The following is a 72,089-nucleotide window of genomic DNA, read 5'->3' on the forward strand; positions in this document are numbered from 1 at the left end:
ATATTTTGCTGGTGTGAACCATGAAGCTGATTTCATGAATCTTCCCCAGGTTAAGCTCTAAAGATTTTATTTTTATTTATTTCAGAGAGACAGAGAGACAGAGAGAGTGTGAGGAGGGGGAAGGGCCGAGGGAAGGAAGAGAGAATCTGGAGCAGACACCATGCCGAGCATGGAGCCTGACTTGGGGCTCAATCCCACAATTTGAAGATCATGACTTGAGCTAAAATCGTAAGTCAGATGGTTGACTGACTGAGCCATCCAGGTGCCCCAGGTTAAATTTTAAAATAAGGAGTAAAAGGAATAGTCAGGACTTAAAATATGTGCCTTTGTAACTAGCCAAGATAGAAGTCCGGGTAAGTGATCAAAGACAAAGCTTCAATAAGACTTTCAGGGATACAGGCGGGTCCTGCTGCTCATGAGGGAGCAGCATTCTGGGTTTCAGAAATCCTAACATCATTACCTACATCATTGTAAACAGGGCAGTTTAGAAATATTTTTGGTGAAATTGCAAAGAATCCTGCCAGGATTGCAAAACAGCAATCTATCCGGTAATATGGAACCACAGGTATATGAAAAAATATTTACCTGCAGGGGGCGCCTGGGTGGCTCAGTGGGTTAAGCCGCTGCCTTCCGCTCAGGTCATGATCTCAGGGTCCTGGGATCGAGTCCCGCATCGGGCTTTCTGCTCAGCAGGGAGCCTGCTTCCCTCTCTCTCTCTCTCTCTGCCTGCCTCTCTCTCTACTTGTGATCTCTCTCTGTCAAATAAATAAATAAAATCTTTAAAAAAAAATATTTACCTGCATTGTGAGCCATATTTTTAAAAAAATTAAACATGTTTATTGCCTATAGTTTGTATAATTTTAAATTTTAGATGTGTAGGTCCAAAACAATTTATATATTTGGTATAACATCTAAAGTTACCTGAGGACAATTGAAAGGTTTCAAGGGTTGCATATTGTTAAAGCAAAAACTGACCAAGTTAGAGAGGCCAGGAAAACTTTATTCAAAGGTATTACCAATATGGAAAACAAAACAAAACAAAACTGGTCTGAACACTACTGAAACAAAGGGCAGAAGGGTTGATGCTGAGGCGAGAAGGAGAACACAGGTTATCTGTGTTTGCCAACTGACCATACCCAAAGGAAGAATAAACTTTTTCCTGACTTTATCACAAGAGGTAGTTTTATAACTTGGGTCAAAGCACCCACAGAAGTTAGGCTTCTATTCTCTCACAGAAGATAAGGGTGCTATCTTCACTGATGATTACATTTCAAAAGTGATGGTTCCCAGGTCCTTGAAAAAGTCCTGGATTGCAACACTGACAAGAGGCTTTTATTTCTTTATTTATTTACTTATATTAAAAAAAAATTATTTATGGGGGCGGGGGTGAGGGGTAGAGGAAGAGGGAGAGAATCCCATGTAGACTCTACAGTGAGTGTGGAGCCTGACGCAGAGCTCTATCTCATGACCCTGAGTACATGACTTGAGCCAAAACCAAGAGTTGGACACATAACCAAATGAGCCATCCAGACACCCCCCGAGAAGAAACTTTAAAAAAATACTTACATCTTACAGGGATAGTGAATAGTTTAAGTGAAGTAAACACTAGAGGAAAGACAGGTCAGAGATGTAGAGACAGAAAGGAACCTGCCTAAAGTTTGGTCAAGCTGAGGGGAATGGTAAGATCATGTTGATCAGTCCCCTCTTTTATTCAGGGTAACCAATTTCCTCATTGAACAACTTAGGAAAGCTAGTCCATGCTTTTTTTTTTTTTTTTTTTTTTTAAAGATTTTATTCATCTATTTATCAGAGAAAGACACAGAGAGAGAGAGAGAGAGAGAGCATAAGCAGGGGGAGGGGCAGAGGGAGAAGCAGCCTCCCTGCTGAGCAAGGAGCCTAATGTGGGACTCGATCCCAGAACCCTGGGATCATGATCTGAGCTGAAGGCAGACACTTAAGTAACTGAGCCACCCAGGCATCCTATAGTCCATGCTTTTTAAGAACACTTCTGTTGGTGAAGGACTAAAGTATCTGCTGAGATTTAGCAATAGAAAATTTGTGCTGGATGGTACAAGCAACTGGGCATTTAATGAGGGGGATTCCTATAGAAACAAAAAGAAAAACAAAGATTAGTGGTTGGAGCAGAACTTAAACTCAATTTCTAAGACCAGAGCTGAGAAAATATTGCTGAGAAGATCCCTAGACACTGAACTTAAAATGTGTTTAGATGGTGGAGTAAGGATGGCAGTGGTAACCCAATGGATTTCCTGGCTTACAGTCTGAACGTTTTTGAGGTGACACAAACATCAGAGAGGTTTTGGTAAGACTGTCCATAGCCCATTTCTTGCAGCAGAGAATGGAAGTTCCAATGAGTGGCCCACAGAGCAGCAGCTCCAGGTATGAAAGGTGCCTTCACATGATTAGCTCTGGTATAAGCTTCAAGCAATCCAGCTTCAGCTTGCAGGACTTCTTCAGAGCCCAGGAGAAAAGGCCAGCTATGAAACAATAAAGAGTACCAATAAGGATCTAGGCAGTCAGTCAGATTTTAGTTTCCAGTGATGCCAACTCAGGAGGGCCAGAAAAAGTTGGAAGCACAAGTGTATAAAGTTGTAGTCACCTACAACTACTGAAGGAAGTTGCAAAAATTTAAAATTTGGTAAGAATTGCCAGTTTGTGCACAGTAACAGGACTGAATGTAATGTATAGGGAGGTAACAAAACCAGGCAGTTTATACTGAGGTGAAAAATCACTCCAAGACAATCAACAGGACTCAAATTTGAAAACCCACAAGGTTGAACTACAGTTGTCTACTGAAACATAAGATTCCTCTCTACAGTTTATGCTCTGTCAATCTAAGATAATCAAAATAAGGTTATGTTCAGTCACAGAATAAGTCTGGTTTGATTATTTGTGTTTGTATGGCAAAAATGGTAATAGATTACATAGCCCTTTTAAAATTTACTTTATGAAGTTTTCATAAGAAATCCAAGCCAAGAATTTGTCACTAGATTTCAGGTTTAGTATTTATAGATTTAGGTGAATTCCTCTCTTCCTGAGGTTCCCAAAACACCCTCAAATGCCTGTGTCTGCCAGGAAGTGACCTTTTTACTCACCTATAAAACTGGGAACCCTGTAGGCCAGATACCAGGTCAGTTTTCCTGAGAGAGCTTTGTATGGACTCCATAACGTCAACCTTAACTTCCTTAAAACTCTCTGGTCATATCTGATTCCAGGCACATCATTCTCAAATCTGACATTCCAGTTAAAGCCCTGGTTATATAGCCAATGTTTCTAATTATGTCCGGTTATAAGGAAGACAGATTCTTATCGAACGTATGAGAATAATTGTATTGCAATGAAATTAAGTATGTTCATTAAGAGTTTCTGAATTCTGGAGGAGTGAGGCAGTGAGAAAAAGATAAATGTTTTATATCTGTTTAAACAAAAACATTGTGTGCTAAGTTGTCATGAGTTATAGATAACTTAAGAGAAAAGAAAGCAGTTCCTTATATCCAGAAAACTGACCATTAAAACATCAGCAATATTCTAAAGAAAACCCATAATCACCCATCAGTCCATTCAGTGCTATGTAATTATCTCCTGTCTGGCTTGATCATGGGTTAGCAGTCTCATGAACCCATCAGTATCTCCACCAGAATTACAGAAATTCTGACTCAGTCCAGTGGTACCATCTTAAAGTTAATAAGCAATGTCCTCAGAAATTTGTACTTCAGTGTACCTGACACAGTCTTTTCCATGCATCTCATAAGAAGTCTCGTAACAGGGGAGCCTGGGTTGCTCAGTGGGTTAAAGCCTCAGGTCATGATCCCGGGGTCATGGGATCAAGCCCCGCATCGGGCTCTCTGCTCAGTGGGAGCCCGCTTCCCCCTCTCTCTCTGCCTGCTTCTCTGTGTGCTTGTGATCTCTGTCTGTCAAATAAATAAAATCTTAAAAAAAAAAAAAGAAGTCTCTTAACAGTGAAGACAAAGAATTCTGATCAACAGCTAATTGAGTGCTTTCAGAGAAGGATTAGAGTAAAACAAACTATCTGTGGATAACAAAGACTTAAAATGCCTATGGCTGAAGATCTGAGGAGAGTTCATTACAAAAGTGGTACAATTGGGCAAGGCAGTTTGGTTGTTGGGAATGTAAACTGGTGCAGCCACTGTGGAAAACAGTTTGGAGGTTCCTGAAAAAATTAGAAATAGAAACTACCATATGATCCAGCATTCTCACTTCTAGGTATATATTGAAAGAAACAAAACTAGGATTCCATTCTTTTTCCTTTTTCCTTTCCTTTCCTTTCCTTTCCCTCCCTTCCCTTTCCTTTCTTTTTCTTAAGATTTATTTATTTATTTTTGGGGGGGAGTGCAGAGAAGGGGAGAGAGACAATCTCAAGCAGACTTCCTGCTGAGTGGCTCTATCTCACAATCCCGAGATCATGACCCGAACTAAAACCAAGAGTTGGATGCTCAACTGCCTTAGCCACCCATGTGCCCTTGAAACAGGATTTCAAAGAGGTAATCTGCACTCTCATGTTCACTGCAGCATTATTCACAATAGCCACGATCTGGAAGGAACTTAAATGTACACTAATAGATGAATGGATAAAGAAAATGTGTATACATATGACAGAACATTATTCATCCATTAAAAAAGGAAATCCTGTCATTTGCAACAGTATGGATGAACTAAAGGACATTATGCTAAGTGAAATAAGCCAGATACAGAAGGACAAATACTACATACAAATACTATTTTAGATTCCTCATACCACTTATATGAGGAATCTAAAACAGTCACTCATAGAAGCAGAGCGTAGAATAGTGTTTGCTGGAGGGAGTGGAGCAGGAGTGGGGAACTGGGAAGTATTACTCAAAGCGTTCAATGTTACAATTATGCAAATAAATCCTAGAGATCTATTATATAGCATAATGTCCATGATTAACAATACTTTATGGTATACTTAGAAATTTTCTAAGAGGACATCTTATGTTAAGTGTTTTTGTCATCAAAACAATCGTAATAAAATAAATAAATAAGATAAAATAAAATAATAAATAAAATAAAGAGGGCCAGAGGAAAACTTTTAAGGGTGATGGTTATGTTTATGGCATAGATTGGGTGCTTGTTTGACAAATGTATAGTTATCTCCAAATTCATCAAGTTGTACACATTAAATATACACTTTTCATATACCAATCATACCTCAATTAAGTAGGTAAAAGAAAAAAAGAAGATTTCCTTTAGGATTTTACTTCATGAAGGAAAAAATATCAGAAGTTGTCAAGTTTGAACACTTGGTAAATAAAACCATGAGTCACTGAGAAACAGTATTTAACTACATAGTAATCCAAATGACAATAAAAGATTTAAAAAGTAAATATTAGAGGTAACATGATCATAAAAAATATACTTTAACTCCTTCAAAACAATGAAGATTTGGTTCTCTTAAATAATCAAGGATATGATAACATCAACCTAAAGAACAGTAAATAATTCTAAGACACAGACTATGTTGGGTCTTGTAAGTCAATTAGTCAAAAGGTAAAGGAAAAGCTTTTATAGTCTCTTATTAGGAGTAGACCAATAATCCAAACAAATTGTTTTCATTTTAAAAGAGAGAAAATCAAACTCTAGTTTTGCATCCATATGCTATTGATGCTAAAACTTATTTTTTGTTTTTATTTACTATTATTTTTAAAGATTTTATTTATTTATTTGACAGAGAGAGAGACAGTGAGAGCGGGGACGAGAGCAGCAGGAGTGGGAGAGGGAGAAGCAGGCCTCCCACTGAGCAGGGAGCCTGAAGCAGGGCTCAATCTTAGGACCCTTAGATCATGACCTGAGCCGAAGGCAGATGCCTAATGACTGAGCCACCCAGGAGCCCTAAAGCTTATTTTTTAAAAACCTTATAAATAAATCCATCAACTCTGTTGACCAATATTTTTCTGAGGTCCACTTATTTGCCTGGGCAGATCCCAAGCACATAGAAATGTTGGGGTTCTACATAAAAAAATGAGAATCACAAAATTGGAATTTCACAGCATTGAAGACAGATAGGTATTTCCTCCAAAGCAAAGAGGATAACTGTTAATGATCTATCATTATCACTGGGACAACAATTTATTCCATTTGCTAGGAAAGAATTTTCATGTTCACTGACCAAAGCAATGCCTTGCCAGGAAATTTTAACTTAGATGAACATGATTCTTTGATCAAGGATACTTACTTTTCTCCTCATCTATCCCTTTTGGAAATCCAGTCACTTGTTAGCACTAATTGAGCTTGCCATATGGTACTACATATGACATTGTTAAATAATCCCTTCTTCAGGAAATTTTTTCTTCCCTTGTTTTCTCATTTTCCCTTCTCTTCTGGAAAGCTATACAAATAAGAAAGCTTGAGTTATTCTTATCTTTTATATTTTGTTTATGCTACTTCTCTAATTCTCACTCTGATATGTCCTTCTGTATAGCACAGTATTTTAAGAATAGGGATTTAAACCAAAATTTAAACTGCAGTTCCATTCTTTATAAGTGACAGATCTTGGGAAATAATGATACTAATGAAAATGAGAATAAAGAATAAGGCTATGTGTCAGGCACTATTCTAGATATATATCTATTACCCTTAATTATCACAACAACTTATGAGACAGGGCCTATTATTCCTTTCATTTGATAGAGAAGCAAACTGGAAAACAGAGGTTAAATAACTCATTGAAGGTCACATGAATAGTAAATGTTCAGTCAGAATTCAAACCCAAATAGTCTGACTGAAGAGTTCATGCTTTTAACCACTTCATTCCCCCCCACCCCCCAGGTTGCAGCTTGGTACCTACCAGGTAGTAAACAATAAATACTCTAGCATTCTTATTAATACAAGTGCATGTCTTTTTTTTTTTTAAAGATTTTATTTATTTATTTGACAGATAGAGATCACAAGTAGGGAGAGAGGCAGGCAGAGAGAGAGAGAGAGAGGAGGAAGCAGGCTCCCCGCCAGGCAGAGAGCCCGACGCGGGGCTCGATCCCAGGACCCTGGGATCATGACCTGAGCGAAAGGCAGAGGCTTTAACCCACTGAGCCACCCAGGCGCCCCAAGTGCATGTCTTTTACCAAGCTTTCATTATTTCCTTAATTGCACTACTGCATTAGTCTAACGGAATGTCCCTAGGTTAATTGATCTCACACTGCTGCCAAGGACATCTTTCAAAAAACAGAACTAACCATGTTACTTACTTATATTAAAAACTTTTAATGATTTCCATTAAATCTATCAAGTAATATTCAAACAGAGTAGTGTTCAAGGTCTTGTTTTGCCCCAAATTAATTAATTTTCTTGCCTCATATTTTATCATTCCTCTTTACCACTCATTCCACCCTTGCCTAATCCCCAGCCACATCAATAGTTTATTGGTCCATATGGCTCTAAAGATTTTTTCATCCTTTTAAAAAAATATTAATTAATTAAAGGGGGGAAGAGGCAGAGGGAGAGAGAATCTTAAGCAGACTCTGCACTGAGCATGGAGTCCCAAACAGGGGTTGATGTCATGACGTTGAGATCAGGACCCAAGCTGAAACCAAGAGTCGGACACTTAACCAACTACACCACCCATGCACCCCTACAGATTTTTGCATCCTGGTATAAACTTAGTGATGTCACCTCATTACGTTGGACTGACAGTTGGGTATCACACCTAGGTCCAACTTGGGTTTCAGTTGATAATCATGGTATAAGAGGGCCTCTGGGTAGAATCTGTTAGTGTGTGGATGACACATAGGAGATAGGGAAGCCAGGCCCATGGAGAAGGCCAGTGGGGTGTCCTAGTCCTGGGTACTAGGCCTGATTCCCACAGAGAACACAGCAAGCAGAAAGTGAAGGGGATTTTTCGTAAAAGTCTTAGGTTCCAAGACCTGTGACTCTGAAAGTCTGGTACCAAGCTTAACTTTAACTAGGGAGTAGTTACTCCCCCATCTCTGAAACAAAAGCAAGACAACTTCATATACAGAGAAAAAGCAATAAAGTAGCAGATGATCAGTACCTGGGGAGTGGGAGGACTGAGAAAAATGTCCTTAGGCAGGGAGGGGGTGGCCATTGAGAGGAATGCATGAAGCCACTGTTCTTGAGCATATGAAAAGTACTCTTGGAAAAAAATAAAGAAAAGAAAATCACTCTCAAGATCGCAGGAACAACAGAGAAGACAGTGTGGGTAGCTGGGATATAGAGATAAATATTCTTCAGTAGCGTAAGGATAATAATGTGCCATTTCACACATAAGTGGGATTACTGAGACACTTGAGTATATTAGCCAGAATTTATTTTGTGATATACTCTACAACTGGATATAGCTAGGTCAGTATGTTATAAGATTATGTTTAAGAATTATTATTCTTCCGGGGTGTCTGGGTGATATAGTTAGTTAAACATCTGACTCTTGGTTTTTGCTCAGGTTGTGATCTCAGGGTTGTGAGATTGAGCCCTACAGCAAGCTCTGAGCTCAGAATAGGGTCCGTTTAAGAGTCTATTGCCCTATCCCACTGTCCCTCCTTCCCGTGCTCTGTCTCTCTCAAATAAATAAATAAATCTTAAAAAAAGGAAAGATTTATTATTTTTTCTAGCAGCATTATCAACAAGAGCCAAACTATGGAAGAGCCCAAATGTCCATCAACTGATGAATGGATAAACAAGATGGGGGGGTGTATATATATATATAGATAGATAGATAGATAGATAGATAATGGAATATTACTCAGCCATCAAAAAGAATGAAACCTTCCCTTTCACTGTGAGGTGAATGGAGCTAGAGTGTATTACATTAAGTGAAATAAGTCAGTGAGAGAAAGACAAATACCATGTGATTTCACTTACATGTGGAATTTAAGAAACAAAACAGATGAACATGTGGGAGGGGGAAATAAGAAACAAACCATGGAGGGAAACAAACCATGAGACTCTTGAAGATAGAGAACAAACTGAGGGTTGATGGAGGGAGGTGGGTAGGGGATGGGCTACATGGGGATGGGTATTAAGGAGGGGACTTGTCATGTTGAGCATTGGGTGTTGTCTGTAAGTGATGAATCACTGAATTCTACTCCAGAAACCAATATTGCACTGTATACAAACTAACTAGAATTTAAATAAAAATTTAAGGGAAATAAAAAGAATTATTATTCCTCCAAATTTCCTGCTATCTTCCTGGCAGTATGCAAGTGTTTCTAAGGTTCTCCCCTGCACTTTCCAGAAGTGGAGAAAAGAAGGGACCTAGGACCCAGTGGAAGACTTGGTCTGAATCCTACGTGCCTGAGTATGAGTCTCAGGATTGAGAACAGATGACTAAAGTTAATCCCAACTTGTGAGAGCCAGCAGTGGTGTGCTATGAATGCTAAAACATGCCAACATCTGCAGCGGTCAAATTCCAAGTCTCAAAATTAGAGTCTCCTACGACATGTGGTGACTCTTCCAAGACACTCATAGATGATTCACACGCTCACTCCTTCCTCCAAATGGCCCCTCAGCCACTCATCATCCAGGGGTGACTCACTCTGCTCCTCTTTATCCTTGAGCACATCAGACTGCAGCTATCTTCATATATGTCACACGTCATGATTTACTTGATGCCACATGTTTCTGGAGTGATGCTAGAACATATACCCACACAGAACTTCTCATACGTGTGATATTACCCAGGGCTCTAGGCAGGAATCTGGCATTGAAGTTTAGAGTCTATCTCTAGGCATCAAAGAGTCCTTAACAGTGGCTGTAAATAAACTCCTATTTTCTTTATGCTTTTGTTTAGTAGTAAAGAACCATTAAAATTTCGTGGATGCAAGTTGTTACTGTGCAGTCTAGGAGAAGGACCGGTGAGCCTATTCCTTTAACGTTGCCCTAATGCCTCTGGACTATAATTTTCCACCTGAAACCTCACTGAATTTGATTTTCTCTAATTACCAATGTAAAAGTAGAGACTTCATTCTTCTTTCGCTCTCTGCTGTCTTACAACATTTAATCTGATATCACAGAATCCTGAAAGTAAATATCATTTGTATTTATCATTACTGAAACACCTCATAGGAAAATATTTTACTTATTTTGTTTCCTTGAACTGTCACCAAAGATGTCCATTAATACTAATTTTGCCACACTTTTTGATGCATCCCACAGACACTTATGCATCTTTTTTGAGGAGACCCTAACTGTGCCTATGTGGCATATGTTTCAATAAGAACAGAAAAGGAAACTAGCAAAGATGACATCTATATAAGCCAAAATATTTCAGTTTACAAGGAAAAACATAAAAAATCATTTCAGCAGTTGATCTAAATGTGTTTTAAAAGTATACTTTTAAACATTAAAAACAAACAGAAACCACATAGGCAAATTTAAAAAAGTTCTCAGATCCTAGGGTTTGATTTGCAGTTGACTTGTAAAATAAACGTTTCAGTAGTTCTAGACAATCATTAAATATGCATGGAGGGAGAAATTCTGTATGTATATACATGTGTATCAAATTTCCAGTTTTGTAAAATGGAGATAAAAATACATATTCCCAGATATTATTTTCTAGGGATTTCATGGGAACAGATTAAAAAAATCCAAGGGATTCCATTAGCTTAAAAGTACTGTTTTTAGCAAAGAAAGCAATCTTCCCTTTTACCTAGTAACTAGGCTGATCTCACCGGTGGACGTTAACATCCCATCAGATTACTCTGTGTGGCCGAGCAGGATTCTTATAAAGTTCAGGAGGCGGTGCACAAATTCATCACCATAAATAGCTAAATAACACTTCATGAAATCAAGTGATACCTAGAGCATCTAAGTTATATCCTTAAGTATACTGTATATATTTAGGAGGGACGACATGGTTTAGAAATGGCTAAAGGAAATATTTAAGAAAAACATTTTATTAGAAAAAAAATTTTTTGACTTGGGTGTGAGGGGCTATTTTGCATTGAGCTGAGTGATTGAGCCAGCAGGAACATGGCTGTGAGTCCCTGTGGGAGCCTGACCTTGCACCCCACCTTCATCCTAGCAGCAACTGTCTGTGCTCTCCAGCCAAGGAGAAGGACCCTTCATCCAGGACTAGCAGCAAAGGTGCTAGGAAATTTCAGGTGTAAATACAAAGGCATAGCCAAACCTCAACTAACCCAAACTAAACATTTTGGACACTAATGAGTCCAACACAGTGTTGTTGTGGCCTTGGTAAACCACTGCACATACAAAAATGACAAGAGTGTGGTTCCTTGAGTGTGGGGATTGAGGACTCTTTCATTATTTGCTAAAGGTGCTAGAATAGTGCCTGGTATCGAACAGGTATTCAATAAATATTTGATACTTCCTACATAGTAACCAATCTGGCCACACTGATTTTGTCTGTACATTGTAAAATATTTGGTCTGTACATACCAAAATCTGAGACATAATGATCACCCAGCAATCTCAGATATACAGACATATTGGGCATCTGTTTCTTTAATTAATTGTTTTAAGAAATTAATCTTAATACAATGGGACAAGGACAAGCTCTTCAAAAATGGCGTGGGAAAAAGGGGACAATGACATGTGAAAGAATGAAACTGAACCACTATCTTATACTATACAAAAAAATTACCCTCAAATAGATTAAAGACTTGAATGTAAACTTGAAACCAGAAGACTCTTAGAAGAAAATACAGGCAGTCAGCTCCTTGACAGAGGTTTTGGCAATGACTTTCTGCATCTGACGGCCAAACTAAGGAGAACAAAATAAAAAATAAGCAAGAGGGACTACATCAAACTAAAAAGCTTCTGCTCAGCAAAGAAGACCATTAACAAAACGAAAAGGCAACCTACAGAATGGGAGAAAATAGTTGAAAATCATGTATCTGACAAGGGGTTAATATCCAAAATATATGAAGAACTCATATAGCTTAATAGCAAAAATACAATCTGATTAAAAAATGGGCAGGGGATATAAACAGACATATTTCCAAAGAAGACATACAGATGGCCAACACCCATGAAAAAATGCTCAACATTACTAATTGCCGTGGAAATGCAAATCAAAACCATAATGAGATACCACTTCACACATGTTACAATGGCTATCATTAAAAAGACAAGAAATAAGTGTTGGCAAGGATGTGGAAGAAAGGGAACCCTTGTACACTGTTGGTGATATAAATTGGCATAGCCACTATGGAAAACAGTGTGGAAGTCCCCCCCACCACCCCAAATAAAAAATAGAACCACTATATGATCCAGCATTCCCACTTCTGGGTATTTGTCCAAAGAAAATGAAACCCTAAATGAAAAAGATATGTTTCCTTTCCTCGTTTATTGTTGCGCTGTTTATAATAGCCACAAAATGGAAACAGCCTAAGTGTCCATTGATGAATGGATGGATAAGGAAGATGTGGTATATATACAATGGAATATGGACCCTGAGGGCATTTTGCTAAGTGAACTAACTCACCTAGGAAAGACAAATACTGCAAAAGATGTGTAATCTAAAATAAATAAGTAGATTACCACCCTCTCGCCCCTAAAACCTAAATGAGCTCACAGATTCAGAGAACAGATTGTTGGTTGCCAGAGACATGGGGTGACAGGTGGGCCAAATGGGTGAAGGAAGTTAAAAGGCAAAAATTTCCAGTTATAAAATAAATAAGTTATGGAGATGGAATGTACAGCATGGTAACTATAGTTAATAGCACTGTCTGCATATTTGAAAGTTGCTAAGAGTAGATTTTAAAAGTCCTATTACAAGAAAAAAAAATCTATAACTATGTACGGATGTTAACTAGACTTACTGTGTTGATCATCTGCAATACATACAAATAGCAAATCATGTTATACACCTGAAAATAATATAATATATATTAGTTATACCTCAATAAAAAACTAAATTAAATAAAAAGAGGAATCAATCTTAGAATTTCTATAATGCATAATATAGTTTCATCTATTTTGAACCTTAGCTACCACATAAACATGCCTATAGTTATTTATATATTCAAAAAATTGTGGCAAGGAGACTTAACATGAAGTCTTCCCTCTAAACAAAATTTTAAGTGTTCCATACAGTGCTTTAAATTATGTCATAAAGCATATCTAGACCTTAACCATCTTGCACAACTGAAACTTGATGCTCTTTGAATAGCAACTCCCCATTTCCATCTTCCTTAAGCCCGTGACATCCACCATCCTACTCTTTGCTTCTGAGTTTGGCTTCATTAGGCACCTCGTTTAAGTGGAATCATGCAGTATTTGTCCTTCTGTGACTGGCTTATTTCACTTAGTGGAATGTACTCAAGGTTCATCTGTGTTGTTGCAAATGGCAGAATTTCTTTCTTGAGGAACCTTTTAAGTCTTGATAGAACCTGCTTATATCTTCTGAATTCTGTATCTTGCTACGAGAAACTGTTTTTTGATTTCCTAAAGGTTTATTCAGGGGACTTAAATGTTATCTTTTTATTATATTTATACCTAAGTATAATAATAAATAAATATGTTAAGATTTTATAATTATGCATTCTGCTACCATGGCTTGTGGTACATAAGGTATAACTTAAATAACAGTCACCGGCAATATTACTTAGAGCTAACAGGTACCAGGTCTTTGGCTAAAAGCTTTTCACGCATTTCAAAATTTTAATCCTTATGAAACTTCTGTGCAGAATACATGATTATCCCATTTCATAGATGAAGAAACTGAGACTTAAGGAAATTACAGATTTAAGAACATAATGTCTATACACAGCAAAGTACAAAATACAGGAGCTGTGACCAGTGCTGCTTAAGGAGCAGGTCTAAACTATTTGTTATGGGTCCAACACGACGTAAGAAGAGCTTCTGCTGAAATGTAAATCAAATGAATCATAATTCATTTTCCCATTAGCATATCAGAATTGTCAATTAGAAGGTGCCCGCTCTCCACCTATAAAAATAGAACCCGTATCTTGGTATTTGTTAAGTGTACTGATGCTTGCTTCATTGAGAAAGACTTGCTTAAATAAAAAAAAAAAGGTCAGCTGAACTCTATAGTGTGTTTAGTGGATAGTTTGTTCACAGTCTGACTTAACTTCACATCTGGGCAGGGGCCACCAACAAACACATTATGTTCCAGCCACGTTCTCCAGCCCATTCTTTGAGCAGCACTCTATCTGTGGGGTCAAATACCTAACAGTTCAGTTTAAGCAGAGTCCAAGCTGGCCTCAAAGAATTAGAACATTGATGTGAAATGTTCAGGGTATCTTTAATCACTTCATTGGTGCATTCAAAACACCAGTATCTACTCAGTATACATAATGGGCAAGGCACTATAATAGAAGGAGGGGGGATTAAAAAAAAATCAGCGTCATCGCCTACTTTATGAAGTTTGCCATCTAAATGGAGTGAAAAACTACTGCAAAACAAACAAAAAAAGCAAACAAAACCTCATGATACTGACGTATTAATGGTAAAGGCCTAGGAAGTTGACGCAGACCCAAGAGACAACCCATGCAGCTGAGGAGGGAGCTCTGGGGTAATCTGCCAAAGCTCTGTGGTAGAGGGAAAGTATAATCAAGTTCTTTAATGACGAAACACTCCATATGGTCTGAGAAAAATGGAGAGTCAGAAAAAATGGTCACATTCCAAGGAAAATAAGGGAAAGTAATCAAGTGGAGTGGAGACTTTGAAGGGAAAAGGGAAAAGGTAGACTAGGAAAGTAAACTGACCCTCAGGAACATGAGGTGCAGATGCTTAATAAGCATACCAAGTTTCTTGAGGGAAAGCTTTTTATTGCTGAAGGCTGACTGTCTTAATAAGGGAGGAGAGACTTGGGTAGGGACAGTGTTTTCCATTTTTAGTATGCAAGGGTGCACTTTTCTGCATAATTCTTACTTTGCATGAATTGTCATGAATACCCTGCAGGTTTAGTTTTAGTTCAGGTTTATGTATTAAGGATGGGACATTTTATGTATGAACAACTTCTAAAAGCCCTACCCTGGTAAATAATGCATGTATTCATAGCCTTTAAAAGTATCTGATCCAAGATTTAGGCCTAAATCAAAATGAATTTTCCTAGGAAGTCTTTAGTAAGTAATATCCTGGGATATGTTCCAGGAATAATCAGTTTCTATGATATTTTCCAATTTTTTCGTGGTGAGTTTAAATTGAGAAAGCTCCTTTAACTATATACATTTGTTCCAGATTAGAGAACAGCCAATTTACTGGGGGCAAGTATTTCTTTAAGATTGAATATACATTTTCCTCTCTGTAAGACTTTTTCTCATACTTTGGTTTTATATTCACAAGATGCTAACCACATAATCCCTAAATTCAAACCAGTGAAAGTGGTTGATTGTGAAGTTTGCTCCTTTCTATTTCAAAGTTCAAATGCCTATCTCTGTCCTAATTCACTAGGGAACCACCTGGAATACGTATACTGCCGATTATATATGTATCTCCATGCAATTTGTGTAGTAGAAGAAAAACCTGTATTTCTCCTTCTTTAAACCTGTGTAAGTGACCAGCAGTTACTGAAAGATTTAATGACCTACATTATTTCACAGAAGGAGGGATGCCCGAAAAACCATTAACATCCCAATAATTTCACTTAGTTTTAGTAATGGGAAGGGAAGGTGAAATCAGGATGGGCTATATTTGCATTTCAGCTTAGAATAATAAACTGACATTTGCCTAACATTTCCAAGTGAATTTGCACATCTTTCCCACAAGCATTTATTTTCCTATTAGTTGCTTCTCATTTCCAGATATACTCTTGCGTAATTAGGGTTAACGTCAACCTAAGCTAGAAAAAATCTGTTCGAGAGAGTTAGAGATGGAGGAGGAAGACAGGAAGCCCCCATCAGACATAACCACACAGTGAGGGACAGAAACCTGGCCACAGGCACAGGTTGTATGAAAATGAGGAATGGGGGCGGGAGGGGGGTGGGCCACGGGAATGAGCCTGTGGCAGGTCAGGGGCAAGGAAGCTTCTCAGAAGAAAATACAAAGGAAGCAGAGAAAAAAGAACAAGATGACAAATTACTATCCAGTAACCTGATCACAGGCAGGAGAGAATGCCTTGCCAGCTTCTACTAGGCTTTAAGAGCTGATGGGATCATATGAAAGAAGTCAGGACTTCTGGGAATCAGTGAGATGAATCTGGTCCTTGGGGAGGGCTTGACCTTAGAGTGGGTCCTGAAAGTCAGAATTTCTCACAATGGCACTCAAAGAAAGCTATTAAAGGCATACCTCCAAGAAGTTTTCAGTTTGCCTATGTGTGCATGTGTGTATTTCTCTGCTAGAGAAAAGGACTACTGTCTAAATTTCCATCTTTTTTTTTTTTTTTTTTTTTTTAGCACCCTTCTGTTAGTGAACTTCAGACACAAAAATCAGGATTCAATAGGCTGTTTGCGGTCAAAGTGTGGAAGGAAAGATTTTTCTAATTTAGAGTTCTGGAATGCTTTCATAAAGCTTATGACACTGTCTTCCTTTCTATCTTTTGCTGTCAATTATGAGTTCCACTTTGCCTGCAGAGAAATTTTTTTATAAGCAGTTGCTTTCCTGTAAGATGGAATAACACAGTTGACAGCATTCTCTGCTCTGTCATTAATTTATGTTATCCATTGTGGTTGCAAAGATTAAAACCAAGTCCCTGATGCATTTGTAACTCATAGAATTCAATTTTAATTCAGCATTAATTAATGTGCCATTAAGCATGTTCTCTTTTTTCCCTGACACTGCATGATATTAAATCCTTTTAAGCTTTTAGTTGTTCTTAGTCATTTACACTATTTGAAAATAATGTGTTGTGACACAGCAGGCAGAAGTCAAATCTATAGCTGATTTAAGTCAATGCATCCCAAATCACAATTCATTTACCTATTAATATATCAGAGTTGTCAACTAGAAAGCATTTGTTATCCTTATTATAGTAACAGAATTTCTATTACAGTGTTTGTCACAAAAACTTTATAGAAAATACTTTTGACGTGCTTAAGACTCATTCCCCGTGAGAGGCAATCTTGCTATGTGTGGAAATAAAAGTTGATGCCCTAGAAAGCCTATTGTAGAAAAGAAGCTGGAATAAGAACATGACACTAAGTTATTTGTTCTTAGGATGGGAAAGAAAAATAAGTATAGTAGAATTGATAAATGACTTTCTGATGTTTAACCAGAGTTTAGTATTTTTGTGTTACCATAAATCACCTGATCTTTAAATTTAGAGCCTCTGTAAGAGGCATTAATTCATAGAGGTTTTCTGTGAAGGTCAATTCGGAATATTTATGGCATGTGTTTATGCTTTTGCCTAGGAAATCAGATTGGAGACAAGTCATTTTATCTCTGTATTTTGTGAAAAGCAGTACTCAACTAGGTGATACAGGTTCTTATATTCAAAGAATATATGCCTGCCCATAGCTGAGTCTGAGAACCAGCAGACTAATGGTGGTGGCATCATATGAACAGTACCTGTTCAGCAGGCTTCTTTTTTCATTCCCACTCAGAAACAGAAAAAAGAAAAAAGAGACCTTATACAAACATTTTTTCTGTTTTCTCTCAGAGCAAATTTTCTTTCCTCCTAAAGTGGCCTTCCATTTTATAGGATCATAAAAGTATGACTGTCACAGCCAAAAGTTATCAAACATGTTAAATGTAGCATCAAACATGTTACATGCAAAGCAGTCAGTGTTCCACTGTGAGGCTGACAGAGGGATGCCAAGTATCCTAAGAAATGAAGAGATGCTACAGTAAACAGAGGAATTATAACTCAAGTTGATTTACCTGAGCACTTGTACTAAATAGAAACTATACCAAGCTAGTGATCATTATAGTCATTAGTCAAATGAGTACACTAATATAGGTCATTATAAAAACAACTGGCAACATAATTCCTCAACGACATCACATTTGAGCCCAGTAATTAAAACCTTGACATAGTTTCATATACTTTTCCATTACTAACTGCAAATTATAGAAGGTGATTCTATCAAAATGTACAATTCTTATGCTTTACATACTGTTAAGTTTATTTATTTATTTTAAGAATTTATCCATTTGGGGGGTGCACGAGCAGGGGAGGGGCAGAGGGAGAGAGAGAGAATCACAAGCAGATGTTGCGCTCAGCATTGAGCCTGACGTGGGGCTCAATCTCACAACCCCGAGGTCATGACCTGAGCTGAAACCAAGAGTCGGATGCTTAACCAGCTGAGCCATTCAGGTGCTCTGGCACTGTTTAGTTTCAAATAGGAGACAACTTTGTGATGCTTTGGATGTGTGATCCATCCAAGATGGATTTCTAAAAGATCAATAAATACTCTGAATTAGTCTCAAGCCAATCACTGCTTGCCAGAATCCTGTAAGCAGTAGCCTTCATTAAAAAGAAAGAAAGAACAAAAGAAAGAAAAATGGACATTGTTTTTAATGTTGTTCCTAGATGTTTTTGTATTCAGAGCCTGGAATAATTGAAAAGCATACTTTCTTATAACGGCAAGAAGAAAGCAGATGAAAATTGTGAGCTGAATTGGTCAGGGGGAAGAAGAGTATCCTTAGACAGGATGCTTGGTATGAACTAGCAGGTCAGCCCTATTTGGGCACCTAACCTAGTCAGTGTGGTTGAGCCAGAAACCCTTGATGCAGTTAGTGTGTTGGAACTGATGTTGTGTCCAGAACATCAGTTTGAACAGACTCCATGTCCAGGTTTTCATATGATTATTGGATGTTAGGTAACCACTGGTTGAAGTTTTGGCTGTGAATTATGATCAGCAAAATCTTGGGGTAAGATCTCTAAGTATACAAACTTTTTAAAAACAAGATAAGCATTCCTCAGTAGAACACAAGCCAGGATGTCTGACTCTGCAGACATGGGAATTTTAAGTTCATCATACCACAGATCTGACCATAAATCTGAACGAATCATCTAATTCTAAGTTCATCATACCACAGATCTGACTGAAAAGCACAATTATTTTGAACCCAGAAAATGAGCAGGAAATGGAGCATCAGCAGTTTAATATCTTTATCACTGAAGAAAGACATTGCATTTTGTTTTTGAGTTTCAAAACATAAATGCTGATTATTGCCAGGGTCTTTTTACTTGCTCCCCTTTCCCCTGCTCCAGCTGTTAAGTTCTTCAGTTGCTGTGCGAAAGATCACAGCGACACAAACTTGCTTTGTCCTTAAGAGAGACTACTTTCTTCTGAAATAATGCAGTGGGATCAATATCTTCAGCAAATGTCTCTACTGCATTTCAAAGATCTTGGGGTTGAAAGTGTTTCTGCCCTTTCTGAGTTTTGGATGATTGGCCCACTATATGGTGCTGGCACTGATTAGTGCAGTTTTATCTGGTGGCAGAAGTCATGGTTCTAAGTGGCACAGTATTATCTTTTGTAGACCAGACAATACCACAAATGGGTAAGAGGAATAATCACATGCATTGCCTCATTTTAAATTTGTCCAGGCATTCAGCTATATAAACTATTCCTATTCACTTGGTCCTAAATAACAAATTGACTGGGGAAAATACAAGGGAGCACTAAAGAAATTTATCTCAAATACTGCAGGGAGTTGAATTTGTGGCTCAGTTGAAATAGGTAACCACTTCTATTTAACAGGCTATGAAGAGCTATCAGATGGCGTTGTGATGTGTGTTCTTTAGGATGACCTTTGGCAAGTTATGGTGGGTCCTGAGGCACTTGAGGCCACAACTGATGTACTACTTTCTTGTGAATTTTTCTGTTAACATTCTCTGTGAATCAGACAAATCAAAAGGCTGGTGTCTTATCTAATAGATTTTTTTTTGCTGTTCACTTATTTCACCTATTACTGTAGGACCATCAAATGAACAATGGCTTTAGATGAAAGAAAGGGGGGGGTATTTGAATGCCACAATTTAATAGATATAACTAATGATAAGATGTGGACTGCACTGAGTCTTCAGCTAGGCCTGGTACAATACTTGTCATTTTGTATTTTATATACATGAGGTATATAACTTGGACTTACAACAATTTTAGCTAACTTATATTAGAAAAGGTTATTATTTTCCCCAAGTGGTTCTCTGACCATACTTTATCGCAAGATAGTGATACTGATTAATGTAAACAGAGCTAGAAAAAAAAGCTTTTAGGTAAGATAAACTACTCTTAATTGAGAAAATATTAATGAGTAATTATGACTTTTCCAGAATAATCAAAAAGTTATATGTAGAATTATTAAATATAATTTAGTAAGGTTGCTTTCTATATCTTCCCTCAGATTTTTCAGAGCTATCATGTTATGAGTTAAAAATGTTTCAAACTCATCAACGTGGATAGAACTGGAGGGTATCATGCTAAGTGAAATAAGTCAATCAGAGAACGACAGTTGTCATATGGTTTCATTCATATGTGGATTATAAGAAATAGCACAGAGGATTATAGGGGAAGGGAGGGAAAACTGAATGGGAAGAAATCAGAGAGGTAGACAAACCATGAAAGACTTTTGACTCTGGGAAACAAACTGAGGGTTGAGAAAGGGGAAGTGGGTGGGAAGAAAGGGTAACTGGGTGATGGGCCTTAGGGAGGGCATGTGATGGGATGAGCACTGGGTGTTATACAAGACTGATACTCTCTGAACTCTACCTCTGAAACTAATGAGGCACTATACATCGGCTAATTGAATTTAAATTAATAAAAGTTCTCAAACTTCTGAAATTAAATGCAATTCTGTAGAAAATGCCGTTCTTGATCTATAATTAAAAATCAGCAATATTCATTTTTAGTGCTTCCAAGTTTCCAGAGTTTACCTAAATTCTGTATATTATAAATGTAATCATCCTTATCTTGGTCACTTTCTAAAAAAGTTTGGCTAAGTGTTTTACAAAACAACACTGAAACACTGGAAGCCTAAAAGTCCACACAAAATTTCATTCAGACTCAAATTTAAAGGAGGCAGGAGGGAAAGGAAGAGGCTATTAAGTTATTAGCAAGTTACTCTAGAAAATAAAAAGTGAAAGATAAGATCACTTTACAATAACCATTATTCCAGATTTCATTTTATTCCTCCAAGCGGAAACATGAAAGAAACAAAAAATAGGTAAGGAAATTCCATAGAGAATGGAAAGGAAACTAAAGCTCTTAGATGGGGAATAAAATAAAAACTAAAAAGGAAGAGGAAGGTAAATGAAATAGCTAGATGAAAAGGTACACAAAAGCAGGCAATTTGCATAAGAAAAGCATTCCTGAAACATTTTCGCAGGATGTTTCTAATATTCCTAACTTTTTGCCTGGTTTCAAATTCAGGAAACAAGTAAGTGTGCAGAAGAAAGGGAACATTGAAAATATGAACAATTTTTATCCATTTGAAGTAATGATACCCAAAATGGAAAAACAGGGAAGATAACATGGAAGATATTCCTCTGCATGTGAAGGAAAAAACTGGAAAAAAGCAAAAATATTAGGAAATATAGCATCACGAGAAACAGCATTATTTCATCTTTCAACTATTAGGAATACTAAAAGAAACAAGTGAGAAAATAGAGGGAAGGAAATTGTTAAATAAGTAATGTAAGAAAGTATCTCAGAGTAAAAATATTTGCCTTGAAAGGGCCCACTGAATGACGTCATTAACAAAGCAATTAGTATCAGATTAGCATCAGCACCTAAAATATAGTAGGTACACAGCCATACCTAGTAAGAAGACTGGCAACAACGGACTCTAAAAAATTAAGTAATACCTTCAGAGTGTGAGAAGAGGATACTCGATCAATGATTCTATGCCAACCCAACTACTAATTAAGTTTGAGCACTCAATAAATTGATTTTCAGAATTGCAAGGACTTGAATTTTGCCATCTGCACTTCTTTTTAAAATGAAAAATAGACTTGAGGTTTAGTCTATAAAAACAAGAGGATAATGAGACACTGAAATTGGTGAAGTTTAGAATATTAGTGAGATTTGGTGGGGTGAGATCTGGAGCTGATGGCCAAAACAGAATCCTTGAGACATTTTTGGTGCAAAATGGTGGCTTATCAAAGAATGGGGCAGGACCCGTGGGCAAAAAGAGCAGCTGCACTGAGATTATGAGGGATGGCTGATTATATACTATGGGGTGGGCGGAGGTAGGGAAAAAGGGAGGTTTCAAAAGAACTTTCATATGCTGAAGAAGACCCATAAGAGGGGCGCCTGGGTGGCTCAGTGGGTTAAGCCGCTGCCTTCGGCTCAGGTCATGATCTCAGGGTCCTGGGATCGAGTCCCGCCTCGGGTTCTTTGCTCAGCAGGGAGCCTGCTTCCCTCTCTCTCTCTCTGCCTGCCTCTCTGTCTACTTGTGATCTCTCTCTCTCTGTCAAATAAATAAATAAAAATAATAAAATCTTAAAAAAAAAAAAAAAAAAAAAGAAGACCCACAAGATACCAGAGCCTTGCCATTGTTAAATTAAGGTTGTTTTTCCCCTCCAGCAAGACATTAACATTAAAATGGTTGGGAGCCTCCTAAAGAATGTCATACATGGCCCACCCAGGAGGGGGGGGAGGGGGGCGCAGGGGAGGTTGCTTAGCATCAGCTTCTGCTTTCTCTTCAGCCAGCATTCTGTTCCTTCATCAAAATGAAATGGTAACTAATCCAGGAGGCAAGAAATCAGTATTTTTTATTGATCAGTATTTCACTATTAATTCTTGATTTTACAAATATCAAAGCAATTCACTAACAACTTTGTGTAAGAGTTATGATGCTAACATGCAAAGTATGAATTCTTTAGAGTACAAAAGAGAACTGACTACCCTAATTCAGAGTGTGCTGTAAAGAATGCTATATTGCCTTGCTGGCCTAACTGGCAGGTAGTTTCTCAGATGTTATGACAGAAGGAAGGTCCATCACCAATGGTCATCAAAGCATCCTATGACGCCACTCGAAATAATGCATTTATAAGCAAACTTATGTTCTAATTGATTTTATCACTTATTCAGATATTATTTAAAATGTCTTCCTTCTGATATACAAATATTTTACTGTCTTAAAAATGAATGCAGCTGTATTGGTATATACTAGTTGAATATTAGCCTTAAATGGGGTCAACTTAGAGGAGAAGGTGAAGCTCCTCAAAGAATATCTCCAAAAAGAGTAAAATTTAGTCAAACAGTAACTCAGAAAAGAAAGTGGAAGATTACTTCTCTCTACAAAGAAACAGAAATGCTAGAAACTCATGGTCCAAAATTGAATCAAGCTACAAAGATGAATTTTTATATGAAAACAGTCTTTTTAACTTTGATGCTAGGTACATGCTCCTTTGAGGAGCATAAGGATAATGATATTAGAACCCAGAAAAGAAAATGTAACTGGAGTGTAAGGGCCTATTCAGCCAGAGCAGCCCCATCCCCGGTTGAAAAACTTGGATTGACCTTGCCCCCCTCCCCCCAATTTACTTAACAAGTCCCGGAAACCAGTCCCAGGTAACAAAGTCCAAGTACAAGGGTGGGTAAGGCCAGGTGGAGACATTCACTCAGTGGGGGCTATACTGTCTCCTAGCTACCAAGGTGATGGGCTAGTTTCCATGGCTACTGTGGGGTGAATTGTAATTCAATTAGCCACCGGGTGTGGCCAGGCCCAACCACATGGCCTTTGCTCTGTAAAAGTTAGTCTGGAAAGCAGGGAAGGGTCGTCCTCTGTAAGGGGCGACCCCGACTGGTCTGTTCGGCGGTCTGATTCCTGATGCTTGGCATGAAATAAAGCTTTGCTTTATTTATTTTGCTTTATTTGCTTGACCTTCGCTTTGTATCAGTCTCACTCCTTTATATATATATATATATATATTTTAAAGATTTTATTTATTTATTTGACAGAGAGAGAGATCACAAGTAGGCAGAGAGGCAGGCAGAGAGAGAGGGGGAAGCAGGCTCCCCGCTGAGCAGAGAGCCCGATGCGGGGCTCAATCCCAAGACCCTGAGATCATGACCTGAGTCGAAGGCAGCGGCTTAATCCACTGAGCCACCCAGGCGCCCCAGTCTCTCTCCTTTAATCACGGACCCATTATTGGGGTACCCAATTTTTAGGGGACCCAACATGGAGTATAATGCCAATGTAAAAGTGGTTCAATTGAGTTCATCTTTTAAAATTAATTTTTCTGTATGACTTTGTTTTGTTTTGTTTTAAAGATTTTATTTATTTATTCATGAGGGACACAGAGAGAGAGAGAGGCACAGAGGAAGAAGCAGGCTCCCCACTGAGCAGGGAGCCTGATGCGGGACTTGATCCTAGGACCCCGAATCATGACCCGAGCCGAAGGCAGATGCCTAATCATCTGAGCCATCCAGGTGCCCCTCTATGACTTTTCTATAGACAAGCAATTATGGAAACAGAGGAGCCTGTGAAGTGTATCAGCCATAACCATATCTATGAGGGGGAGCTGACAGAAGTTGAGGATGTAGTTAAGGAAGAAGTGGTGAGAAGGAATGACAGGGAACAAAGAATAAGTTTGGCTGTGCCTAGAATTGATGTAGAAGCATGTTATTTAAAGTTACAAGTAGGAGGAATAAAAAATACCTCTCTTGATATGTCTGCCAATACTGGGTCCATGATTAAAGAAGCAAGACTGATATAAAGCAAAGGTCAAGCAAAGGTTTATTTCGCACCAAGCATCAAGAATCAAACTGAAGTTTCGGGGCCGCACCTCTTACAAGAGAAGGCAACCCTTCTCTGTTTCACAGACTAGCTTTTAAGGGCAAAGGCCCATGTGGTTGGGCCTGGCCAGGCACAGGTGGCCAATGAAATTGTAACACACAGAGAAAGCTGCACAGTCATGCTAGGTCACACATAAGTGACCAAGTGAATTACAATTTACCCTATAGTAGACGTTTGAACCAGCCTATCACCTTGGTCAGAATTGGCACCCAAAAGGTGCCCAAAGGGCGAGGCCCATGCTCCTAGGTAACTAGGGAGACAGTCTGCATCCCCCCACTGATCGGATGTCTCCACCTGGCCTGACCCACCCTTGTATTTGAGCTTTGTTACCTGGGGCTGGTTTCCTGGACTTGTTTTTAAGTAAGTCCCCTGGGGGAAGGGGGGCAGGGACAGTTTAAGTTTTAGACAACAAAGTTATCGTTTAAGTGATGGAAGCACTTTGGCTAAATAGGTCCTTATACTCTTAAGTATTGGGAAGAAAAGGAAAGATGATGTTCAATTGGAATTAATCCTCATTTCTAATTGTGGAGAAGCAATATGTACCATCTCAAATTGATCAACCAAAAAATAGTAAATGTTTACGGTACTTAGAGGAAGGAAGGCAAATGCGCACACACGAAAACTTAAAACAAAATTTGAGTGGTTACTGGCAGAGGACTAGAGCTCATATGAGGTACAGAGCAGAATATTGCCAAGTATAACGTGTATGGATTTATTAATAGATAAGAATATTTTAATTATTTAAACACATAAAGATAAGGAAAGCCATTATAGGAGATTCATAAGATCAGCAGCATGACCAAGGCTGTGCTGGAGAATGGTACCTTATAAAGTATGAATTATGGAAACGGACACTTTGATGGCTACGAGAATTCTGAAAGGATGGTAGCAGGGCTAATTTTATCCCCAGTTTATCTATAAGGGAGCTGAGGCTTAGAGAGTTAAAATGACTGCCCAAATATTTGTTGAGAGTAAAGAGGGAATATGGAAGAAGGACCTGATCTCTCAAATTTTATGTACTTTATAGCCTTTGAGATTCACTCTTATTCTAAACCCCTTATTATATTCTTATAAAAGTTAGAACAATGTGTTCCAAATCCTTTTTTACATTCTTTTGGTACGATTTTCCTTCAAGATGCAAACTAAAAAATGTGCTCTTCCCTTAAAGTGATGTAATTAAAACCAACCATATAACATCTATCTAGGGATAGAAACAATGCAATGTGGTAAAATAAAGTGTTCGTCCTACTGTACATAATTGATAATCCTTTGACTCCTACAAATTCTCACACCCCATTGCCTTATGACAAAATAACAACAGCTTAGATGTCTATTTAATAAAACATGGAATTTTTGCAAAGCAAAATCCAATGTTGTATGTAGGAGATACTATCTCAGATAAAGTAATTCAGAAAGCCTAAAAATAAAGGGATGGGCAAAGGCACGATAGACAATAAGAATACAGTAAGACAATAAGAAAACAGGAGTTATTTCCTGATATCAAACAGACTAGAATTCAGATACAAAGGTACTGAATGATAAAAAAAAATACAGCTTATATTACTTGCTAAAATAAAATGGAAACCGGGCTTGACAATCCCACAAACAGACAAAACTAGAGTAGCCATATATGCAAAACTTAATCTAGCTTATTTTGAGGAAAATTTAACGTAGGTGATTTCTTGTAAATACCTCTGATAATCACAATAAAACCGAAGATTTCTTCCTAAAATGGAATAAGAAAATCACTTTTAACCAATGCCCCACTGTCTGGAAATACCCCTTGTATGACCAATCCCTGCAAAAACAACTCACCTGTTCTCTCTCATGTTATAAGCTATCCTGCAATGACATACCCCTGAGCTTTACATCTCTTTTGGATTTGAAGTCTCCCTATTCCCAGTTTATCTCTTGCTCAATAAAATATTCACATGAAGTAAAGCTCTCTGAATTTTCTTTTCAGATACTAAAAGCCACAATTCATAAAGAAGATACAGTATTTATGAAAATCTATGTACCAGAAACATCAGTCACTTTCACAAACCAAAAATTATAAGGAAGGAAAGGGGAAATAGAATCCACCAAAAAGGGAAAATGTTGTCATAATAATCTCAGTCCAAAACAGATCAAGTGGACAAACAATAGGTAAGAACATAGAAGACCCATATAATAGGACCAATGAGGTAAATATTAAAATGTGTTTTGTACTCTATAACTCCCAGATAGAGAATATTCCCTCTCCAACACAAATACAACTTGCACAAGTATTGACCAAATATCATGTCATAAAGACAGCCTGGGTGAGTTCCACAAAATAGAAATAATAGAAAAACAATTCTTTGATGACAATGCAATAAAATGAAAAATTAATAACAAAAATCAGAAGGGTCCTGAATATTTATAAAAAGAAACTGTGTGAAATAATTCCTGAGTGAAAGGGGAAATACAAACTGTAATTCCTGTGTTTCTTGAAGAGTAATGGAAATGTCAACATAGTATACTAAAAATACATGGAAGGAACTGAAAGCCACGAATTCTTAAACTTTAAACAATAGGGAAGACAAATGACCAGTGAAACAGACAAAATGAAAACAAAGAGACCACACAATTTATGCAAAAATATCAGTATCTATAAAAAATAATTGATAGTTATTTAAGAAAACACAATTTATCAAAATTGACTCCAATCAAGACAGAAAGTTTGAGTAAATCAATTTCAAGAAATAAAGGCATCAAATTTCTACTCCACAAAAAAAAGGCCAAGGTCCAAATGATTTTATAGGGAAATACCACCAAGTTTTTAAAAAACAGATATTCAGTGTTTTTTCCAGAGGACAGAGAGTGAAAGAAAATTCCCAAACTTCTTTTATGGAACAAGTATAGCATTAACATCGAAAGTTAAGCAGGATATCCCTCTCACACACATGCACACACACATAGAGACCAAACTTATCTACAAATATTAAAGCAAAAAATCCTAAATAGCAAGAAAAAAATACAATACTGCATTTGGATAAATAATAATACATAACAAACCCATAGGATTTATTTCAAGAATGCAAAGATGGTTCAATAGTAGGAAACCTATTAGTATAATAAATTATATTAAGAGAACTAAGGAGAAAAATCAAATAATTACATCAATAGATGCTTATATGCCTTTAAAAAAATTCAACCTCTTTTTTTTTTTTTAAGATTTTATTTATTTACTTGAGAGAGAGCAAGAGCAAGAGTGAGAGGGAGAGCACTGAGGGAGAGGGAGAAGCAGGCTCCCCACTGAGCAGGGAGCCAAACGAGGGGCTCTATCCCAGGACCCCTAGATCATGACCTGAGCCAAAGGCAGATGCTTAACCAACTGAGCCACCCAGGCACCCCTCAACATCTATTCCTTATGGAAACACTCAATGACATTTCTTATCCTGCTTTTAAAAAAAATTATATATACTGTGTGTGTGTGTGTGTGTGTGTTTAGAGAGAGAATACCCACACAGACAAACACACAACAGGTCTGTACTGTACTATTCTCCTTTTACTAGAGATCTCTAGGGAAGAAAAAATGACCCAGGCAAATCCCTTTGCAAACAAGCTGACCTCCTAAAAACACATAGTGGTATTTACTAGTAGGAAGATCATAAAGAATCTTTATACAATATTTTTAGCAGGATAGAGTTTTTAAAATAGAATAATTGATTATGTTATATTAACTCAGAAAAAATATTGGAAACAATCTAACTAAACATAAGGGAAAAATTATGGTTCATGGAATACCATTCAGCTGTATGAAAGAAGAAAGACCTCTAAGAATGGATATAAAGTTATTGCTAGGATATATTTTTAAGCAAAATAAAAAGATCAGATTTTTAAAATTCTACCTCTTGTATAAGAACGATGTGCAAATATATGTATACATGGGTTAATAGGGCATGATTCATTGTAAAAAGGCCCCTTAAGCTGCATATCTAAAGGGGCATAATATGGGTATGTTCTGCTGAAATGGCTCTCTCTTCAAATAACATTGCATATACAATGCTTAAAGCTTTGCATGCTAAATCAAAACCAAAAGATATCCTTATGAAGGGGAGAAAGGACATTTGTGGAAGTGTATTGATGGTCTTAGGACACTTCAAAAAAAAAAAAAAGAAAGAAAAAGAATCTCTATTTTGCTATTGTCCACATTGTTTTAGTTATTAATAAGTTTAGCATTGCATGGCTTCTATACTTTGGGTTAAGCATGATTTATAATCCTACTTTGGATGCTATCCATTTCTAAGGAAGAAGATGATAATATTGATAGGGGCAGAGATAGGGATAAAGACAGAGGTAAAGAAAGAGGTAGGGGCCCCTGGGTGGCTCAGTCGGTTAAGCGTCCAACTCTTGATTTCAACTCAGGTCATGATCTCAGGGTCCTGTGCAGTCAGCTTAAAAATCCTCTCTAGACTCCCTCTTCCTCTGCCCCTCCCTCTGCTCTCTGTCTCTCTAAAATAAACAAATATTTTTCAAAAAAAGAAAGAGGTGAAACTGAAGACAGAGATGAAGGTGGACAAAAAGTCAGAGATAGAGATAGAGACAGAGATAGAAATAGACCTCGGATGTAATGCCAGTACATGATTTAATGAGGAAACAGGAGAGTAATTCTTTTTTTTTTTTTTTCCAAGATTTTATTTATTTATTTGACAGAGATCACATGTAGGCAGACAGGGGGAAGCAGGCTCCCTGCTGAGCAGAGAGCCTGTTGCAGGGCTTGATCCCAGGACCCTGGGATCATGACCTGAGCTGAAGGCAGATGCTTTAATCCACTGAGCCACCCAGGTGCTCCAGGAGAGTCATTCTTAATAAAGTAAGGAACAAATTAAGCATAAGCACTATCAGCACCTTTATTTTACATGTATTTGGGGTGCTGATCAATGCAATTAAATAAGGAAAAAACAATTAGAGGAAAAGGGTGGGGAATGAAGTAAGCTATCCATAACAGAAGAACTCAAAGAATCAACAATTTTGCTCAATAAATTCCACTAAGTTAGAAGTATTTAAGATTATGATAAAAAATTAAAAGCCTTCACTTATACAACAATAATCAGAAGTTATAATAGAAAGGAACATCCCATTTACAATAGCAACAAAAAATCTTTAGGAATAAACTTAAGAAATATCCAACACTTACATGATGTAAACTGGGAAAAAGATCTGAAAGATACAAAAAATACATCCCTGTTCTCGGATAGAAAGTTTCAGCATTGTAAACATGGTAATTCTTTCCGAATATATATATGAATTTAATATTCTCTGAATAAAAACACCATTTTTTTTTCCTGGAGCTAGAAAGTTTTACTGTAATTTCATGTGTTAAAATAAATGTGGGAATAGGTAGGCAAAGTCTAGGACTAAGCACATGAGATCAAACATATTCAAAATACTTAAATCTCCATAGAGGGACAGACTGGTGGAAAGTCTAGAAATGGATCCAAAAACATATAGAAGTTTAACATGATAAACACGTTATTCTAAATTACAGGAGGAAAAAATGGACTTTTTAATAAATTATTTGGGGGAATATTGTTCAGTGATTTGGAAAAAGAGAAAATTAGGTGCATATTTCCACTAACTACCAGAATAAACTTCAAATGGATCAGAAATCTAAGAGTAAAAAATTGAAAACAAAAAAGTTTTGGAAGAAAATACATTATGATCTCAATTTTATAATGTGGGTGTGAGCAACTAAGATGTAGTTTCAAAAGACTGATGAATGTAATTTTAAAACAGTACATTGCATGAAAAAAATTAAAAGTTAAAAGAAAATTGTCAAAAGAGAAAAATATTTTAAAATATGCTGCCTGCAAAGCACTAAGATCTTTAATACACATAGGTAGATCTCTGAAAAATACAGAAAGAAAGGTAAAAACTTGATAGGAAAGGAGATTAACAGTTAATTATCAATACACTTGATCTTCGCCAAAAAGCCAAGAAGCGATCACAGTTAATTATCAATAAACATAGATCTTAGATATAGGAAAAAAAGTTGAACCTCACCCATAATAAAAGAAATACACATTTAAACAACACTTCTCACTTACCAAATTTGCAAAAATTCAAAAGCTTGACTATGCATTTTGTTGGTTTGAACATGAAGAAACAGTAATCCCTACCTTGCTAGAGGAATGCAAAATTGCACAATTGCTATACTTGGAAATATCTGAGAAACTATGTATGTATTTATCTTTTAACCCAGATAGCTTACGACTCTACCACAAATACGCACTTCCAATAATATTAAAAATACATATGTACATTTTTATTTAGCGTTATTTACTATAGAAAAATACTGGAAACAACCTAAAAACCCAAACATAAGAGAAACATAGTTTGTGAAGTACCATTCAGTTGTACAAAAGAAGAAGAAAGACCTTTTTTTTTTTTTTGAGTAATATTTCAACCTTTATATTTGTAAACATACAATGTATTATTAGCCCCAGGGGTACAGGTCTGTGAATCGCCAGGTTTACACACTTCACAGCACTCACCATAGCACATACCCTCCCCAATGTCCATAACCCCACCACCCTCTCCCTACTCCCCTACCCCCCAGCCACCCTCAGTTTGTTTTGTGAGATTGAGAGTCTCTTATGGTTTGTCTCCCTCCCGATCCCACCTTGTTTCATTTATTCTTCTCTTACCCCCATATCCCCCACGTTGCATCTCCACTTCCTCATTTCAGGGAGATCATATGATAATTGTCTTTCTCTGATTGACTTATTTCGCTAAGTATAATACCCTCTAGTTCCATTCACATTGTCGCAAATGGCAAGATTTCATTTCTTTTGATGGCTGCATAGTATTCCATTGTGTATATATACCACATCTTCTTTATCCATTCATCTGTTGATGGACATCTAGGTTCTTTCCATAGTTTGGCTATTGTGGACATTGCTGCTATAAACATTCGGGTTTACATACTCCTTCAGATCACTATGTTTGTATCTTTAGGGTAAATACCCAGTAGTACAATTGCTGGGTCGTAGGGTAGCTGTATTTTCAACTTTTTGAGGAATCTCCATGCTGTTTTCCAGAGTGGTTGCACCAGCTTGCATTCCCACCAACAGTGTAGGAGGGTTCCCCTTTCTCCACATCCTTGCCAGCATCTTTTGTTTCCTGACTTGCTAATTTTAGCCATTCTGACTGGTGAAGAAAGATCTTTTAAGAACAGATATGAAGTAACTGGTAGAATATATTTTTAAGCAAAGTATGTGAGCAGATCAGAAATTTTATTCTACCTCTTGTTTAAGAAAGATGGGCATATATATGTATATATTGATTTCTAAATACAGTTCCTCATACAAGGAATCAGGACTCCTTAGAGCTAATAGCCAGATATGAAGTAGGAAATATTCAAAGCAATTCTGGAAAAATGTGTTGTGCCAGAAACTAAGGAAGTGCCAAAAAAATTGATGTACAGATGCCAAAGGACACAGTAACTCTACTGTAAGAGCTCTCACTTGGCCATCACACACACACACACACACACACACATAAATAGATGATGACACATTGAATAAAAAAACTATGAATCCTTAGTAAGAACGGAAGTTCTTCTTGACAGAAGAGTATAAACTAATAAATGTGTTAGAAATGATAAATTATAAAATCACCATTTCGCAACTACCAATATGATAATACTTGATTCAGGAAAGTATTGTTAATAAATACTCAAATCAGTGAATGGAAATTTGTTCAAGAACAGGTATTCACAAAGTTGCAAAAGATCGGCTGCACAGATTGCTTATAAATTAGAGAAGTGACCTTTAAAAAGCAAATGCACGGTAAAGGACATAACATTCTGCATGTTGTGTTGTTGTCAAAAAAATTTAACCTGAATCTAATCATAAGGGAATAAACAAATCTAAATTACCAAAAGCTTAAAAAAAAACCCCATACTACTAATCTGATCTCTTCACAATAGTCAAAGTCATGAAAAGAAACAACAGCAGGGGAATTATCCTAGACTAATTTCAATGAAAGCTGTATGTTGTTAATAGATATTACTATATCAGTGTTCAATTTCATTAATGTGGTTTGGCTATATAAGAAAATGTTTTGTTTTTAGAAAGCATCTAAATGAAGGTTTGTAGGTGTTTTTTGTACTATTCATCCAATCTGTCTCTGGGTTTGAAATTATTCAAGATAAAATGTTGGAGGACATAGAATTTTCCAATGCTTTGTTATTTTGAATCTTTATGACCTGCCTAAATAATGATTCTAAGACTTTTTGTCTCTCTCTCACTCTCTTTTTTTTTTTTTTTTGGTGAAACTTACTACCTAATTCACATTGAACTAACTGAAATGCACATATGGTATTGCTGCTAAATGTTAATGGCAGCATGGTACAAGGGAAAAAAATGGCCCAGGAAAGAGAATCTAATCTAAGCTCTGCTGTTAATGTATTTTACGAGTTCAGACAAATTACTTCCCATCACTCAGACTCTGTGACCCTATCTGTATAATGGAGAGTTTTCAAGTTGCATCCTTAAGCATTTTCCAAACTGAGTCTTACTGTAACAGACCACCTGCAAATTCTGATAACACATATTTTTCAGGAAATAGTTCACATGCATTCTCTCTCTGTGAAGGGCTGGTTAATGAGCAGTATTTTGTCCATATAATGCTCCTTCTCAGAATTGCTAGGTGATTAATGTACAGGGAAAGGAGTTTTGAGTGTCACAGTGAAAACAAATCATACTGACTTATGATTTGTATTTAATTTGAAGTGCGTGGGGCACCTGGGTGGCTCAGTTGGTTAGATGTCTGACTCTTGATTTTAGCTCTGGTCATGGTCTCAGGGTGGTAAGATTGAGCTCTGGGTCAGGATGAGCATTCAGGGAGGAATCTGCTTGAGATTCTCTTCTTCTGTGCCCTCCCGCCCCTGTATCGCTCTCTCTTTCTCTCTCAAATAAATAAATAAAAGATCAATCCATCAATCAATCAATCAGTCAATCAATCTTTGAAGTGCAGCTGCCTGGCTCACTTCTTTCAATTCATGTAGTCTACAAAATCTAGAGTTGTTCTTCAAGGCAGGAAATGCTGGAGGGTAGGGAGTTCACATTTAGGCACTTTTAAGGAATCACCAGCTCTCTCACAGTGTTCAATTAGGAAACCCAACTGATACATATAGGTATGTTTCTATGGAGGACAGTATAATAAATGGTTTATAAAAGCAATCATCAGAGATCCAGGTTAAAACAGCATTGAAAACACACATCTAAATTTTACTCTTTCACCAAAATAACAACAACAAAAATATACTATCTCAAATATGGGAAAAAAGCAGCTACTAATGTACTAATTTAAAAAAACAGATTAAGTAGAAACTTCCAGATAACTGCAAATCATCCAGTCTCAGATTACTCCTCCAATTTTTCACTGGCATCTGAAATCCCACAAGGGTTACTTCATTCTTGGCCACAATGCTAATATTAAGAAGAAATACAGAATGACTCTTTGTCAGTTTAATCATCAGTAACCTTCATTTCACAGGGCATTTCTTAGAAAGCTCAGGGATGAAGAGATAAAGTCAGAGGGCATTTGGGGGATGTTGGGATAAACAACAGAAGAGAAAAAAAGCCCAGACAAAGGATGATGGGAAGCAGTGTAGACAAACCAGTCAGTCACAGCTCTGCTGTCTGGAGGCCTTCCTATGTGCATAAAAACCTTAAGAGATGCCTGAGGGAAAAGCCAATCTGAGCAAGAGACAAAGCGAGGTTCTTTAACTAACTCTGGACAACCAAGAAGAGCAGACCAAGAAGAGCAGATTATTATGATGAAAGGTATAGGTTGTTTTCTTTTTCCTTCCAAATGTCACCAGCCTGGAATTAGTCAGAAATTTTCTATGACTGTTAGAAATAAATTCCACCTGACACAAACAACCATAATATACATAAAAGCACAAAATACTGTGGTAGATATGGGTTAAAATATGTCTCCAAGTGGCATAATCTATCTTCCTATGCTCTAAATATTCTAAATACTCCATCAAAATGTATGTGGCTCCTGGGAGCAAACAGTCCTTCAGAAGGGCCTTTTATCTCCCTTCAGGGGCCAACTGGCCAGATCTTCAGGAACAACACTCACAGAAAAGGAGGACTGACAAGACACAGTATATATCCTAGTGGCTGCTACTGAACGACCACATGAATCCGTAATGCATCTTTAAAAAGAGTTTCATCATGATGAACCATGCTTTGCTGATACTTCACAAGCCCAGAATGAACCTATAAATGGATCCTCATGTTAGGTTTCTCTGTACAGAGATATGCCCTCAGAGCCCACTTCAAATATGCCAACATCTTACACCCTGCAAATGTCAGACACCCCACCAGCACATCCGTGAGAAAGGAGCTTGTTCTGTGTGGGATAGTTGGCTTGCAAACTAGAATCTAGATCATTCACTCTCCCTCTCTGTCCTGGCAGAGGTAACTGATCCTTAGAGACGTATCAGAAGCAGGAAGCAGTGGGATAAGCCTTCTGTTGGAGCTGATGAGTAGTTGGACAGCTGATTATATTGGACCTGAGTGGTAACAATTATAGCCTCTCTATCTCTCAGGCTTTTTAATGGGTTTCAGAAAGTCTGAATGCCATGGAAACCTCTCATTTGAAAGCTGCAAGGGGATATGGAAAGTTTATTTTCTACAGTCAGTGATTCAGTGAACTCAATATGGAATTAAAAAAGAGAAGCACTTTGGGGCCTGTACTAATGTGGAATCAATTTAGGCAAAAGTAGTAGAAATAGATCAAGTCCTCTTTCGCTGGGGTACCTACTGGCATACTCCTTCTTAAAAGAAGGCCAATTAGCAATGAACAGGAAGGAATTTTCAATATTCTTAGAGTTTATTACCATTTTGTCACCTGCAAACAAACACATTTTCTGAGTTTTGATTCATTTGATTAATTTCTTTTACATCACTTTTGTGTAAATGAGTTTCAGTATGTAGCCAGTTAACTCTCAGGATTATAGTTTTATTTATTTATTTTTTATCCCAAGAACATGTTTGACACAAGTTCTATCCTTTAAATAAATGGAATATTAAACAATAGATTCTGAGACTTACTGGAGAGTCACTAGATTTTATCATCTCTGTTCATAGCATTCTTCTGGGCCTAAATTAACTCCCTGAGAGAATGTAAGTATTTCTTAATAATGTCCATCAGTTTTCATAATAAAATTGCATTTTCCTTTTTACCAAAGAATATACATAGGGGAAAATAAGTCACTTTAAACCTTCTCTGCTTGTCTAAGAGAAAAATAAATGGCTTATAAAAGCAATCATCAGAGATCCAGGTTAAAATAGCATTGAAAAAAAAAATAGCATTGAAAACACACGTCTAAATTTTACTCTTTCTCCAAAATAGCAACAACAAAAATATACTATCCCAAATATGGGAGAAAAGCAGCTACAAATGTACTAATTTAAAAAATCAGATTAAGTATATGGCCACTGATAAAGTAGATCTAATATAACCAAATTCCTAAACCAGCCATAGAGAATAGCTAGAAACAATCTGACTTACCCTGAAGAATCCTCGAAAGGCTGAGAAGCTGGCAACACCAGGGATTTCTGGTATTCCTGGAAATGAGAATGAAAGGGCGAGAAAAGAATAAAATAAAGGCAATATGGCAAAAACTGATCGTGCCCTCCTAGACTCCACAACATGGAGTAACTGTCCTCCCAACTCCACTCTAATAGAAGTATGAAAGATTATTCTTCAGAATAGTTTTAAATGGAGGATCTCTGGGCTGGCCATTCTAAGCAAAGTTGTGAGCCAGGATGACTTACTAAGAAAGGGGCACTAAGTGGAATATAAATAGTGAATCCTGAAGGCTGGAACCCCCACCTTTCTCTATACCCTGAACTCTGGCAGTCAAATCTCTACCCTCTAGGCTGGGGACTGGGAAACCTTTATTTGGGACACCTGATCATCTCAGAAAGAAATATATACAGATACTGACATCTGGAGATGGTGACTGATGGTCTGTCAAGACCCACCCTACTGTGAAATCTTCAAGCCCCATTCCCATACTCAGACCATTCAGTCTGTTTTTTTAAAGTCACTCTAGAAGCAGAGAAGAATAAATCCATAAACATCTAAGGAAAGTCTGTAACAGGAAGGTAGCAATCAAAACAAATAATCACAATCCACAAGGGGAAAAAAGTCACTTGGAAGACATTGTCTTTGTGAACAAGAAAATAAAAGGAAAACAACTATTATTGATATCTTCCCAAATATAAAAGAAGGCATGATATCCATGATCAGGTCAGGAAATAATAAGAAAGAAATATTTAAAGAAAAGTAGTTCTTGGGACGCCTGGGTGGCTCAGTCTGTTAAGCGTCTGCCTTTGGCTTGGGTCATGATCCCAGGGTCCTCTGATCGAGTCCTGCATTGGGCTCCTTGCTCAGTGGGGAGCCTGCTTGTCCCTCTGCCTGCCACTCTCCCTGCTTGTGCTCTCCCCGCCCTCTCTCTGACAAATAAATAAAAACTCTTAAAAAAAAAAAAAAAGGGTGAGCAAGCTCTAACTAAAAAAAAAAAAAAAAAAAAAAGAAGAAAAAAAGAAAAGAAAAGTAGTTCTTAAGAATAAAAAAAATGATGGCAGAAATGAAAGATATCAATGGAGGGGTTAGAAGATTAATTTGTCATAGAAAATAGGGCAAAAGGAAAAAGAGATACAAAGAAGGAGGGAAAGTTAAGGAAAAAAAAAAAAAAAAAGGAGCAGTCTAGGAGGTTCCACATGTAAAAAATGGCAGCTTACTAGGAAAGTTACTGAGAAAACAGAAGAAAGTCACCCATGAAATAATTCAAGGAAACTTCCCAGCATTAAAAAAGAGATTGAAAGGTCCACTGGGTGCCAAACACAATGGATGAAAACAGATTCACACTAAAATGCAACAATGAGAAATTTTAGAACCTTAATGGAAAAAAAGAAGACTTTAAAACTCTGAATAGAGAGAGAATAAAAATCATAAATCAAAATGAACTATTTGTAGAATAACAGAGAAAATGGAATAACTTCAAAACTCTGGAGGGAAATTATTTCCCAACTAGAATTCCATGCCTAATCAAACTAACCATCAACAGAGACGCTTTGAAACAAGCACAAATGAAAACAATGAAATGATCTCCAGCTCACTCTTTAATGCTCAACCAAAATAAGGAAGCAGATTAAGAAAGCAGTCTACAAGGCACACAGCAGAAGGCAGAGGAATGGTAAGTTGTCTCCTGAGAACCAGGTATGGAGATGTATTAGTTAATATATAGGACAAGCTCTGTAATAAACTGGTCTACCAAATACAGTGGCTTTAAGAGGCAGAAATCTATTTTTATCTCATGTAATACCCCCTAAGGAAAGCAAGGAGGTTGTTGGAACATCTGGGCTTCACACAATCACGCAGGGACCCAGGTTCCTTTCATCTTGTTGCTCATCCGGATTTTGGACTATTCTGCATATTCAAAACTTGAGGACGTATCTATCTACACGCCTGTGGAGAAAGGATGCACATAAATCCAGAGTAAAAATTAAAGTAGTTTCTACACCTAACTTCCACTCTGGTACCATCAGTGATAACTTAGTCACATGATCACACCTACCAGAAGAGAGCTTATGTAATAAAGTTCCTAACTATACAATCGTATCCAGCTTAAATTCTCTCATTACAAAAGACAGAAAAAGCAGACTTTGTGACATAGTACAGTCTCTGCCATAGAGAGCCATCAGCTCAGACTGGATCATGTTTTAAAAATTTGTGGGACCAGGGCCCCCTGGGTGGCTCAGTGGGTTAAAGCCTCTGTCCTCAGCTCAGGTCATGATCTCAGGGTCCTGGGATCGAGCCCCACATTGGCCTCTCTGCTCAGCAGGGAGCCTGCTTCCTTCCTCTCTCTCTGGCTGCCTCTCTGCCTACCTGTGATCTCTGTCTGTCAAATAAATAAATAAAATTAAAAAAAAAAAAAAACAACTTTAAAAACTTGTGGGACCAGAACACTGCAGCTCCCTATATCCATGGCCATCCCTCCCTACAGAGTGAATAGAAAGACAAAATGAAAATCAGCTGAATCACATGCTTTAAAAATAACATCTTTCATAATTCTGATATATGGCAGGTACTAAATAAGGAAACTATATAGAAGTGTGTTCCTAACATGAACAGTGACATAATAGCTAGAGTCTTTAGGCCCTCCTAAGTGCAATGAAGAAGAAAACATAACTACTCACAGATAAGAAAAATCCCTCTCTCGTAACATATACATATGTTTGTATTTGCATAGAATATCTCTGTTAAGGATATATAAGGAGCAGCTAGCAGTGGTTACTTATCAAAAGGAGAACTGGTAATATTTTCCACTGTTTTCGTTTTTATTTTCCTTTTGAATTATATATTATGTCGTATGTTTACATCTCATCCAAGAATGAGAGCAGAATTTGTATTCCATCTAAGAATAAAATAAAATACATTCCCTAAAATAAATAAATAAATGTACATATACCCTCTCAACCAGCAATGCCAGGAATAAGTTCTAGGAATTTATCCTAAAGATATACCAGTACAGCATTTTTTATAGTTAAAAAAGAAAAGAAACCCAAATAGTCAACTGTGGGAGACAGTGTGGAATTAACTAAGCACATCTACACAAGAGAATATAACACAGCCTCAAAAAGGCATAAATTTTGGAAATTAACAAAAACCAGAATATAAATTGTGATAAGCAACTACATGAATGATTAAATGAATGCAGTCTTTGGCTCTGCTTCACAGCTTAATTTAAAAAACATTTAAAATGCATGGCATAACATGAAAGTTAAAGCACCTATGAATGTACAGTTGTTCACCTACATCTGTGACTCAATAGCTGCTCAAATCACACTTTTGTTTAAAATAGCAATGGCAATCATACTGTTGACTCAGAAAAGTATTATGGTAAGTCAGCAAAAACAATGGATTTGGTGTTTTTGATTTGGGTCAGGGCTCAGCTCTTTCACTTATTGTCTTATAACCAATGCTGTAACAGACATAAAAGGTCCAAAACTTAGTGTTCAATGAGGTTGCACGGGGAGGAAGGAGGAGAGAAGATATAGTACCACAATTCCTGAGGGACAATAAAGTTAGTTACCATGGAAATTCAGCTGGGGGGTGAGGTGGAGGGATGGGTGGAGGGGGGCCAGAATCAGAAATAGGGCAGGAATCAGAAATAACAGAGATAAAAATTGGGGTCCAGGGTCAGAAAAGATATAGGCTGATAAAACTAGTGTTGATCCTCCAGTACCTGGTGTTTTCAGTAAGCTCTCTGGACAAGGCCGTCTGGCTCTTTTTCATAAACTGTCTCCAAGGTGTTGGTTGGTGTTTCTGTGATCTAGGCAAAGGGGCTTTATTCCTAAAAACATTGATTTCCTTATGTGTGATCTGTAAATAACAAGACATAACCTGAAATGATGGATTTGCAAGGACCCTTACAGATGTAAAATAGTATTAATTTATTTACTACTGTTGTTCAGGGCAACTACATTGAGCTAGAATAAGAGTTAGCAGGACTTAACCCATGGCCATATGCACAAAGCAACTGTGGAATCCAGTCTATTGCTGATTGTCAGCATTTTACTGTGGTGTCTTCTTTCCTGAGGCTGTGCTTCACGGTGTCCTGAAAACTTTCCTAACTCAGGCCTATGTTGAGAGTCCCTTCAAACTTATTCCTGAAATAACTTTGCTGCGTATTGTCTGATTTTTCTATCCTAAGCTATTAACTTCACAAGACTAACCCAGAGAATGTGTGATAGATGTAACATCTTAGAATTCTCTTGCAGAAGTTCCTGTGCAATTAGGGAAAAGAATGGTTCTTCAGAATTTTCTGTGGTTGGTGCAACTGTAAAATTATTCCACGATTTAGTTAGAAAATCCACAGTTCACTGGCTCGTGCTCTGCCTGCATTCCACCAATGTACATGGTAACTGTTAGCATTCATAATGCCTATTTATTAAATGATCATAGGTCACCTCCTTTTGTTCCTAGTATTATGGAGATGATCTTAAGTAAAAACGCATAGCTAAATGTCTGTGGTGTGCAACAAACAGAGTTTAAATATCCTGAATAGAAATCACTGTATTTTCCCTACACCATTTGTTGAAGGGACGTCTTTCTGCCATTGGATATTCTTTCCTATTTTGTGAGAGATTAAATGACCATTCAGTGGTCAATTTCTGGGCTTTCTATTCTGCTCCATTGATCTATATGGCCATTTTTGTACCAGTACCATACTTTTTTTGATCACTACAGCTTTGTTATATAATTCAAAATCCAGAATTGTGATGCCTCCAGCTTCGCTTTTCCTTTTCAAGATTGCTTTGGCTAATCAGGCACTTTTGTGCTTCCCCACATATTTTAGGATTGTTTGTTTTAGTTGGGTGAAAAATGTTATTGGTATTTTGATAGGGGTTGCATTAAATGTGTAGATCGCCTTGGGTAATGTAGACATTTTAACAATATTGATTCTTGCCATTCATGAGCATGGAATGTCTTTCCATTTCTTTGTGTCCTCTTCAATTTCTTTCATCAGTGTTCTATAGTTTTCAGCGTATGAGCCTTTATCTCTTTGGTTAGGTTTATTCCTAGGTATCTTATTGTTTTTGGTGAGTTGTAAATGGGATTGATTCCTTAATTTCTCTTTCTGCTGCTTCATTATTGGTGTACAGAAATGCAACCAATTTCTGTACATTAATTTTGTATCCTACTTCACTAAATTTGCTATCTGTTCTAGCAGTTTTTTTGGTGGAGTCTTTTGAGTTTTCTATAGAGAGTATCATGTCATCTTTAAATAGTGAAAGTTTAGCTTCTTCCTTGCTGATTTGGATGCTTTTTACTTCTTTTTGTTGTCTGGCTACTATGGCTAGGACTTCCAGTACTATGTTAAATAATAGCAGTGAGAGTGGACTGACTGTAGAGGAAAAGCTCTGTTTTTCCCCACTGAGGATGATATTAGCTGTGGGTTTGGGAAAACTGAACAGCAACATGCAAAGGAATAAAACTGGAATGCTTTCTTACACCTTCTTACACAACACAAAAATAAATTTAAGATGGATTAAAGACATAAATGTGAGACAGCAAACCATCAAAATCCTAGAGCAGAACACAGGCTGTAACCTTTTTCATGCTGGCTATAGCAACTTCTTTCTAGATATGTCTCCTAAGGCAAGGGAAATAAAAGCAAAATAAACTATTGGGATTTCATCAAAATAAAGAGCTTCTGCACAGGGCAGGAGACAGTCAATAAAATTAAAAGGCAACCTGTGGAATGGGAGAAAATAAATACAAATGACATATCTGATAAAGGGTTAGTATCTAAAATCTATAAAGAACTTACACAACTCAACATAAAAAACAAATAATCCAGTTTAAAAATGGGCAGAATATGTGAATAGACATTTTTCCAAAGAAGACATATAAATGGCCAACAGACACATGAAAAGATGCTCAACAACACTTATCATCAGGGAAATACAAATCAAAACTACAATGAGTTATCACTTCACACCTGTCAGAATGGCTAAAATCAACAACAAAAGAAACAACACGTGTTGGTGAGGATGTGGAGAAAAAGGACCACTCTTGCACAGTTAGTAGGAATGCAAACTGGTGCAACGGCTCTGGAAAACAATATGGATATTCCTCAAAACGTTAAAAAGTTACAATCCAGAAACTGCTTTACTAGGTATTTATCCAAAGAATACAATAATATTAATTCAGAGATACATACATCCTGATGTTTATAGCATGCATTATCTATAATATCCAAACTATGGAAACAGCCCAAGTGTTCTTTGACTAATGAATGGATAAAGATGTGTATGTTATATACAATTCTCTCAAAAGAGAATGAAATTTTGCCATTTGCAAGGACATGGATTGAGCTAGAGAGTACTATGTTAAGAAAAATAAGTCAGAGAAAGACAAATGCCATAATTTCATTCATATGTAAGATTTAAGAAACAGAATAAATGAGCAAAGGGAAAAAAGAAGAGAGAGAGAGAGAGGCAGACCAAGCAACTGATCAACTGATAGTTACCGAAGGGGAGATGGGTTGGGGGATGGGTGAAATAGGTGATGGGGATTAAGGAGTGCATGTGTTGTGATGAGCACTGGGTACTGTGTGAAAGTGCTGAATCACTATATTGTATACCTGAAATATTACACTGTGTGTTAACTAACTGGAATTTAAATAAAAACGTAAAAAAAAGAAAAGCTGGGGGAAAAAAACAAATCATTGAATTTTGAACAGGCATGTCTTACAGAAGATTAACTTGGCAAAAAGTACCTATGTTGGGCAAGTATATAGCATCTAAGGATGTGTACTTATAATAATCGCTACAATCTGAAAAAATGAACATGTTGAATTAACAGAAATTTAGGTCAGGAAAAAGTAAACATTTTATAGAGCCATAAATTCAGGAGTGAAACACAGAGATTTACCACCATGGCAGAAATGGTTAATTGCTTCCCAATCCCCGTTCTTCTTTTCTGCTCATCAATTTGGGCAGTTTGCCACCCAGCTAAAAGTCTGTGTTCTCTAGTCTCCCTGACTGTTGGCAATTCCTTGCCTCAAATCCTCTATAAAATGTAATGAGGGACAAATAAATACACATGAAAAAAATTGTAAGTTAATTATTTGTCACAATAGCCTGGGAGTTCGATAAACCTTGTCTTTCAGCTAAGTGCCTCCCTAACCTAACCTGTGGAGGAGGGGTGATGAGAGTTGGCAAAGTAATTAAGTTTGTTTGATCTGAACATATGTGTACGTGACCATTTCCTATGGTAAACCACAACCAAAAGATGAAAAGGAGCAAACAAACCTGGTAGGATGTACATAACTCTAACAATGGTCTTCTGCTATTTTAACACACTTGACAAAAGATAACCATGTTCCTCTGAGACTCAGGAGAAAGAACTAAGAAAGCATGTGGATTTAGAAAAGGATCAGACACACATATTGAGAGAATTGTATCTCTTGCCAATCCTGATCTCGGATCTTATTTCAGACACCAAAATTCTTTTGATTATGTGGGTTCCCCAAATCTCAGCTCAGTGTGTAAGCTCTTGGCCCTATCCTTTGGGTATATCCCCAAGACTCCTAATTCCTGCTTCAGAACTCCTATAGTTCAAAATGTCACTAATTTGCTATGCAACTACATGAAATAACAAAGTTGGAGTTGGAGTGTCCTTAAATAATGATATGGCATCTTTTCATGAAACTGTATATTGTAATAAAAAAATCTGGATCTAGATATCAACAAATCTAATCTTTAGGTGTCAAAGTACTCCCATTTTCAATTTTACAAAAGAAGCACAGAATGAGGGGCGCCTGGGTGGCTCAGTGGATTAAGCCGCTGCCTTCGGCTCAGGTCACGATCTCAGGGTCCTGGGATTGAGCCCTGCATCGGGCTCTCTGCTCTGCAGGGAGCCTGCGTCCTCCTCTCTCTCTGCCTGCCTCTCTGCCTACTTGTGATCTCTCTCTCTGTCAAATAAATAAATAAAATCTTTAAAAAAAAAAAAAAGAAGCACAGAATGATTAAGGGACTTGTCAAAGACCACTTCACTTGTTTGCTAAGACCAGAAACCAGGTAATCTCTTGTCTCCTAAAAGTTGTTCTTTTCTATACTTAATGGAAGGAGGTCACTTAGGCTCCTACCAAAGGAAAGAATACATTGCAGGAATTTCTTTAATGTTACTTACCACTAAGGGTAGTCATGATGTATCAGTGACATATTGCCAAAATAATGTGTAACATACTACCCAAAATTCAGGGGCTTAAAACAATGGTCACTATTCTCATAGTTCTGCAGTCAATTAGGATGGGTCTGCATCAGATTCACTAGGATAGACTAAGCAGCTCTGCTTCACCTCTCTCACCCTTTTCCAGGACCAGAAAACTAACTGAAGAATTAACATGAGTCCATGTCATGGTAATGACTGAGACATGAGAGAGCAAGTAGAAATATATGATGCCTTTTTAATGCTTACTTTGGCCAAAACAAGTTTCATGGTCAATCTCAGCATCACTAGGAATAGGAAATTCTACTCCTTCCACCCATGATGGGAGGGGGTAGTGCAAATAATATGGCAAAACACGTGGAGGTATAATCCTCTTGGGAAGAGTTGGCGTTGGGAGCAGGAGTGGGGGTAATGTTAGGTGAAGAGTTGGAATAATAATTAAGTCTACCATAATGTATTGGAAAAAATGGGAGTTTTCACAAAGACATATTATTTGCAATCAATGCCTATCACAGAAGAAGTTGAAAAACTGTTTCACAGTTTATAATTCTTTTAAGTGATTATATTTTCTAAAGGAGCCAAATGTATACCAAAGCACAAATGTTTTTTAGGGAAACTGATAAAGAAGACAAAGAACTTTACTGATGAAAACTGACTGCCAGCACTGCTTTTAAAAAAATATATGGGGCACCAGGGTGGCTCAGGCAGTTAAGTATCTGACTATTGATTACTGCTTGGGTCATGATCTCAGGATTGTGAGACCAAGTCAGATGTCAGACTCTGTGCTGGTGTAGAGCCTGCTTGAGAGTCTCTTTCCCGCTCCCCTTGCCCCTCCAATCTTCCTTGCTTAAAAAAAAAAAATTCTCTTTTAAGTAGCAGATAAATGTTTCTTATGTAAACAAAAAAAGAAAGATGAAGTGAGTGCAGTTGGATGAATACTCGGAATTTTAAAATGTTGGTTCAATTAACAAAATGTGTTCCTCATCAAGCTATATTTGTGTGTGTGTGTATAATGGGTGTTTCTTTCATTCTGCATCATCCAGTTGTTAATAATGACTTTTAACCAAGTAATTGTTATAAGATACCAGGCACAAAATCTATTTCCTCATTATTCTTTAAGAAGTCAATAAGGAGAAAGCTGAGAGGTTTTCTTTTCATTTGTTTTGTATTTGTTTATTTTTATTTTATTTATTTATTCTAAGATTTTATTTATTTATTTGACAGAGATCACAAGTAGGCAGAGAGGCAGGCAGAGAGAGAGGAGGAAGCAGGCTCCCTGCTGGGCAGAGAGCCCGATGCAGGGCTCAATCCCAGGACCCTGGGATCACGACCGGAGCCAAAGGCAGAGGTTTTAACCCACTGAGCCACCCAGGCACCCCAATATTACCTGATTTAAATTGACAAGTAGCATACCTGCTTCTACAATCACAGCTTCGTGGTGCACAAGTACTGAGTAAATGTGCTTACTATAAAACCGTCAAGAATCTGAATTTAATTTATTGTTCAGCCTTGCTGGGGAAAGATCTGTGGGCCTCCTCTGGAGTCAACTAGTACTTGATTTATAACTACTTGTTCAGAACATACTAATACCAGGGGGAAAAAAAAAGTCAAGTATGTTTTCCTCATTTGATCAAAAATTAAAAAAAAAAAATAAAAGTGAGGCCTGCTCTCCTCTTCATTGTTAGTTGAAGTAACACATATTAAAGAAATGAATGTTAAATTATTCACTTTTGATACCTCAAAGGTATCAAATTCTTAGCACATCTGATCATAGTGCAGAATACATTTGCAGTCATTCAGGCTTTCTGTTTGGAGATTACACTGAATGTTAAGAATTGACTCAATGAGAAATAACCACTTTCAGATTTGATTTATGGAGGTACTCAAATAGGCTAAAGAATATCTCAGTGAAGGTCATTTACAAACTCTGCAATGAATCAAAGTTTTGTCTTTTTTTTTTTTTTTTTTTTTTTTTTTGCAGTCAGTTCATTGCTATCACAAGCAGTTTCTCTGGAGCCCAAATCGTGGACATTTCAACCACTCCCTTGGAGTAAGGCAACTAAAACTACCCCTCTGTGGCCTGCCTCCATGATGCCTCTGTAGTTTTGACCTGATTATCTTTTCTTCTCAAAGGGGGACATTCTTAAGCATTAAAAAAATTAAAAAAAAAAAAAGATTTTATTTATTTATTTGAAGGGGGAGGGGGAGAGGGAGAGGGCAAAGCAGGCTCTGCTGATAAGGAATCTGACACAGGGCTTGATCTCAGGACCCTGGGATCATGACCTGAGCTGAAGGCAGATGCTTAACCAACTGAGCCACCCAGGCACCCCTCTTAAGCATTTCTGAGGAACAACTAAATATGAATGTAGAGCTTATTAGGAATGTTTACATTTGGTCCAGCAATTCTAAAGAATTCCAAAATATATAGACCATTTCTGTTTGTATTCTCTTTTACTACAGGTACTTAATACAATCCTGGAATACTGTGAGGGCTCTGTTAAGATTTGTTAAATAAACTAATGAAACATTACTAATGACAACAACAAAAAATTTTGGGGGGCACACAAAGGACATGGATTTTCACAAATGGTCCCCCTAACGATGATATTACATGAATAAAAAAAATAAAGAGTAACCTTTTATCTATGACATCAGTAGAAACCCTTTTCCTTTGTCGCAATCAAAATGGGCCAAAAACAATGATTAATCTCCATTAATTGCTCTTAAAAACACCTTTTTCCAAATCAATGGGATATTATCCTTCCTGCTTAAAGTGGCTTGAATGTTCAACAATACACATTTTTTGTAGTTATTCACAAAATCACAGTCTCAGTATGTTCTTCATTTTATGGAGAATCAACTGTGGAAAACACAGACTTCAAGACCCCCAACTGCCTCAATGATTACCGACTATAGGATTTATTTTAATCATTACCTCTTTATTTCTAATTTTAGTATAATTGCTTCTCGTCTTTTATCTAGACTTATCTTTATGGCGTGAATAAAATATTTTATAAACAAAAAAGCTATCATTGTTTTTGAAATTTAAATTTACAATGCATAATTTTCCCTATGCTATCAAAACCTTTTAAGTCATATCCATTTTTTTGGCTGGAGGTCGGGAGGCAGCATGGAGCCCAATGTGGGACTTAAACTCACAACTCTGAAATCAAGACCTGAGCTGAGATCAAGAGACAAGTGCTTAGTGGATTGAGCTACCCAGACACTCCTGTAAGTCATATTCTAATAGTACCTAATAATCAATTATATATATATATATATATATATATATACTAAATCCTATATGTCTACTCCTTAATCATTAAGCTTACTAGACTACCTCCATTTTAAATCATTATATACAATATTGTCATGTACATATCTATACATATTATGGTTTTAGGCATTCCAGATTATTTTCTTAGGCTAAATTCAATAAGTAAAATTATTGGGCCAAATAATTGGGAAATTTTGAGATATTTTATTCAAATTTTTCAATCTCTTTTAAAAAACTTGATGACAGAAAATGCTGCCACTAATTTCCCATTTGAGAGGTAGCCTCATTTCCATCTCACCAGCATTTAGCTTTGTCTTATTTTAAAGGATACCTTGTTAATTTGTAAGATGAAAATGACATTATTATTGCTTTAAATCCACAACACTTTCATTACTAGTAAAGTTAATTCACTTGTCTTAATGACTATTTGTATAAGGACAATGTCCAATGTCTGACTGATTTTTACATAAGATTTCTTCAAATTAAAACACACTAAGTCCCATTTAATTGCCTTTTCATTTGGTTTAAGAAATCTCATTTCCTTTCATTGGGTGAAAATTTAGCAGTTAAATACTTACCACATACCACTATTACCCTGACAACCGGAACTAGGTACCACCTGGGCCCTTCTCTGGCTGCACCTTTCTCTACAAGGCAAGGAATCCATGGGGCCAAGGGGACAGGCTACCTGAAGCCAGCTGTGGCCCCTTGCTACCACAATCTAGGTACCCAGTACCTGAAATTTCTTGTATGAATGGTTCCAACTCTATTTTAGGGGTGGTCTGGGCCCCTTTCATAACTTTCTCCTCCTGAGGGCCTCCCCTAGAGGGCCTCTAGGCTTGCCCTAGAACATCAGTGTTAAGACTCTTCTATATGTTACATATTGAGTCTATTTTGTTAAGACTCTTCTATATGTTACATATTGAGTATATTGTTTCTGAACTAACTCACAAAATTAATCCCTGGAACTTTTATGTTCAGGTTCAGCAAGCTGCAGGGCCAAGTTATTAAACACACAAGATTTGGAGTTGACATGGATTTGAATCCTAGTTCTGCCATTTACTAGTTCTGAGATGTTAAGCAACCAAATGAATTTAACCTCATGGAGCCTCATATCAGAATGTAGATACTTTCTAATATTAGCATTATGGAATTCTTTAGTGTATATAGTGTGTGACATAAAATAATCACTTGATAATTATAGTCTTCACTGTGAGAAGAAATAATCAAGTATTAGGAAAAAAGATGCATTTTCTACATCTTCTGAGTATGTATTCAGGCAGAAGGTGTGCTGTGATCTTCTCTGTATATGTGTATGTGTTCACAAATATGATCACAGAGAAACTGGTTAAAATTGAAAATGGAATGTTAAAGATTGACTGAGTTTGGCTTGAAAGATGAAGTAGTAGTAAAAACATACTCAATCTACATTGTTTGAAATCACAACATGTTGTATTATAAGGAGAATCAAACAGAAAATCAGCAAGTCTTACATTCTTACTATACTCATAGGAAATTAAATACTCTGAATTATGATTTCCCTATCTATAAAATAGCAATAATGATATTTCACATGATAGTATAATTTGATATATTTATGTTTACATATTTTATGTTTATATGAATATGTAGATATAAATTATAAAATGTTATTCATCTTTAATATTAGTAGTAAGAGTAGTATATAGGGTAGTTATATGTGTTTCTGTGCTAGGTTTACATTTGTTACTCTAGTTAGAATATTTTCACCCAAAAAGTACATATATTCATTTTGGCTTTCATGGTGTCTTGTTGAATTAGCATCAAAAATTAAATGAAAAAATGGGGCACCTGGGTGGCTCAGTGGGTTAAGTTTCAGCCTTGAGCTCAGGTCATGATCTCATGGTCCTGGGATCAAGCCCTACATTGGGTTCTCTGCTTGGTGGGGAGCCTGTTTCCCCCTCTCTCTCTTTGCTGCCTCTCTGTCTACTTGTGATCTCTGTCTGTCAAATAAATAAATAAAATCTTAAAAAAAATTAAATGAAAAATAAACATACTCAATGAAACAAAAAGAAATGAAGTAGGTCTAAAACTTTTAACTCTGGGGACATGAGATTGAATTTAACCCAATCCAATCATGGTTAAAAACCTTCAGATAAGAAAATGAAAGTGATATACCTCATTATTTGTGTGTGTCAGCAAGAGAAAGAGAGAGAGAGAGGGAGAGAAAGAGAGAGACACAGTAGGCCACGCCTTACAGAAAGAGTAGTGAGAAACTAGGCATCATTATGATTCATTCATTCTCTGTATAAAAAAACAAAAACTCTAAACCTAAGAAACATAAACAGAGTAACAGGTTAAAAACAAATTGTAGAGGGAGAAGGAAGAACTGTCACAACCCTAACAATATTAACCCTCTAAGTATGGATATTGGTGTCTTATCCTTCACAAGTAAAGTACAATTGCCCTACTGGGTCCATGTGGTCTTCTCCTTCCCATCATCCTGGCTAGAATTTAAGTTGGAAGTCAATGATGGACTATGTTTTTATTTTCTTCCCATTAATCCTAGTTTTTTTTTTTTAATAAAAATAACTTTTTCTAAGATATTTAATATTTGGTTACCCTTCATATCTGTCTTACCTCATCTCATAAAATTGTTTCTCAAAAGTGCTCTTAATGTTGATCTTTGTGTGATAATCCTTCTGAGATATATACATATAATTTTTTTTTTTTAATGACAGAGTATTTTCATTTTACATCCTCCTCTGAATGGTAATTTAGCTGGACATAAAATTATAGGTCAAAGTTCATTTCCTTTTATTACTTCATTATCTTCTTCCTTCTAGTATTATTAGTGAAAACTACAAAGTTACAGTTTTTTCTCTGTAAGTACTCCTTTAAAATTATATAGTATTCTATCTTTGTTTCTGATATTCCTAAATTTCTCTACAACATTTCCAGGTGTGGATTATTTTTTCTTTATATCTTTTCTTGATGCTCTATAAACCCATTTTATCTGAAACTTACTTCTTAATACTGGGAAATTTATTTCCATTATTTCCTCAAATATTTTCTTCACTTCATTCTTACTTTTTTTTCCTGAACATTCCATTATGTCTTCTGTTCCTATCCTTCATATCTCTTTACCTTTTTTTAAAATATTTTAAAACTCTTTATTATTTCCTGATGACTCTGGAGGTTCTCCCAGTGTGGTTTTCCAATTCAACTAAATTTGTCTTTAGGTGCATTCAACAGATTCTTCATTTTATGTATTAGGTTCCATATTTCAAATAATTTTTTATACCTAATACTTCCACTTGTTTATTCTTTATGACTCTAGCTGTGTTTCACATTGCTAATATCATTCATTCTCTCATTAAATTTAGCATGTTTATTTCATTGGTTCAAGTACTAGTCAGAATAGATTATGATGTAGAAACAAAGAAAATCTCCTAAACTCAGTGGTTTCATGCAAAGTTCACAACACATCCGGCAATGCTTCGGGGCAACATATGTAGTATCTCAGGAAGCCACATGGTTGCAGGTTCCACCATCATGTTTTCAAACCATGTGGAGAATGCAATCCATTTGGCCAACACAGCAGGATAAAAGCTCTGGAGAATCTTGTATTGGTAATTAAAAGCATCACCCAGAGATAAAAATTCATAACTTTGATTCATAAAAAAAGACCCAGTACTAGTCACATGTCCTGCTTCACTAGAAGGTGGAAAAGTGTAACCCTCTTACTTGCCTGGAAGGAGAGAAGAATATGATATAGATGAACATTCTAATCACTAGGTCCCTCTGTTCTAGTACTTCTGCTTCAGGTTACATATACTGTTCTGTTTATTAATTTTCTTTAGGAGTAATTGAACTTAGGTGTAAAGGAAGAGTCACCATCATAACGGTTATTGTGTCAACTTGGTAGGCCATGGTACCCAGATATTTGGTCAAACAATAATCTAGATGTTTCTGTAAAGGCAATTTTTTAGATAAAATTAACATTTAAATCAGTAGACTTTAAATAAAGTAGATCACAATATGAATGAACAGCTGAAGTTCTTGTTAGAAAAACACTGACGTCGGGGCGCCTGGGTGGCTCAGTGGGTTAAGCCGCTGTCTTCGGCTCAGGTCATGATCTCAGGGTCCTGGGATTGAGTCCCGCATCGGACTCTCTGCTCAGCAGGGGCCTGCTTCCCTCTCTCTCTCTGCCTGCCTCTCTATCTACTTGTGATCTTTCTCTGTCAAATAAATAAATAAAAAATGTTAAAAAAAAAAAAAAAAAGAAAAACACTGACCTCTGTAGGAAGATAGAATTCTGCCAGCAGACTCTCTTTGGGCTAGAATTACAACACCAACTCCTCTCTGGGTCTTTAGGCTACTCTGCAGATTATGGATTTGCCAACCTCCATTATCAAGTGAGCCAGTTCCTTAAACTAAATGTCTCTATCTATGAAGTATTGCCTACTGATTTTGTTTCTTTGGAAAATCCTATTACACTATAAAGCTTGAGAGTCATGGACTCTCACTAGCAAATGGTTGTGTACTTTTTACATATGCAAAAGTAAGATACTTATATGCAATCAATAACACTGCTGTATCTTTCTACTCCATTTCCATTCTAATATATATGATTTGCAGCAACTTCTGAGTATGTTTAAGTTATTACTAGCTGTACTTGTGTAAAAATAGCTTCTAGGAATGGAACACAGTTCATCCTGCATCATGACATCAAACAGGTCATATTGTAATATGAAATAATATGAAATATTATGAAAACGTTCTATAGTGGCCAGCAATGAGAATGTGAAGGAATGCACAAAGCCAGAAAATGATATGTAGAAAATGATTCCAATCATCAGATATTGGAAAACTGTATGAGAAGAAGTTGTTTCTCATTGACCCCTACTCAAAATGAAAGTTCTTTCCTTTTAGAAATATAATACAGTGCTCGCTTCAGCAGCACATATACTAGAAATATAATACAAAATTGAAAATATAAAAAATTTCAAATGCAACATAAAATTTTTCCTTTTTGATACAAATAATGCAAAATAGGATTGACCAGATGTCCTGTGAGCTGCACAAAGTGGAGAAACTATAGAAATATTAAAAACACATCAGTGTGTGGAGCTGTATATTATATGCATTCAGATATCAATAACAAAAACAGAATTCAATCAATCATATTATAGGAAAAACTAAAATATCTTTCCCTTTAAAAAAAAAAAGATTTATTTATTTATTTGAGAGAGAGAACACAACCAGGGAGAGAGGTAGAGGGAGAAGCATACTACCCACTGAGCTGAGAGCCTGACACAGGGCTCGATCCCAGGACCTGGAGATCATGACCTGAGCCAGAGGCAGATGCTTAACCATCTGAGCCACTCAGGTTCCCCTCTTTCCTTTTTTTAAACTGTAATTATCTTTGATAATTTTGGGGGCACCTGGGTGGTTCAGTTGGTTAAGGGTCTGACTCTTGATCTCAGCTCAGGTCTTGACCTCAGTCAGGGTCACGAGTTCAAGCCTTCACCAGGCTCCATGCTGGGCAATGAACCTATTTAAAAATAATAAAATACAATTATTGAAAGATGAAGAGGTGACCAAAAAAAAAAAGGAAAATAGTTCTCTAAGGATATGTCAGCTAGTAAATAATAAAAGTTCTTTTCTTAGATTTAGTGATGTTTGTGATATTTGTCAGATTTTTAGCATGTATATTTTATTGTGATTTCTTCTATCATCCTAAGCATTCATCTTTGTATCTGATTTTGTATTTGTAATTTTGTTTTTCTTTTTTATAAGATAAAAAAATTATATAATTTTCAGGCTTTGGATTTCTGGATTCATCCTTCTCAGAGTTTTGTTCTCCGTCATTCAAATTCCCAGTGGTTAAGTCCCGCAGATGCCCCTGAAATCCCTCTGGCATGAGACCAGAGCAGGGGTCCCACAAAGTTACCCATAATGCTGGGGTTGCTTGTTGTGCTCCTAGGCTCTCTTTTCCCATTGAAGGAACCAACCAGAGGCTCAGTAGAGACCTTTCTGTGTGCTGCTGTGCTGGCTTGGGGAAAGGGCAATGTAGTCCCTTACATAGCTGCTCCTCTTAGCCTTCTAATGCAGTCTGCCTCCACCTCTGTGGTGCAAGGGGTGCTGCAGCCCAACCCCCCAGTGTTCTAGGAATCTCTCAGTAGTGTCTTGTCCATGACAAGTTGTTAGTTGTTGTTCTTTTGAGGGGAAGCAAAGTCAGAACAACCTGTGTCGTCATCTTGATAACATCATTCTCATGTCTGATGAACACATGTCCTCTTGGGGGTATCAGCTATTCTATCTGGCTAATGTTTAATGGCACAAGATTAAACACTGATTTGGATCGGTCCAGGTTAGTTGGGGAGGCAGAGATAAGGCTATAGTATCTTTGGCTCCACAGAATCCTTGGTGACTTTTTGGCTGACCCTCCAGTAGGCAGCTACTCTACTCAGTGTTTCTTTAAAGCCTGAGGTGAATCAACAAAAGCGGGTACACTCTCTTCCCTAGGCTGTAACCTGAGGGTTTTGGTTGAGAAATAAATGCTGGAGAACAGCTGGTCAGTTTAAACTTACGTTGGTAACTTTCTGTCCAAGCAGGATTTTTTATGCACTGCTATAGTAATCCGCCCACTAGCAATGGCACTGTTAAGCTTCACTGAGCTTCTGGAGAGAGGCAGGTATCTTAGAAATGCTTGCAGGTCATGACTGTTCCAGGACAAAGCAAGAAAAAGGCTTAAAAAAACCTTTCTCTTCTTAAACTTTAGCATATATCAGAATTATCAGAACAGCTTACAGAACGTAGATTGCTGGGTCCTGCTTTAAGTTTCTGACTCAGCATGTCTGGGGTTAGCCACTAATTTGTATTTCTAATAAGTTCTGATGTTCTAACAATGCTACTGGTCTGAGGACCATACCTGAGAACCACTGTTGTAACCCATTCTTTTGCTTTTGCTGCCTCTGGCTTTGCTCTGCCCCAGGCTGCTACTATTCAACTGTCCTGTGCAAATCACTTCTCAGATAACCTTCTACCTGGGAGAAGGGCTGGAAAGGATGAGGGGTGGGGCTTCTCCTTTGACAGTTCCTTAAAACCATACTTCCCTTTGCTTCTATAATTCTCCCAGGGCTCATTCTGGAGGACAGAGCATAAAACGTATTATTTCACTATCTTGGCAAAACCGGAACCCATACCTCTTCTACCCTTCTCTTGTCTCCTTAGTTTAATATTTACCTAAACTCTTGGTGATGAATCATCCTAGTCTTACCAGATTAAAATGAAGTAATATAGAAATGCCTCGTTAAACTGACTATTCTTATTCAATTAACAACATAAAGTACACCAAGACTTCGAAATTGTCATCTGAAAGCATGTCCAACAATAGACTGCCTCTATTATAGCAAGTTCCCTCTAGAATAAAACATCAAAATAAAAGGTCAGCTTGATGAAGAAGGGAGTGGCAAAAGATCATGAAAAGAAAAGAGCAGTGCAGAAACTTTCTAAAACCGGGATTGTGAGCGCAAAGCTATAGTTATATGAATTTTAGACCAAGACTTTTTAAACTATTCAGTGTTTGCCTTATGTTGGAAATAAAAGTCTTCAGAATCTTGATCATGCAGCAGTATTTTAATTATATATGTAGAGGTTTTTAAATCAATTGCCATTTAAAGAATATGTTTAATAACTTGTAATAAAGTAATAGTTATAGTCAATGACTCACTACAAAGGAAACGTTGAACATTTTTTAAATGAAGGAAAAAAAAGAGGAATAATAGAAGGAAAAAATTATATATTATGAAAACTCTATATAGTGAGACTGGGATCTTATCAAAGGCAAACTATTGATCTTTATTTGAATATCACACACACACACACACACACATACACAAATAATACATTTCTTGTCTCTAAGTTGTCTCATTTGTACTCTGCTTTCCAGTGGAGTTCTTTGATTGCCCTGAGCATGCCAGCTACAGGATGAAGACTAAACTGTAGATTTCTACCCAAACAAAACTAAAGAATTGATCTTTTATTTTATTTTTTGGAAGTGATTTTAAAATATTGGAAAAAGTTATATATACGTTATAGAGTATATGAACAATTTCTCATGGAATTATTCTCCTGGGACCTTCTCTCTTCCTACTTTACTATATCAACAAATAGAGCAATAAAGAACTCTGAAAAATCCTGCCCTAGCTTATAAAAAAATGTGAAATCAGCAACGGTGCAGATTTAAAAGTAGAGTTTTTCTGTTTAAGCTGGGAAGAGTTGAGGATAATTTTGCAGTCCTCAATGGCAGCTGTCAAGAAAGCCACAAACACAGGACTCAGTACCTGAGCCTGGCTGTCTTAGCCCATCCTACTCTCCAGAGGAAGCCTGTGGCCCAGCTCTCCCTGAAGAATGACAATGAAAGATGAGTGCCAAATTACAGTAATTTAAGACTTTTTAACAATTTTCTAGTGGCAGAAAATAATCCACATGCATCTGAGGAGTGGAGTGAGGTTAACAATTCAATCACATTTTCAATCTTTGAAGGAATCTTACTCTCCTGAAATAAACACACACACATACACACACACACACACACACACACACACACAGACACAGACACAGACACAGTCAATAAATGTTGTTTTTGCAGTGTTGGTGTTCATAATTCTTTTTTTTTTTTTGTATTTTTTTTTCCCATTTTATTTATTTTTTCAGCGTAACAGTGTTCATTCTTTTTGCACAACACCCAGTGCTCCATGCAAAACGTGCCCTCCCCATTACCCACCACCTGTTCCCCCAACCTCCCACCCCTGACCCTTCAAAACCCTCAGGTTGTTTTTCAGAGTCCATAGTCTCTTATGGTTCGCCTCCCCTCCCCAATGTCCATAGCCCGCTCCCCCTCTCCCAATCCCACCTCCCCCCAGCAACCCCCAGTTTGTTTTGTGAGATTAAGAGTCATTTATGGTTTGTCTCCCTCCCAATCCCATCTTGTTTCATTTATTCTTCTCCTATCCCCCTACCCCCCCATGTTGCTTCTCCATGTCCTCATATCAGGGAGATCATATGATAGTTGTCTTTCTCCGATTGACTTATTTCACTAAGCATGATACGCTCTAGTTCCATCCACGTCGTCGCAAATGGCAAGATTTCATTTCTTTTGATGGCTGCATAGTATTCCATTGTGTATATATACCACATCTTCTTGATCCATTCATCTGTTGATGGACATCTAGGTTCTTTCCATAGTCTGGCTATTGTAGACATTGCTGCTATAAACATTCGGGTACACGTGCCCCTTCGGATCACTATGTTTGTATCTTTAGGGTAAATACCCAGTAGTGCAATTGCTGGGTCATAGGGTAGTTCTATTTTCAACATTTTGAGGAACCTCCATGCTGTTTTCCAGAGCGGTTGCACCAGCTTGCATTCCCACCAACAGTGGAGGAGGGTTCCCCTTTCTCCACATCCTCGCCAGCATCTGTCATTTCCTGACTTGTTAATTTTAGCCATTCTTACTGGTGTGAGGTGATATCTCATTGTGGTTTTGATTTGTATTTCCCTGATGCCGAGTGACGTGGAGCACTTTTTCATGTGTCTGTTGGCCATCTGGATGTCTTCTTTGCAGAAATGTCTGTTCATGTCCTCTGCCCATTTCTTGATTGGATTGTTTGTTCTTTGGGTGTTGAGTTTGCTAAGTTCCTTATAGATTTTGGATACTAGCCCTTTATCTGATATGTCGTTTGCAAATATCTTCTCCCATTCTGTCAGTTGTCTTTTGATTTTGTTAACTGTTTCCTTTGCTGTGCAAAAGCTTTTGATCTTGATGAAATCCCAATAGTTCATTTTTGCCCTTGCTTCCCTTGCCTTTGCCGTTGTTCCTAGGAAGATGTTGCTACGGCTGAGGTCGAAGAGGTTGCTGCCTGCATTCTCCTCAAGGATTTTGATGGATTCCTTTCTCACATTGAGGTCCTTCATCCATTTGGAGTCTATTTTCGTGTGTGGTGTAAGGAAGTGGTCCAATTTCATTTTTCTGCATGTGGCTGTCCAATTTTCCCAGCACCATTTATTGAAGAGGCTGTCTTTTTTCCATTGGACATTCTTTCCTGCTTTGTCGAAGATGAGTTGACCATAGAGTTGAGGGTTGATTTCTGGGCTCTCTATTCTGTTCCACTGATCTATGTGTCTGTTTTTGTGCCAGTACCATGCTGTCTTGATGATGACAGCTTTGTAATAGAGCTTGAAGTCCAGAATTGTGATGCCACCAACTTTGGCTTTGTTCTTCAATATTCCGGTGTTCATAATTCTTGAGAGCATTGTTTAAGTTAGTTCTTTGCTCACTATGTAAATTATTTCACTTTAGTGGTTCAAGGAAAGTGAGCATGGTATACTAAATTGCAAATTCCTTAATGTAGATATAGCAAAGTAGAATCTCCCATTGCAGTCTTGACTGATGACACTTTCCTTTGTATGTGTCAGAATTGTTCACAATTGTTTGTCCAGGTATTTCATTTATCAGGAAATACTTTTTTTTTTCTTTTAAATACAAAAAGCCCAAAGAAAGAGCCTCAAATCTATAGCAAGCAGTTTTCCTTCTAAGAACATCGGTTTTTATTAGGCATATGGCAACAATTCTCAGCCACAATAGGAGAAAAGACAGCTTTGGAGGCACAGCAGGGTTTGGGGAGCACAAGGGTGCCAGGGACAATCACTGTATTTATGTCACTTGTTTTGCAACTTTCTGTGTCCACCTTCAATTTGCAGGGCTCCGTGTCCTTGGAGGGAATTCTTTGTGGGCTCATTTCAAAGTTTTCTCTGAACATGAAGGCTTCAGCGCCCCATGCTTCATGAAGAGAGACTGAATAGGCTGCACTTTCACCTGTATAGGTGCAGGAATCAGCAACAACAAAAGCTCTTTGATGTAAACAGCAAACCGTACAATGCCTGCACTTAAGATGCTACCATTCTCTGAGGTATAGTGTTCTGAATGCTCAAAAACAATTTTGTAACATAAGTAATCTCTTCACTGAGAGAGCAACTCCTATATATATATTATTTTACCAAGGCAGGGGATGCATGAGTGAGAGGGGCAGAGTGGGCCCCGAGTGTACTCCTCTGCTTCTTCCTCTTGGAAAATCTTTAGAGAAAAAGTCCTCTGATGAAACTGCAAATCCGAAGAAAAACATGACTAGTGTTCTGTTCCCTCAGGGCGACATATCCATGCGTTAGTTAAGGATTTCTGAATCCGCAGCACTTTTATACAAAGAATTCTCAATGTCCAACTTCCTAGTGTTGTGAGAAATCAACTGGGAAGATAATTTGTGGGAAAGGACAGAGAATAGAACATAAGAGCTGGCCTCCATCAGCGTGATCTGACGTTATAATCCCACAAAGACAAATGACATTCTTGAGTTAATTCTTCCTGTTCTCTGAGAATTATCTTCCTTGGCTATGAAATGAGGATTGGCAACATTTTCTCTAAGATCCATTTAAGCTTGACTAGCATCTACTAATTGTTCATTGGAAAGGGCACGAAAGGTTAACTGTCACCATACACGCTGCCAGTTACTTTTCCACCTCTGATTTAAGGTTGAGGCAGCAGTTTGGTCAGGACAGCAGAACCGAGTCAGGTTGCCTGTGCCTGAACACTGGTACTTCCACCCATCAGCTGCATGACCCTAACACATTCCCCATCTGAAAAATGGTGAGGAAAAGAAGTCACCTTATAGTGTGGTTGTGAGGATTAAATGTGTTAATTCAGGTTACGACACTGCAAAGCACCATGAACATGCGAATGGTCATACAGAACTTACCCCCTCCCTTTAAAAAAAAAAAAAATTACAGGGCGCCTGGGTGGCTCAGTGGGTTAAGCCTCTGCCTTTGGCTCAGGTCATGATCTCAGGGTCCTGGGATCGAGTCCCGCATTGGGCTCTCTGCTTGGCAGGGAGCCTGCTTCCTCCTCTCTCTCTGCCTGCCTCTCTGCCTACTTGTGATCTCACTCTGTCAAATAAATAAATAAAATCTTTAAAAAGAATTACATTTTACTGTTAGAGATGCATTTACTCTTAAGAAGATCAAAGACCCAAGCCCAGCCATTTCCACATTTGGCTCTCACATTGATCCTCGTGCTTTTAGATTCTCTCAGAAGCCTGTAACCATTTCAGTTTACATGATTATTCGCAATAAAAATCGATTCTGCTCCATGAACTCTTTTCTCATGACTATTGCTTTAGATCTTTGTTTCCATCACCTTCACATTGAAATAACACGCAGAACACTATTGATTTCACCCGTTTTGGTAAAACAAGAGAGATCTTTGATTTTATCAGGCATCCTTCATTTTAAAAACAACTATTATTATTCAGCAAGGTTTTAATCATTCTTTTTTTCCACCATGCTTCCAAGATTCTTCATATGCTGCCCATTTTATTTTTATTTTTTTTGTAATTGAGAAGAGAAGAAACATTTCTATAAAAACTGTTTTGTTTTTTTTTTTTTTTTTTCATCAAGAAATGGATTGGAACAAAAATGCTGGAGGTCAGGTGAGGGAAAGAGTAAGTCTGTGAGCAAGATGTCTGTCTAATGTGTCTGCGAGTGAGAAGGAGAAGTTGGAAGGAGAACGACAGGCACAGAGAAGGGAACAGATTGAGAAACTAATTTTAAGCAGACTATACTAAAGGGAAATAGAAGACTTGAAAAAAATAAGGGAGTGGGCACCAAAAAGAAAAAGTCTGATGAAAAGTAAAGAGATAAAAATTATAGCAATTCATGTATATGACAAATTCAAACCACATTTGAATAGAAGTGCCAAAAGAAACACCAAAAGAAGGGACTTAAAAAAAAAAGATTTTATTTATTTATTTGACAGAGAGAGACACAGTAAGAGAGGGAACACAGCAGAGGGAATGGGAGAGGGAGAAGCAGGTTTCCCCCGGAGCAGAGAGCCCACGTGGGGCTCAATACCAGAATCCTGGGATCAATGACCTGAGCCGAAGGCAGATGCTTAACAACTGAACCACCCAGGCACTCCCAAAAGAAGAGACTTAATGAAAGATTTTCATCGCCTACATGGAATGGAGATTCTTATCCCTAAACTTTATTTATTGATTTTTGGTTGAAGTGTGTCTATTCTCAAATTTTTCTTTTTTCTTTTCTTTAAAATTCTCAAATTTAAAACTTATCATCCTCTGGTACCATTTTCTTATTTATTTTATTATAATTAAAATAATCATGTTTTCCCATCCAAGTACTAACCAGGTCTGACCCTGCTAAGCTTCTGAGACCAGATGAAATCAGGTGCATTCAGGGTGGTATGGCTATAGACTCTTTTGTAATTATTGTTAAGGATAAATAATTCATTAAAATACAAGTATATATTCCGCTCTTAAGTATTTTTCCCTCTTCCGTACCGAGAAAGTGGACCACCATTCAAATTATCTGTTCAAATTACCTAAAGTTGTGCACTAAGAAAATGTGCTTAGACTTCAAAGGTCTATTAGCATGACACTGTATAGATACCCCACATATTTTACCCACTGAACAAATATAAAAATTATGGAAAATAAATACTAATCCATGTAAATTCTCCCCCGAGCTGCCAAGAAACTAAGAAATAGGAGTTTTTGGTGACTCTGAAGCTGGGAAGATCCCAGCTGGACTGAGGACACTGGATCTCATTGTCCTCTGATCCCTGTGACCCTTTTCCAAAGCCCCTCAATAAAATGGTTTGATTCCACTCCCTCCAAAAAGAAGACACAGGGGTTAAAAATGAAGAGAAAGAGGGAATTTATAGAGATAAATGTTTGCCAATTGTCTTTCACCAGGAAGCAGACTGCTCACCTTGGTGACCCTGAGTTTCTATTTTGCTGCTATTACAGGAATGGTAGACCAAAGACGAATCCTACTTCCTACATGAAGGGAAACAAGGAGGAGATCCTATGGGAAGCTGGGACTCTAGAGGGCCACACTCTCAGTGCAAAGGTGAACCAGATATAAAAGCACATTGCAGATGAACTCTGCCTATTTTTTATGGACAAAAGGAACAAAAAGAAATGCCCCTTGATAATATGAACAAAAACTGACCAGAATGGTTTGCAATACAAGTACTGAAGGGGATATCAATAATGAACTTTTATTAGCGCTGGTTTAAAAAAAAAAATCCATTATCTTGCCAAAATAAGGGGAACGATGTCAAAATTGTCAACGAGGCAAGAATATAGAAAGAAAATACGTCTTTTTTATTGAAAATTGAAGAGACTAAGTTCAGTAGCAGGGTATTGGATGCTTGTATTTGTGTGTGGATAAAACAAAAGGAGACAGGCAGGAAATAAGCATTTCTGGAGGCACCAAAACTAATTTAATGAATAGCCTCAACAAAGACAGAGATTGCAGGTTCTTATTCAGGGGCCCTTTAGAAGCAAGGCTCACTGAAGGGGCTGGCCATTCAATTTTAAGAGAAAATTAAAAATCATCCTTTCATGATTTCTCCGTGGGAGGCATAGCATCTGAACACCAGGGAATCTTTATTCTCTTCTATTCTAACTTCCCTAAATCTGATACTCAGTAGAAGAAAAATGGCCATAGGGATTCACACATTGATACAGCATCCCTGGAGTATCTGCTCTGAAGCTGACACTCAGATAAGCGATACAGAAATGAATGAGATATGCTCTGAGCCCAGGAGGAGCTCAGTAGGGGAAGAAGAATGTAGACTGAAGCTTTAATGCATAACAGGGAAATTGAAATGCAGCAGAGGTTTGCCAGGGCGAACTATGGTAGGAAAACAGGAGCAGAGCAATTAGCTTTGTCAAAGAGCTGGTTGTTTCTCAGCTCAATCAGAGGTAGAAGAGTTTGCTCAGAAGTGGAAGAGTTTGTTCCGTGAATAAGAACAGAATGGTATTCCAGGCATGAGACGTGGCATGGGACAAGGCACAAAGATATCAAAAGGACTTTGTGTGTTTATGTAAAGATAAAACGTGTTTACAGAGTAAATCACCAGCCAACTTATAGCAAGAGTAACCTCTTTCCCAAATCATGAGCAGCTGTGCCATGCGGTGTGGACTCGTGTGGTTGTGGTCAGATTTTTCTCTATAGCAATGCGTGAGATTGATCAAACTGATTCAGGGATACCAGTAAATGCCTGGGGATTCCTAGATATATCTACCTGCAAAAACCATATTATCTGTTAATTTGGAAAGGTCAGGAGTGGTACTTGGGGTTGCAATGTTGGGGTATTGAGAAATTAATTTGCTGTTATTATGGGAAGCTACTTATTAAGGTTTTTTTTCTATATAAAGAAATCTGTTAAATGCCACAAAATAAAAGACATGACCCTTGTTTTAAATTTTCTTACAATCTAGTTGAGAAACTAAGGTGTACATTTACTTACTGATTCATTCAACCAATATTTTTGACATATCAACTATCAGTCTAGGTGCGGAAGACATGGCAGTGAAGACTGGATCTCTGTGGACATGGCATTTGTATTCTACTGGAATCACCAAGAACTTACAAGTCTTGACAAAATTAGATGCAGTGGTTAAACAGATATGGTGTAAAAATGTTCCAAACTCAATATTCATCAAATAATCTGGAGATTTTTTAATATAGAGAGCTCTAGACCCCAATCATTAAACATCCTATGCTTTTTTTTTTTTAAAGATTTTATTTATTTATTTGACAGACAGAGATCACAAGTAGGCAGAGAGGTAGGCAGAGAGAGAGGAGGAAGCAGGCTCCCTGCTGAGCAGAGAGCCCCATGTGGGGCTCGATCCCAGGACTCTGGGATCATGACCTGAGCTGAAGGCAGAGGCTTTAACCCACTGAGCCACCCAGGCGCCCCCCTATGCTTTTAAATAAGTCACCTGGAGAGGGTGCCTGGATGGCTCAGTTAGTTAAGTGTCTGCCTTTGGCTCAGGTCCTGATCCCAGAGTCCTGGGATAGAGCCAAGCCCCGTGTTGGGCTCCCTGCTCTGTAGGGAGTCTGCTTCTCTCTCCCTCTGTCTCTCCCCAGCCATGCTTGTGCTCTCTCAAATAAATAAAAACTTTAAAAAAAAGTCCCCTGGAGAACCTTGATATGCAGTCAGGCTTAAGTAACAGTAACATAGACTTAGTAGTTCTCAAGCCTTCTATGATGAAGGTTCAACTTTTTGGTCATTATAAAAAAATTCTAATCCATGGTACACCAATACTTTTATAAATACAATAAGAGATAAATGACCAGAAAAATGAAATGCTTGTTGGACAGCTCAGCAATATCAAATTGCTATAAAAGTTTGTAATTGTTGGGGTGCCTGGGTGGTGTACTCAGTTAAGCATCTGATTCTTGGTTTCTGCTCAGGTCATAATCTTAGGGTCATGATCTCAGAGTTGTGAGATTGAGCCCCATGTCCAGCCCCATGTCGGGCTCTGTGTGCAGTAGGGAGTCTGCTTGAGATTCTCTCTCTTGTCTCCCTCTGTCCCTTCCACTTGTGCTCTCCCTCCCTCTAAAATATATAAATAAATAAATCTTTTTAAGAAGTTTGTAATTGTTTACTCTCAATTCTTGCACTGTTATTGTGGTGGACAGGTGACAGTTTCAGGTCAGCACCAGAATACTTCGAGTAGCCCTGGTCTAAATTATAAGTGGTTTTATAGTTCATAAAGTGACTCCAATGTTGTTTTGTGACCTAGGAAAATAGCATGGATAGAGAGAACAGTTGTCATCAAATATGCAGTACATGCCCATGGAAGGTATTATTTTAGGAGCTGCTGAAATTAACCAAGTGAACACTCCCTTTTGCCTGACTGGCTTCTAAATCAACCAAATAACTGAACAGAGCTCATGTTGGTACAGAGTAATTCACATACACATATAAAACAAAACAGGTAAGCATTATATATATATTTATGTAGAGAGAATACATATTTTACCCATGTCTGCATATATGCACATGTGTGCCTCTGCGCTTATGTATCTTTTTCAATGTACTGTGTCTGGGACTAATTATTATTGCTTTTACACAACCATACCAATACTGTACCCTCTTCTACAATACTCTGTGTAGATAGTGAAGGATGGGATATAGAAAAGGTAATTTAGAGTTGATCTATATTGAACCAGATCTATCTACCTATTTATCTTTCTATCTTCTATCCATCTATCTATCTTAGCTTAGTGATGTGTCTTGTCTAACAGGCTGTTCACCTCAAAAATCCCTTGGTAAATCATTTGGACATCTGAATGGCTTATGTAATGAAACAATATACCAGCAATGCATTTCATTAGTTTATTCAACAAGCTTTTTGAAAATACATTCTGTTTGCAGTAAGAACTTAAAAAGAGGTGGGGTGAGGTGAGGATTGACCTCCTTCTGTGTTTTATTCCCTTTCCCAAATTCTCATTGTCCAAAAGATGACAAACCCAATGTGTAAAACTGACTGTATTTTTCTTCCTTTAGGTCATTTGATTAAATCCTCCCCAAAAGCATCTTGTTCTATAAATTTAAAACTTCTTCTGATTAAATTTAAACTCCATAGAGAATACTCCAAATGGAGACATTTAGGTAAGAAAGATAAGCTTAACTCCTTTAGAAAATAAAATGGCTTCTGTAAGGTTTTTCATTTACTTTTTAATTTTTCCATTTACTCTATTCAGAGACTGAAAGCAACATTTCTTGCATGTCAATGGCAAAGGATTTGGATCTGAATTGTATGATACTGAAATACAGACTATATTTTAAATATTTTCTTTTTGGTTTCAGGAAGATGTTCATTCCAGAATCTTCTAATGGCTTACTTTAATGTGCAAATAATTTATATAATAGTATTCACATAGGGTTTAACATTCTTAGAATGACATGACAGAAAACACCAATAACTTGTCTCAGTGATAACAGTTTAGAAGCCATTGTGGGATATTTATGACCACCAGTCAAGAAGTTAGAGGTATTACTTCTTATAGAAGTGATGGTGATTAAAAGACATGGGTTAGCAATTTATAACAATTGCTTGTGGACTATGATCAGAAGTTGGACACAAAAGCACGACAGATTCAAGTGATATGGAAAAACAAGGAAAACCCATGTGGAAAATAACTTCTATCTTTAGGAAACACTATCTGAAGTGTGACTTTCATCGGGTTTCCAGTTGATAAAGAGACCTTTTTAGCCTCTACAAATCAGTGGCTTTTTTCATAAGCGTTTTCTTATATCTAATAGTAAAAAAAAACCTTGAATATTTATACGTTAGAAGTTAGGGAACACTCTCGCCTTCACTACAATATCGTTTTGTTCTACTCCTGCGTTGCTTCATTACTTTAAAAAGACTGAATTTTCATTCATTTTCTTACTAATATAAGTGTCTCAGGGGTGGGGATTGATTTCTGCAGGCAATAAAAATTTCATTCCTTTCGTAACTGAAGAACTGGTAGTGAATTACATTACCACAGCTATTCTTGAGATGCCTGTCCATTAAAATAACAGAATTGCAAAGAAACTCCCATTAAATCACAAAAGATTTTTTTTTTTAAGTTACCATTTTGAAGGACTGACTTTGTTATTGTGTCATTCAATATGCCCAAGCAACAGGTCCATTTTTCTAAATCCTGAATATATAACCTATTAAAAAATTATAGCAAAGTGGTTTTAAACTAGAAGCAGTAGTCCTAGGTAATACAAAAACCAATTAAATGAATGAAGAGTTTAAATTCAAAATTTAAAAACACTGAACAAACTATCTCATGCTTTCTTCCACAAAAATCTTCTCTAATGTCTCCACACATCATTTCCGAATCGTAAGTACTATTATTACAGAGAGAAAGGGTCAATATAAGGATTATTCAATGTATAACAAATTTTGACTTACAAGTTATTTTGGTTCTAAATGGAATCTTTGATATGGAACCTGGTTTAGTGAAACGGCGAGATGAGACAGTAGAAACTCCAAATTTCTACCTATGAAGGGGCTAGGGGTTAATAACATGGTTGGAATGGGTCCTTGATGCTGAGCTTACAAAACACTGTGATTCATCTAGAATGCTTGACTTGCCCACATTAAAGAAGAAATGGATGATTAAAAGTTGGGGGTGGGTATGAGGGAGGTGTTAAAGACATAGGTGAGCCCCTGGTAACTGGGGTCAAGAGAATGGAGGTAATATGGAGGGAAATAAAAAACAAAGAAGGAAAATGAAACAATCATGGTTTCCACATACTTCCACTTTAGTTTCACAAAAACTGGAAGGAGATACCCTTTCAGCTTTATCATTCAGGAGAAACTGATCGAGGTAACAGGGGTCTTTATACAAATTAAATTCCTTATTAAATTTATTAACCATTACTACTTCTCCCCTACAGAGAGGAAATCTTCAGGGATCATTTGAAACAACAGTCTTGGATTTGGATTCTATTTTTCCACTTATTAGTGCGTTATTTTGAGCAAGTTACTTAACCTCTCTCGGGTTCTTTTTCCTCATCTTTAATTAGAAATATTAACAATTGGCCCCTAGAATGGTGCCTGGTACATAAGAGATACTAGTACATGTGAATGAATGGAGGACTGAATGACTGCTTGCTTAATTTGCATGGGTAATACAAGACCTAAATAAGAGGATATGTAAAATGCCTGACAACTAGTAGGGATACCACAGAGACTGATTTCCTTCCCATTCCACACCTTCCACTACCCACCACTGCAACCTCCCTCCTAGTCTCTAATGGACCAAAGTAAACAAAAAAACCAATTGTTTAAGGCAAATCTCTACTTAATTCAGTTCCCAGTGTACTTGCAACCAAGGAAGGTTGGAGAAGAGAGTGCTAGGAAATTAGGAGAGTCCTTCCGCTTCCTCCCTAACTATCTCCCCCACATAGAAGTAGCAAGCATAGCAATGGGCAGAGCTATTTACCTTGCAACCCAGACTATTCTGATCTCTAGTGATCTCTCATGGCCAGAGCTAACCAGAGGTTTGGACCCAGGCTCCAGCTGCACCAAGACACACTCAGGCATGTACAGTGACCAGTGATGATGCTGTGACTTTGCTGGTAGGGCCTGGAAATAAGTTACAGAGGTCAACTCCTTGCTCTAAGCTTCCCTTTTCCAGTCCTTCTCAAGGATGACAACCCATAGGACCTTCAAGCCCTAAAAATCACATTGAGAGATAACTCATGCATCACCACTACATTTAAAATCACAATAATACTCCTGGTCCCATGTGACCATTAGAGGCAGAGAGTTTGTTGAGAAACTTGATTCTGTAGGTTCCTGATAAATACTGGTTTTGCTTAAAGTTCTGGGAAAACCTGGTTTTAAATACATAATTTATATACTAGAATATCTTGACAGTGTCACCAACTTTGTCTTTTTTAAAAAAATTATTTATTTATTTATTTTTTATAAACATATAATGTATTTTTATCCCCAGGGGTACAGGTCTGTGAATCACCAGGTTTACACACTTCACAGCACTCATCATAGCACATACCCTCCCCAATGTCCATAACCGCCCCCCCCCCCAGCAACCCTCAGTTTGTTTTGTGAGATTAAGAGTCAATTATGGTTTGTCTCCCTCCCAATCCCATCTTGTTTCATTTATTCTTCTATCCCCCTAACCCCCCATGTTGCATCTCCACATCCTCATATCAGGGAGATCGTATAGTTGTCTTTCTCTGATTGACTTATTTCACTAAGCATGATACCCTCTAGTTCCATCCACGTCGTCACAAATGGCAAGATTTCATTTCTTTTGATGGTGGCATAGTATTCCATTGTGTATATATACCACATCTTCTTTATCCATTCATCTGTTGATGGACATCTAGGTTCTTTCCATACTTTGGCTATTGTAGACAATGCTGCTATAAACATTCGGGTGCACGTGCCCCTTCGAATCCCTACGTTTGTATCTTTAGGGTCAATACCCAGTAGTGCAATTGCTGGGTCATAGGGTAGTTCTATTTTCAACATTTTGAGGAACCTCCATGCTGTTTTCCAGAGTGGTTGCACCAGCTTGCATTCCCACCAACAGTGGAGGAGGGTTCCCCTTTCCTGCATCCTTGCCAGCCTCTGTCATTTCCTGACTTGTTAATTTTAGCCATTCTGACTGGTGTGAGGTGGTATCTCATTGTGGTTTTGATTTGTATTTCCCTGATGCCGAGTGATGTGGAGCACTTTTTCATGTGTCCGTTGGCCATCTGGATGTCTTCTTTGCAGAGATGTCTGTTCATGTCCTCTGCCCATTTCTTGACTGGATTATTTGTTCTTTGGGTGTTGAGTTTGCTAAGTTCCTTATAGATTTTGGACACTAGCCCTTTATCTGATATGTCATTTGCAAATATCTTCTCCCATTCTGTCAGTTGTTTTTTGGTTTTGTTCTTTGTCTTTTTTATTATAGCAAAATTGTAAACTAAGAATGAAAAATCTTTCAACATACTAGTAACATATATTCACCTGGAAGACAAGGGATTAAGTTCAAGTAACTGAAACCATAATGCCTTATTCAAAGATACTGTCATCGAAAGATGATAGAGAGCAAAATTTGGCAGAAGGCATGCTTTCTTTCTTTCATGGAAACTGATTACAAAACACAGTCTAAAACTTCCTTCCACCTGTATAAAATTTACCTCCTATGAAAGTTAGGTTTTAATGCCAGTTCCTCAAAAAAAAGCTCAGCTTTTTTTGCATCTTTTTATTGAAGATTTTATTTATTTTTTTATTTTTTTAAAAGATTATTTATTTATTTATTTGACAGAGATCACAAGTAGGCAGAGAGGCAGGCAGAGAGAGAGAGAGAGAGAGGAGGAAGCAGGCTCCCTGCTAAGCAGCGAGCCCGATGTGGGGCTCGATCCCTGGACCCTGGGATCATGACCTGAGCCTAAGGCAGAGGCTTTAACCCACTGAGCCACCCAGGCGCCCCGAAGATTTTATTTATTTATTTGACGGACAGAGATCACAAGTAGGCAGAGAGGCAGGCAGAGAGAGAGGAGGAAGCAGGATCATGACCTGAGCTGAAGGCAGAGGCTTTAACCCACTGAGTCACCCAGTCACCCGATTCTTTGCATCTTTGTAACATCCATGAGCAGTATCTGATGTGATATTGGCTGCAAGCATATTCTGAACATATATCAAAATAATACAAATAGAAGAAAATGTTTCTGCATTGGAATGGCGAGACAGCCAAGTTTGTGCAGAGAAAAATAACTTTCCCCCAAATCAGGGGAACCTCATTAGCAATAAATTAATAGAAAAAGATGGTAGAAAAAGAAATTAAAAACTGAAAAAAAGAAAGCCAACCCCATGTTTCTTCTTAAATTCCAATATTCTTTCCTAACTCTTCTTGTCTGTTTTCTTCTTCCTCTTCCATTATGTTATGTGGTTAACTGTGCATAATCTCAGAAAAAATCTTAGAACAGGAGGTAAGATGCTAATACCCTCAGAGTCACTTAGGTATAGGTATGATGAAAAGTAAAATGTGAAATGTGTACTCCTGAAGTTTGTCTTTCAAACCAGTATTTTAGCCACTGAAACGCTTTCACATCAGACAAACTTCAGTTTTAATCACAAATCTTCTCCTCACTAGTTGTATGGGCTTAAAAAATTTTACTTTAACTTTCTGACCCTTCATTCCCCTTTTGGAAAGGAAATATGGGGGATAAAACAGTGTTGGGTAAGTTTAAATTTAATAATACATATCTGGGGTTGTGGAGAAAAAAAATTTTTTTTAACATATAATGTATTATTTGTTTCAGGGGTACAGGTCTGTGATTCATCAGTCTTACACAATTCACAGTGCTCACCATAGCACATACCCTCCCCAATGTCCATCACCCAGCACAGATAGGGCTCTTTTTCAGCAAATTTTACTCAAACTTCACCTTGGCTAAAAGCCACCCATGGAGATTAACTTATGACTGATTCACATAGTAAGAGAACTCTAGAGTATGAGACTGAAGCCATCCCCTGAGTTGTAAAGCTGGAGACCCTAGTCTTATCTTTCCCTTGGGAAGATTTATTTATACCCAACAGGTTAGAGCAAGAACTCAGGATCCCTTCCATTATGTTTCCAGGGAGACTTTATCAGGAGGGAGGGAAATAGCATATATAAGAACCACATTTATTTTTTCAGGTTTCCTTAAGAACCTTAAGATTTCTTACATATATAAAGTTTTAATCTGGCTCTCACCACATCACCCCAGGTGTAAGAACTGGAAACAAGGGAACCATGAGGTTATTATTATAAATAATAACATGCTCTGCACCAGAAACTTCATGTATGCATTCAGGATAATATTAATAAAATGGGTATTTTTCAAACTTCACACAATATAAATGATCTAAAAGAGTATTTGACATACTTAGGTCATACTTATGACTTAAATCATAAGTTCATACTTAATAAACGATAATTTTTAAAAACTGACTTTTAAAAAAGTTTTTCAATCACAGAAATTCATCTAAGATGTGTACTTTTTTCCCCAGCCAGGATTTCAATATTAGATTTATAGGAGAGTCTCACATTAATAAAGTCTGACAGTCATATGGCCAGATAAATTAGGAGCAATTGTTCATATTACAAATACTTTTCACTTCCTAATAGAAACTTGGCATGAGTAGAGGTCATCATAGCAGTTCATAAAATTTCAGCTCTTATTTAAATTATCCAACATTAATATATTCCCTTTCTAACATCCGAATTTGTAACCTATTTGGAGATAGCCAGCCACAGAAGCTCCAAGAAACAACAGAAACTGTATGGACTACATGTGCTGAGTGATACACTAGTAGTGATGGTTGTGGTAATAAGTAGGAGTAATAATTATAGCAAAAGCAACAAAAATTAATATTTATTAGACACCTAATATATGCTAAACCTTGTGTTAGTTTTACATGTTTTCTTTTATGCACTACTCATTATATGCTTTTCCGTTACATGTCCTCTGCTTTGCAAAATGAGGAAAGTGAATTTAATGAGACTAAGTAATCTGTCCAAGATTATACAGCCATTAAGTCGTACAGGGTGCTAGATAGAGTGGTAGTAGGCAAAAGACTTTGGCTTCCTGATATCATCTTTAAAATTAAACTAAACAACTGCAGAAAGACTTGTAATTACTGTAAATTATCAGAAGGAGAAAGGAATCACTCACAATCATAAATGGATTGTCTATGATACTTCTGAGATAAAAGACGCTTTCCAGATAATGGGTTAGTTATGTGGGTATGTGCACAAGTTGAAGGTTATATACACACATACACCCCATCAAATACTTTTTTTTTTTCTAAAGATTTTATTTATTTATTTGACAGACAGAGATCACAAGTAGACAGAGAGGCAGGCAGAGAGAGAGAGAGAGAGGGAAGCAGGCTCCCTGCTGAGCAGAGAGCCCGATGCGGGACTCTATCCCAGGACCCTGAGATCACGACCTGAGCCGAAGGCAGTGGCTTAA

This window comes from Meles meles, chromosome 3 (assembly GCF_922984935.1).
Source record: "Meles meles chromosome 3, mMelMel3.1 paternal haplotype, whole genome shotgun sequence".
Lineage (NCBI taxonomy): Eukaryota > Metazoa > Chordata > Mammalia > Carnivora > Mustelidae > Meles > Meles meles.